General features: G+C 37.5%; 6 protein-coding genes across 7 annotated transcripts; 5 read left to right on the forward strand and 1 right to left on the reverse strand.

Annotated features, from left to right (window-relative positions):
* Positions 1-14887: 14887 nt before the first annotated feature.
* LOC132660697 (olfactory receptor 2G3-like) lies at positions 14888-15853 on the forward strand. The gene has a single exon (XM_060604480.2). The coding sequence runs from the start codon at positions 14888-14890 to the stop codon at positions 15851-15853; it is 966 nt and encodes a 321-aa protein (XP_060460463.2).
* A 4617-nt stretch (positions 15854-20470) lies between these two features.
* Positions 20471-28728, reverse strand: LOC132662544 (olfactory receptor 5AR1). Of its 2 annotated transcripts, XM_081790169.1 has the most exons (2): positions 28701-28728; positions 20471-21393 (listed from the first exon to the last, which is right to left on the reverse strand). In XM_081790169.1, the coding sequence occupies exons 1-2, from the start codon at positions 28726-28728 to the stop codon at positions 20471-20473; spliced, it is 951 nt and encodes a 316-aa protein (XP_081646295.1). The 2 variants fall into 2 exon arrangements, with proteins under 2 accessions (XP_081646295.1, XP_060463982.1); XM_060607999.1 differs by lacking the exon at positions 28701-28728 and having other exon boundaries at positions 20471-21403.
* A 5447-nt stretch (positions 28729-34175) lies between these two features.
* Positions 34176-35129, forward strand: LOC132662543 (olfactory receptor 5AP2). The gene has a single exon (XM_060607998.3). The coding sequence runs from the start codon at positions 34176-34178 to the stop codon at positions 35127-35129; it is 954 nt and encodes a 317-aa protein (XP_060463981.3).
* Positions 35130-40161: 5032 nt separating this feature from the next.
* On the forward strand, positions 40162-41026 carry LOC132662541 (olfactory receptor 5AP2-like). Its single transcript, XM_060607996.3, is given in 2 exon segments — positions 40162-40458; positions 40460-41026. Coding segments are annotated over 2 exon segments (864 nt in total).
* Positions 41027-51589: 10563 nt separating this feature from the next.
* On the forward strand, positions 51590-52558 carry LOC144612876 (olfactory receptor 5M10-like). Its single transcript, XM_078432636.2, has one exon. It carries the CDS (start codon positions 51590-51592, stop codon positions 52556-52558), a length of 969 nt encoding a protein of 322 aa, XP_078288762.2.
* Positions 52559-65102: 12544 nt separating this feature from the next.
* On the forward strand, positions 65103-66050 carry LOC144613120 (olfactory receptor 5M10). Its single transcript, XM_078434064.2, has one exon. The coding sequence runs from the start codon at positions 65103-65105 to the stop codon at positions 66048-66050; it is 948 nt and encodes a 315-aa protein (XP_078290190.1).
* The last annotated feature ends 6039 nt before the right edge of the window (positions 66051-72089 follow it).

The following is a 72089-nucleotide window of genomic DNA, read 5'->3' on the forward strand; positions in this document are numbered from 1 at the left end:
ATTCTAATATTCAAGTCAGTCAGCTAGTTCTCGAATTTTCTACAATAGTTGGTAGATCCTGTTAAAAGAAAATCATAGGCCCCAAATGGAGTCACTTATGTTAAGGCCCCATGTCAGCAACCAAGATTCGATACCGAACCTAACTACAGTTTCAACTCTGCTCCCCCTGCATCAGAAGGTAACCTTCAACTAGTCAGCGTGAAATTACCTGGTCAGCATTAGTGAGATACTCCTCCGGATAGACTCCTTCTTTCCATTCCCCATAGGAAGGTGACCTTGCCTAAAACAATATATTCTTTGCTAATAGTTTCCCTTTTCTACCTCCTTCCTACTTTTAAACACTTCTTTTCCTACAGCTTGACAGAGCTCCTTTCTATTTGCAAAGTGATATGCTAATTCATGAATCATTTAAAAAAGCTGATCTTTGATCTTTCAAATTACTCAGCTGAATTTTTGTTGTTTCACAATCTCAAGGGGTTTATATCCATGGAATTCCTCATGGTTTTAAAGCTTGGGGGAATGGCAAACAAAGCAATTAAAACTATGCATGGGCAAAGTCAGGTCAACCTTATTTAATAAAGATTCAAAAATGTTTTGTTTAGAGACTGTAATTCCCCAGTGATAGATTTATTTGACCATAGTTTTTCTTCACATTCTATATTGAGTTTTGCTGAATCCATCCATATATGTAAAACAGATATGATCCATATATATAAATATAATATACATATTTATATTAATATTATTTATTTATTTATTATTTATTTTATATTTTTATATTTATGTATTATATTTTATATTTATATTATATTTATATTTTATATTATTTATTATTTATTTATTATTATTTATAAAATATTTTTATAAATATAATATTTATATTATAAATATAAATTTTTATAATATTTTATAATATATAAAATAATATAATATAAATATATTATAATATATAATATAAATATTTATATATTTTACATATATTATATTATTGTATTAATATTATCAGTATTAATTATTAATAATTAATTATCAATTAATTATTAACATTATATTTTATATTATATTATAATATATAATATACATATAATATAAAATAATATTTTATATTATATTTATAAAATATTTTTATAAATTTTATATTATAAAATATAATATTTATATTATTTATAAAATATATAAAAATATATACATATATAAAAATATATAAATATATAAATATATATATATATATATATATATATATATATATATATATGGATCGACTACTGATAAACACACAGGTACCGATTTTGTAAGCAGCAGCAGTTAGGTCCCAAGAAGATGAAAGACACATAGCTTTCTGGACATAAGAAAAGTCATTTTAGGCCTCTGGTCATCTTGTGAAAGAATCTATAAGTCATTGTGTTCTGCTAAACAGTCATTATCAGGCCTGGAAATAATCTAATCATGCCAGGGACAACAAATCAGTGGTAAAACTCCCAGTGCTGATTCAAAAGTGAAGACTGCCCTGATATAGACTCTTGAATTATCTTTTCCAGATTTGAACCCCTGTGAGCCCTCAGATACCTCAGATACCCAAGCAACTGGAGCCAGTATATCGATGATGCAGACCTTTGCTGGCTCTTGTGACTTTGGCAATCTTATGATTGCCACCTGCCCCAATTCCACGTTGGATTCCCCATTGCATAAGCCCCTTGGTGAATGTGTAGGCACCCTTAGCTTAGAACGTCTCCATTTTTATAAGTCCAGGAGGCACTGCTTTGGGAAAGACACTTGGTGTTCTCCTTTACTTGTTACAAGTAAAACCCTTCCTTTTGCTACTCTTTGGCTTTGCTGTGTTTTTTGGCTTCACATCCACCAAGAGGCTGACCCAGTTTCGGGTAACAATATTTCTGTAGGCAGTATACTAAGTATATTTTCCATTTTCCCTTCTACATGGACTGCCATCCTTTGCCACTCTATCTTCTGTTCCAGGAGACCAACCTGTATGAACTGTATCAGTCAATTTGGCCACTGGGGGAAGAGCTAACAGAAGAAAAGAGATGGTTTAGAACGTGTATTCCCAGACTCTGTCCCTGCACAGCCAATCGAGGCCACATTAATCCCTAGATCAATGCCACAGTTTTTATCCCATCTTCCTCACGAAAAAATCTTTCTCTCCCTCTCTCTCTGTGTTCTGATAACAGCTCTTTCCCCTTCTCCTTTTAGGCTCACATGTAGTAAAATTCTGTGTCAAAGGACTAGTCTGTCCTTTGTGGCTTTTCCATACTCCATTCACATCTTTATAAATAGTCCCTCTATTAAGTCCTCTTCAATTTGGGCCATCTGATTCCTGATACGACTCTGACTGATATGGTAATTAATATGAGGAGTAGCCTAAAATGATACCCTTAAACTGGTCGCTGAGATTAGTTTGATTACATATTTAAAGAATGTGCAGATACATCATTTAATAGGGAAATGAGACACTGGTAAGCCATGGCATGTAGTGGCATCATGATACTTTTTTACGTTATTTTTAATTTAAATTTTAGTTATTTACCATAAACAATGTTGGTTTCAGGAGTAGAACTCAGTGGTTCATCACTTACATTCAACACCCAGTGCTCATCACAACAAGCACCCTCTTTAGCACCCATCACCCATCTAGCCCATCTCCCACCCACCCCCCTCCAACAACCCTCAGTTTGTTCTCTATCATTAAGAGTCTTTTGTGGTTTGTTTCCCTCTTTACCTTTCCTCGTCCCATATGCTCATCTGTTTTGTTTCTTAAATTCCACGTAATGAGTGAAATAATGTGCTATTTGTCTTTCTCTGACTGGCTTATTTCATTCTTTCTTAGAGCTGAGTAATATTCCATTGTATATGTGTGTATATATATGTATATATACAGACACCACATCTTGTTTATCCATTCACCAGTCGATGGACATTTGGGCTCTCTCCATAGTTTGGCTATTGTTGATAATGCTGCTATAAACGTCAGGTGTTGTAGGCTCTAAGTCTCAAGCTCTCTTTTGTGTAGCAAAAGAGCAGGACGCAGGATGAAAAGTGAGAGATGGCTAATGTCCCGGAAAAGATAAGAGCCCCGAACAAGGGTCTTGCCCCATATTTATTAAGATCAGAAGGCTTACAAACATGATGGGCATGCACAAAGAGACAAAGAAGCTGGGAACATTAAGTTGGGGTTTTGAATATATATGGTGTTTGGGGTTTGGGTCAATATAAAACAAAATCCTGGCGCTGGGAAGATGGGCAGATGGTTCTTAATGGCATACAGGAGGCGCCATGTCTGTTACCTTAGCTAGCCTAGGGGATAAGACAGAGAGGGGAAATAACTTCAGGGTTAACAAGGCACCTTTTCTGTTGTTAACCATCTCCACTCTGGGCTGCTTTACCTTCAACACAGCGGTCTATAACTCAATTTACCTGTTTACCTAACTTGGTCCTTCCCTCCTGTGAAAGCAACTTTCTGCTATGGTGCTAAATTGGGGTGGGGGGGGCGGGGCGCTTCTGCCCTGAAGGCCTAATCTTGCTTACCTCATATACCTTTGTATTGGGTGCCTTTGTGCCCCTCTCTATTCTGGGGCCTTTACCCCTCCCTCTCTATTCTGGGGACTCTGCACCTCCCTATTCTGGGGTCAAACTCTGGGTTTGAGTTTACCCAAACTTGGGTGTGAGCATCCTATGACTTTGTACTTCTTAATGCCTTGTTAACCCATTGGTATAAGCCCAGGGATTCCTAAGCTTATTCCCCACAATCAGGGTGCATGTGTCCCTTTGAATCAGTATTTGTGTATCCTTTGGATGAATACCTAGTAGTGCAATTGCTGAATTATAAGGTAGTTAGTTCTATTTTTAGTTTTTTTGAGAACCTTCATATCATTATCCAGAGTGGCTGTGCCAGTTTGCATTCCCACCAACAGTGCAAGAGTGTTCCCCTTTCTCCACATCCTCACCAGCACCTGTCGTTTCTTGTGTTAATCATTACCAGCAATGTCACAGCTTGAAGTGCAGTAAAAGAGCAAAGCACTGAAAAATCAACTGGCGTTAGGATTGATCACAACCACAATAGCATTGATTGGAAAAATCATAGGGTCTTTTGAACCCCAAACTGTGATTACCTGATGGTAAACATGAAAGTGCATTTGGAAAGCTTCCACTGTGGGTTTGAGGGAGCTTCCCATTTCCATTAGTCCTTTAGGAAAGATATGGTTGAGGTCCAAGCCAGGGACTGATTGTGAGGACTGCAGAGAAGCAATACCAATGACATTGACCTTTGAACAACACATGTTTGAACTGTGTGGATCCACTTAACATGCAGATTTTTTTCAATGAATACAGGAAGTGTTGTGAATATATTTTCCCTTCCTTGTGATTTTCCTCATAACATTTTTTTCTCTAACTTTATTGTAAAAATACAGTATCAAATACATAGAACATACAAAATATGTGTTTATGTTATCACTAAGGCTTCCAGTCAATGGTAGGCCATTAGTCGGTAAGTTTTTGGGGAGTCAGAATTTATATACTGATTTTTGAATATGTGTGGGTCAGTGCCACTAACCCCTGTGTGGTTCAAGGGTCAACTCTAAATACTAAGCACAGCCAGAGATTTTATGGTAAGCTAAAATAATTGATGGAGGGAAGAATTACAACCATTAAGCAATGGGATAGTGATATTGGGTAGACAAGGACAGATCCAAAAACAAAAATCCTTGCTTGAAGAGACAGTCCCTAAATTTGCCCACTTGAGGGAAATAGCTTTTCTCTGGACAAGTTTTCCAATGACTATGCTTAAGAAGTTGCCTCATGGGGGCAGCTGAGCGGCTCAACTGGTTAAGCATTGGACTTTGGCTGAAGTCATGATCTCATGGTTTGAGCCCCATGCCAGGCTCTGTGCTTACAGAGTCTCTCCCTCTCTCTCTCTCTGTCTCTCTCTCTGCCCCTCCCCCACTTGCATGTTCACTCTCATTTTCCATCAAAAATAAATAAATGAATTAATTAATTAATAAAAAAATTTAAAAAAGTTTCCTTATGGACTTATGTAATTCTCAACACCCAAATTCACCATACCACATTGACTCTGCAATGAAATTAAATATCATTAGCCCAGATGAAGAAATCAAAGACTTTCTCTTAGAGGAAATTTACGCTAAGAAATTTATAAGATCCTCCCTATCTGTATTGGCACAAATTCAGGAAGCATGTAGGAGATTGGGCTCTAAAAGTGATAAACCAAGGAGACTGAAACGTAAGGATTAATCAAGGCAAACTTATCACAAGTGGACCCATGAAGGATTCAGGAATTCATTGTGTTTCCTCAAGAACCCTAGCAATTTATGGTATAATTAAATACTCAATAGAATTGATTTTTTTCCCACTGATTACTTACTGAAGATAAGACATTCTCAATGCAGTGATGACAAAATATGTGGTTAACATCAATACCATAGGTTTAGTTAATTTCTTCATAATGTTTATATGTAGTGTGCTAACTTCCTAAGATTACTTATATGCTTATTGTAATCTTTTCATGTTGTAATAAACTTATTTGGAAATCTCCTCAAGGTAAATTTACAAAACAAAAATGAATAAAAATATCTTCTCAGGCCAGCAGTCATTTCTTATTTGGAAAATAGAATAGTTTTCCTAAAGTAAATAAAACAGGAGAAACATGTCAAATGATTAATTCTCCTCTTTTATTATTAAACTTTTAATGTCAATATGACTTTTCAAACAGAAGTGTTTTTTTGTCTTTTTTTTTGAAAAATGATACTCCTTCTAAAATTATTTTTTCAATTCTCAGCCAACATTAAATAACCCGTTTTATGTTATTATTATGCATTAATTTAATACATGAGAATAATTCAAGAAAAATTTAATCTTATAATAACTTTATTCTAGTTAGTAAGTGTATTTAATCTTCATCTGTTAAATCAAAGATTGAATCTGCATAGTTAGCTTTTCATTTAAGAATTATTATCTAATTCAGAATATCAGAACTACCCTTTTTCAATTGGTTATTCTCTGGTGTTATAGCTGCTACTGATTATTATTAGTAGTAGTATTCCTCAGTGCTGACTATTTCTTTCTGATCTTTGTACAACTCCCAGTTTTACTGGCACTATTTGGAAAACATAGATCTTTATAGTTATTATTTGCTGCTTATACCAATAAAACATGGACATATTGATATTTATTTGAATTTCTATATATTTATATGTATTTCTCTCTCTATATTTAATCATATTGCCATTTTTTAAAACCCAATCAAAATGAATATTTCCCTTTCTTTTGTTTTATTGCTACCTTCTTTTTTATTTTTAATTTTTTAACATTCACTCGTTTTTGAGAAAGAGAGAGAGAGGGAGAGAGAGAGAAAGCCGGGGAGGGCCAGAGAGAGGGAGACACAGAACTCGAAGCAACCTCCAGGCTCTGAGCTGTCAGCACAGAACCTACCATGGGGCTCAAACTCACAAACCACGAGATCATGACCTGAGCTGAAGTTGGACACTTAACCGACTGAGACACCCAGGTGCCCCGATATCACTACATTCTTACACTCTCTATATATACTTCTCTTTTTATGAGTATCCTGGACTCCTTGGATTTCATTTGTTCAATATATTGCAATAAAAAGTATACTATTCTGGTTATTATCATGATTTTTCTTTGATACTCAGAATGCCACAACTTCAACCATATGGGACCCTTTAAGTCGGTTCCTTTTGTTCCTGTCCTTATTGTTTTAGAAGCATCTATGTTTTCTAGACACAACAGAGTATTTCAGGCACAAGTTATTTATTTTCTCTAAAACATAGACTGTCCTCTAAGAATTACTGATCCTTAAGTGGGCAGTAGTAGTAAGGATACAAATTTAGATCTTAAGTGTGTGAAAGTCATGCAAAATATCAAGCGGTACAATGGATTGTCTTCTCTGAGCATAGAAAGAGTGGCAGTCTGAGGTGTATCTCTATACTGTTTTATTAACAGTAACTAGTGGATGGACTAATTGAGCAGGGACTGGGAATAAGACTGGAAAGTTAGTGACAAGGAGGTCTGAGAGAGTATATGGATGGAGCTCTTGGAAAGGACAGTGTGAAAGTTCTCGTGCTCCATCACAGATGTGAACTGCAGGGCACTGATTGCAGAAAAGGAAATCTGCACTGAGAATGTTGGAAGCCTGTTTCCCTATGTTTTCTCCTCATAGCTTTACAGTTTTAAGTCTTACATGTAAGTTTTTAATCCATTTCGAATTGAGTTTTGTATACAGTGGGTAATTAAGAGTCCAGTTCCACTCTTTTGCATGTGTATATCCAGTTTTCTTTATGTTTACTGAAGAGACCATCTTTCCCCATTGTGGGTTCCTTTGCACCTTTGTTGAAGATAGGTTGACCTTCAATGATCAGCCTTTTCTGGGCTCGGTATTCAATTCCATTGGTGTACATGTCTGTTTTTAGTCAAGCACCATACTCTTTAATTACAGAATTTTGTAATCAGAAAATATGATGCCACCAGCTTTGTTTTTATTCAAGACTGTTTTGGCTGTTCATGGCCTTTCGTGGTTCCATATGCATTATTTTTTTTTTATATATATCTGGGGAAAATGCCATAGAGGTTTTGATAGATTGAATCTGTAGGTTGTTTTGGGGCAGTATGGACATTTTAAAGTAGTATGGAAATTTTAACAATCTTTTTCTTTCTGACCCATAAACAGTGGCTTTCTTTTTCATTTACTTATGTTTTTTTTCAATTTCTTTCATCAATGTCTTTTAGTTTTTAGTGTACAGATCTTTTACCTCCTTGGTTAAATTTATTCCTAAATATTTTATTTGTTTTGATGCTAGGGTAAGTGGGATTTTTGCCTTAATTTTCCTTTCAGATAGTTTGTTGTTAAGGTATATAAATGCAACTAATGTTTGCATTTTGATTTCTTTTACCCCAATGCTTTATTAAAATTTTGTAATAGTTCTAACATGTTTCTGATGGAGTCTTTTGGGTTTTCTCTATATAAGATCATGTCATCTTATCATCAGTAGGATACCATATTGCTTCAAAAAACCTCCGGAATTTAGCGGCGCCTGGGTGGCTTGGTCAGTTGAGCGTATGACTTTGGCTTAGGTCATGATCTCACAGTTTGTGGGTTGGAGCCCTGCAACAGGCTCTGTGCTGACCGCTTGCTCAGATCCTGGAGACCGCTTCAGATTCTGTGCCTCCTTCTCTCTCTGCCCCTCCTCTGTTCATGCTTTGTCTCACTCTGTTTCTCAAAAATAAATAAATGTAAAAAAAATATGAAAAAAGACCTCCGGAATTTATAATAGGTCTTTGTGCTGACCATGGACCCAGACAATGTACATATTAATGTGAGAAAACCTTCAGCGCTTTTCATATCACTTGTAAACTACACAAACCTATGAAAGTAATTGCTCCTTCTGGATTTCAGTCTAGTGGAGTCCTCTCTGTTTCTCAGAGTTGTGAGGCTCAAATATACGATAACAGATATGTTCCATGTATTGATTTTCCTTTGTATACTGAGCAGCTTCAATTGCAATTCCAAAGCCAATGCACTCTGAGAGGTGGACACCTGGTAGGGATCTACTCTGGGAGTTTCCAGCTTTCTCAAAGTAGAATTGGACATTCCAAAAAATCTTGGATGCAGTACTTTTTAGATTGTTTTCAACAGTGGTTCTTAAAAGTTGGAATACAGTAGGGAAAAAAGTGGAAGCAACAGTATGAAACCCCCTAAGAGGTTCAATATTTTGGGCTGTTTTGTGTAAATCCACAAATGTATCTTTTTTTTCCCACTAAAAATGTCGGAAAATCAGGTGTTAAGGGCTCACCTGGAGAGCTTTTAAAAGTACCTATATCAGAGTCCTATCTGCAAGGATTATGATTTAATTGATTCAGGGTAGGTCTGGGCATTGAAGAATAAATTGATAAATAAAGCCAAAGAAACTACAACAGCCATTCAGGATTTGAGAATTACCAGATTAAGTGATATCATTATGTGAAGGCATGATTTGACTCAGCTGGCTCTTTGTACATTGGAAGGACTTAACTAATGTTAACTTTTTACTTCCCTCCCTTTCTCTCTTCCTTCCCTATTTTCTTCCCTTTTTTTTTTTTTTTTTTCACTTCCTCCCTTTGGTTCCATAACAAGGGAGCAATATAGTGGTCTAGACTTTTTGTGTCCATTTTAAAGACGCATAAGCTGAGGCTCACGAAAGTGAAGTGATGTGTTTGAGGTCACATGTAGGAAGTCCCCACGCTGGCCCTACTGTTTGCCTAGAAACAGTTTGTATTTCATCACTATGCAATAGTACATGGTTCCAGAGTTTGCTATGATCATGGAAAGGGGAGTGTAGGGTTCACATTTGCTATGTGGATAGTTGAGAGTACACTAGCATCATTGGCATCCCGAAATTCCAGTAGGTTCCAGGAAATGACTCTGTGTTTGGTCTCCGAACCCTGGATTTTACGTTTTGCTCTTCTTGCAGTGAATGCACTTGCTCATATTTATGATGACTGGTATTAGGCAGTACTGAAGGATGAGGACACCCTGATCACTTGGAAGGGTCACTTTAACCTTGATACAGGTTCATCTGCAGAGCAGGGAGGGGAGGAGGAGCAACCAACAAATGCATCAACCAGGAATACCTCGGAACACATAATTAAGTTTTAATTACTGATCTGGGACATTATCCCTCAAGAATCTCAAATTCAGCCAAAGGTCCCGAAGCAAGGATACTCAGATGACTTCGGGGCTGCACTCTGTATGCATTCATCATCTTTACAAAAGGGCTGAATGGGATTATAGCACCATCTCTCATCGGTTTTTGTGTACATGAGTATGTGGTGCGGAGAGGTATGAAGCAGGTTATTGCTTTGCATTGGTTATGGCCTTCGGGTAGGTTTTATCTGTTGTGCCTACGATTACAATTGTCTATTAGATGTAAAAGAAAAAAGGAAGAGTGAAATGAAGCTATCAGTTATTTAACTAGAAGATTTTGGAGTTAAGCAGACTAAAGTACAAATGATGGCTCAGCTAAATGCTCTGACTAAGAAAACGGCATAGTTTCTCTCATCTTCAATTGTTTCCTCTTCAGAATGGATCTAAGTACCTTTTGGAGTTATTGTGTAAAGATACAATTTAATACCAGCAAAGTACCTACAAAAATATTTGTCACACAAATAGAGAATTATAATGCACAGAATTAATATCATTTTCTTCTTGGGTGATTTTTTCCTTTTCCATAAAGAAGTTTTTGTTTGTTTGTTTTGTTTTGTTTTGCAGGTGGGGGTGGCGGGGGTGCCTGTTCTGAATATCACAATTTGTTAGCTTGTGTTATTGATGTTTACTAACATGGTATTCTTGCTGGAGTGTGGGGTTGGCTCCCTCTCAGAGCATGGCCTCCTTGGACCCCTTGCTTTCACATTTTCATATTTGCCTCCTTCTCCTCCATGTTGCATCAAACCCAAACCCCCATTATTTGTTTAAAAGACTTTTTGAAATGGATGCCTGAGTTGTTCAGTCAGTTAAGTGTCCGACTCTTGGTTTTGGCTCTGGTCATTATCTCTGGGTTCGTGAGATTGAGACCCATGTCGGCTCTGTGCTGACAGCATGGGACACGTTTGGGATTCTCTCTCTCCCTCTCTTTCTGCCCCTCTCCTGCTTGTGTTCTTTCCCTCTCTCAAAATAAATGAATAAATAAACTTAAAAAAAGACTTTGTGTAGCTAATTTACACTAAGTGGTAAATTATCATCTACAGTGCAGTTCGTAAACAATCTTAGTAATGCTTTTGCAAAAGTATGATTAATTCTTTTTCTAGTATAATTTTAAAAACTCACCAATGGATTCACTGGCAAAAATATTTAAGGTCTTCCTGGTTAGCTTTTCCTAAAGTTTTTCCCTAACTAGGTGGGAAACAGGATTTTGATGCTATCTTTACTCTTTTGGTTAAAAATTTTTAATGTTTATTTATTTTTGAGAGAGAGAGACACACAGTGGGAGTGAGGGAGGGGCAGAGAGAGAGAGGGAGACACAGAATCTGAAGCAGATTTTGCTATTTATAGCAAATTGGTTACAAGCCTGGAGTTTATATTGTGAGCTATGATTTCTTAGGTTCTATGTGTCAGATACTATGCTAAAATTGCTAGATGGACTTTCTAATGTAATCATTAAGATAATCCTATGAATTAGATACTAATATAGTTCCCACTTGAGCTAGGAGAAAAAAAAAGGCTTAGAAAAGTTTTGAAACTTACCTGAATGACCCACCAGAGAGCCGGTAGAGTCAGAATTCATATTCAGATGGTCTTTTTCCAGAGTTGATTTTTACCCCAACACTACGGTGCCTTGCAACATTATCCCTGGAAAAGGAGGTATGGATTATGAAAGACCGATAATATCATTGCTACACATCAAAATCTATCCTTCAAACTTAATAAACAATTTGTAGCAAAAAATGTTTTCCATTGCACACATGATTTATATGGCAAAGATTAAAGATGTAGCTTTTAAAAATCCTGAATTTATGAAGGAACAGTAGATTTCTCTAGCATGATGTAAAATATATTGTAGATTTCTTGCTGTGACTTGCAGAACAGAAAGAGCAGCCATTTTTCTGTGAAATACGTAACATGCCTGATATGCTGTGTCTATATGAAGACAAAATAACCTGAGCTTAAGTAAAGTATAAGTTAGCACACGTTGTACCTTCTTGGTAACAAGTCGCATTAACTATCTCTCTCTCTCTCTCTCTCTCTCTCTCTCTCTCTCTCTCTCCCTCTCCCTTTTCTCCAAACTGAATTAGGTGGCTTTTTGAGCCTTAGGCAGTATTGTTTAGAAAAATAAGTGATTTGGTAGTAAATGATTTTGCCGGACTCTATTCTTCCACTAAAATTACGGCTCAGATTTATTCTTCATCTAAGCTCCAGACTTAAGAAAAATAAGAACTAAGAAGAGTTTATTTGAGTTTTATCAACATTTGAGAGTGCTTATTATGTGCCAGGGAATGGCAAAACATAAATAAACCTAACAGGATCCCTAGAAACCCAAAGTCAATTGGAGAGATAGACTCACAACTTTGTATTCACTCACATAAGGACAACAATCAAGTATGTTCAAAGGATGAAAATGGTTCAGCAGAGGGTGCTCTCGTTAACTTTGTTCAGATGAATTAGATTAGGGAGAGTTTCCAAGAGAATGTCATACATGCCTACTATTTAAAGGGCTGAATAGAACTGAGTTTTCCAGGCAGAAAAGTTGGAAGGAGGCATTTAGCAACCGTAGCTTTTTGCCTTGAGAGGTAAGACGGACGTGCGCAGTCAGCTAGGGGGTTGGTTGCTTGCTTGAGATGGCTGTATAGAATCTACAGGTAATTACCAACTATCCAGGGCTTTTCAACCTATATCTAATTGGGTGAGCTTGCTTCCTATTATAGGAGGTACGTTCCTCTGCAAAAGTGTCTTTATTCCTCTTTTCCTTGTAATGGACTTGCAACTCTGTGTTCTGATAGGAATAGAAACAGATTTGTATCCTGGAAAGTGACAATTGAATGGATTCTAACTCTCTTTCAGCAGCTGTAGCCATCAAGTAACTAAAAATGCTGTTTGTGCATGTAAAGGCACTAAATGTGGAGCCAGTATACTTACGTTCCTTTATGTGAACAATTCTACATATGCATACATGCCTAGGGAACCAGGACTGTTACATTTGCCGTGGTTTTCTCACTGTAGACACAGCTATATTAGACACATGTGTGTTGTATATATATTCAGTAATTCAGTGATTTAGGACAAGTTGTTTAGCATCTTAAAGACTTAGTCTCTCTGCCATTTAGGGGAGTGGGTGAAGAATGCCAATAATTCATGATCTGTGCACTTGACAAGATTCTTTAGCGAGAATCACACGAATCATAATGATAATAGTTAACATATATTGAGTTCTTACTATATATGTCTAATTCTATTTTAGGTGTTTTACTTGCATTATCTCATTTATCTCGTCCGTCAATTTTGAGGAGCCTGCTCTGCCCCAGTCCCACGGATGAGGACAGTTGGGCACAGGTTGGTGTCATGAATTGTGCACGGGCACGTGGCGGACCCACACGTGTCATCCTGCTCTCCAGTGGCACACCCCATCCACCTCACTACTAACGGTGCGATCTCCTGAGTGTGTGTCACTTTGTCAACAGAGAAACTCACTGTGGATGTCATTTATGTCATAGTCACTTCTAGAATCACCAAAACGTTTCTTCCTTGCAACAGAACTTTCTTAGTGCTGTTTGAAGGGACTGGGAGGAAGCTCTGAAACTCCTGCTCACTCCATTTCCTGCTGCTTCAGGTGAACACAGGACTGTGACCTGACTTCTCCCTCCTCTTTCCAGGTCCGCCCCTCCTGTATCCCTAGACTTCAGATTTTAGATAATTTAGTGTATCAGTTCACTGAATTATTTGATTTGAAAAGCCCTGATTCAAATCAAAATATAAGAAAGCCCTTTAAAAGACATTACATGTGACTCGATACTATTTGAGAAAGGATGTATTGGATAAAGTGGTCTTTTTCATGACCCACAACTACTTGGTTCTTAAAGGTCTTCCTGGTAAGATTCCCCATGCTCTCGGGGAAGGGGCTGTTTTCTTCATCACAACTTGCCACTCAACTCTGAGCTCTGAGACTGTCGACAATGTCTATTGGGTTTACCAGTGTATGCCCAGCATCTGGTACATACTAGATTATTATAAAGGCATTTTTGAAAAAAAAAAAGAATGAAAAAAAAAGAAAGAAAGACAAAAATGAATGAACAAATGAGTGAATGAATGATTGGCAGTTCTTCTGGCTGCTGTAACTGCGCCTGTCTCTGGGACACTTCCTTACCCTATGTATCTGCCTTAAGTCACTGCTTTTGATCTGCTCATGGCTGCAAGTCAGTTAGCCAAACACACTAACTTAGTGCATAAATAAATTTAGAGTAAGTAGGCACAGGGTGGGAGATGAGGAGCTCTCAATGAGTAGACCTGGTAACTTTAACTTGTCTGGATCTTTTTCATTCATTTGACTTCTCTGAAACAGTTTTTATTACAGAAGTGAATTCTAGATAAATGTAGCATCACTGTACATTAGCAGAACAATTAATACTGGATGTTATTTGCGGACTGGCTCTCGCATGTAGATATTGTCTTAAATTCTTTATACACATCATTTAATTTAATCTGCAAAAAATCACTTCTCCCATTTTTTTTATCTAATGAAACTATCCAAGACCCCACAATATGGAGGTGGTGAGGCTGGTAGAATTGGCCATTTGTGTGATCCATGACTGGTTTTGTTGGTGTGTGCAGTCTTCGTTCTTCGGGTGTCCGGGTGTCTAAGCAGGAGAAGGTTGTCTCAGAGTGATACAGAAGAATGTATCTGCCAATCTGTTCCTGCCATTACTCTTAGGTTAGCACAGGAAGCTATGCCCTTCCTTGATTTTTACTTAAGTTCTACGTCATGCTGCTCTGTTGTTGGGTGTGCAGCAAGGACATAATTAGACCTTTTTAAAAATGTAGGGCATGAGGAAGGCTTTGAAGAATGAGTAGGTTTTGAACAGATTATAAACCAACCAAAGAGCATATTCTTGGAGAAGATTCAAGAATATCTGCTTAACTTAAAAAGAGTCGTTGAGTTTGGAAATCTTAACCTCATCAAGAGACTATGGCCTCCAAAAGTAGAAGAAAAGCTTTCCATTTGTAGTACAACTCAGATATTCAAGGCATGATTCCAGATCAAGACTTTTCTTTGCTTTCCTATTTATGTCTTAAATTTCCAACACTGAGATATAGGACATTTGATGTTTGTCTTCAAGTGGATGCTTCTGTAAAAAGGGGGTGGTTTGAATAATGGATATGATAAAAACAAACTTCACTGTGACTGAATTTGTGTTCCTGGGCCTCTCATCTCAGCCAAAGATGCAGCTCATTCTTTTTATTATGTTCTTGTTTTTCTATTTGTTAACAGTAGTGGGGAATATTATAATTATCACTGTTATTCAGATAGAACCTTGTCTCCAAACCCCCATGTACTTCTTCCTCACTAATTTATCCTTTCTAGATATCTGCTATATATCCACCAATGTCCCACAAATGCTGTCCAACATGGTGGGGAAAAAGACCATTCCATTCTCTAGCTGTGCTACTCAGATGTACTTCTCCCTCTCCTTTGGAATGATTGAATGTGTTCTTCTTGGGGTCATGGCTTATGACAGATATGTAGCCATTTGTCACCCTCTTCATTATACTGTCATTATGAACCAAAGTATCTGTGTCCAATTGGCAGCCATTTCTTGGTCCAGTAGCTTCCTGAGCTCCATGGTTATCAATGTCCTCACCTTGAGTTTGCCCTACTGTGGGCCCAATGTCCTGAATCACTTTTTCTGTGAGGTCCCTTCTGTCCTGAGGTTGGCTTGCACTGACACCTCATTTACTGAGCTGGTTGTTTTCATCTTCAGTATTATCATCGTCTTCATTCCTTTTCTCCTGATTGTTGTTTCCTATGCCCGAATCCTTCTATCAGTCCTCAGGATACGGTCAGCTTCTGGAAGGCACAAGGCACTGTCCACCTGTGCCTCCCATCTGACAGTGGTGGCCTTGTTCTATGGAACTGCCATCTTCATGTACATGAGACCCCAGTCGAAGTCCTCCAGGGCTGGGGGCAAGATCATTGCAGTGTTCTACACTGTGATCACACCTATGCTCAACCCCTTGATCTATAGCCTAAGGAACCAAGATGTGAAAGGAGCTTTAAGGAGAGCTATTGCAAAACAGAAGACAGGAGGGGTCTTAATGGGACATAAAGTTAACTGTTAATCTAAGATGGCTGACTTCTGGATATGAAGTAAGACAATAAATAAGACCTTGAACCGTCAATGTTTGTCCTGCCATTCATAAAGAACACATAAAGCCAGCTGCAAACTCAGCAGGAACACATATTCTCCAAGGGCAAATTGCAGCTTTAATGTGCCAAAATAACTTCTTTCATTGGGTGACTATTTGCTTACTTACTATGAAATTTTAGTTCTCTAAAATCATAGACTATCTGAAATTAATTGCTTGACATTATAACAGTAAGATGAAACATCTTATGACTGCTGGAGGACCTAAAGCATCTTCATATAGAGAAACATCCTGAATTTTTAACTCAGGTGGAGAAATTCAGATAAGGGATTTTGGACATAACATTTCACATCTGTGTTAATTTGGTAGTGAACAAGGAAATAAGACTATGCATCTACTTTTTGGTTTAGACCAATTTTGACCCCTTTACATACATACAAGCTTGCTTTGTAACAAATATATCAAAATATTGCTTCATTTAAAGTTCATGAGGCAGCCAGACCATGCAGGGCTGAGATGACTAGTAAGGAGTAATGATTTATTCTTAGTAAAATGTGACACACACACACACACACACACACACATTTGTGGAAATAAATGTTTCCTGTATTTTGAAGCTCTAAAAAGAATTGTTTTTTAAAATAATTATTCTTTGAATTCAGAGAATAGAATATAATTTAGCATTATTATGCTTAATACCCATATATATGGCCTTTGATTAACATGCCGTTAAATTAGCTACTCTATTTCAAAAATTTCCTCACTTATTTGTTTTACAATTTAGAAGAAAATAAAAGTGCAATTCCACTCTCAGATATTCAACAACTAAAATGCAACCATTTCGTTTACCTAAATATGAAGGTCATATAAAATCAGTAAATGAAGCATTCTTGATGGACTGGTTTAACATTGATTCAAAAAGTAAAAGGCAAAATCAGTAACCAACTAGTCAAATTCATTACAAGCAGGGTGCTTTTTTTGTGTTATATGTGCCTTAATATATATAACTTTATATGTTTGCTTGAGACATGAATAAGGATTAGAAACATCTACTTCTAATCAACTTTCTTCTGAACAAAAGTAACATTTGAAATTCTCTCAAATATTACCAAATAAGAAATATAACAACATACTTGGTTGGCTATTTATGAGTTAGAAACAATATTAAATTCGTTTTGATAAAGGAACGCGAAATGCCCAAAGGTACATCAAATGGAAAGCTTATTTTTTGCTTCACAAAAATGACCCATCCATTTTACTCTTCGGCTCCATAAATGAGTGGCAAAGTTAAAAATGCAGAAAACATTTGCAAAACCATTCTCACAAAGGAACACATAGCTGAAACATGTAAACAAATGGAAGTGAGTATTTTTGTGTAGTTTTCCTAAAATTGTTTTATTTAGACCAATTGTTTAGATCTAATCAATGTGTTCTGATTAGTTTGTTTTGATCAGTAGCTTGGAGTTGGGCGGACAAAGGGTGGTAAACAGTTCACACAGCCCACGCCTATCTTAGTTCCCATCCAGACCTTTTCAAGCCAACTTTCTTCCTTTCCTATGTTTGCTTCTTTTGACAGAAAAGGAAAATGTAACCCTTAAAGACATTTAACTGATAATTCTATGTACAATAGGTTACCTCATTGCTAGAACAAACAACAATTTATTTTAAGATTAACACAAATAGGCGTGCCTGGATGGCTCCTGACTTGGGCTCAGGTCATGATCTCAAGGCTCAAGAGTTCGAGCCCCGTGTGGGGCTCTGTGCTGACAGCTCAGAGTCTGGATCCTGCTTCTGATTCTGTCTCATCTCTCTCTGCCCCTCCCCTGCTTGTGCTGGCTCTCTCTCAAAAATAAATAAACATTTAAAAAATTTAAAAAAAAGAGTAACACAAATGATGAACCCAATTATTGGTCCTTCACAACATCAAATGTCCCATTGAATTACTTCCTCCCTACATTTGTTTGGCATGATGGTAACATGATGACAGCATAGCTAAGAAAAATACTAACTAGCACTTTGTTCATATGTAAATAAAATTAAAGCCTAGAGTAAACAAAATAATCAGAGAATGTACTGTTATCATGAGCTACAGTCTCTCAGTACTTGATTAATCAGTGCTTAAGGTATTATTGTGTATTATAAGGGACTACACTTGGAACGAGAATAATGAAATTACAATCGCACAGTTTTAACTTAGCTACGTTAATAGGAACAAGCTATTCCATGGCTGTGAGCCTCATTTCCTTCATTTACCAAAAGAGATTGTTGTGGGATTGGATCATCTTTAAGTATCGATCAATCACGTCTTATAGCTAGCTACCTCTTTCTCTCTGGAATAGATGTATTCTAAATTTATCATCAAATTTATGTATAATAAACCTATCAGAATCTCTACTGCGATGACATTATATTTGCATTTTTTGGATTTGGTTGATTTGTTTTAAGGATAATAATGTAATGTTGAAAGACTTAAGGTCATCATGGTAAAGCAGAGGATATAATAAACCCTGTTGTCCTACGTCATGTTACCAGCTTTCTTAATGAGTATCTTTTCTCTTAAAGTGAAAAAACATTAATTTAGTGTTCTGGTTGGTAAAGGTCTGGAAGGGAAACACTGGAAGGGAAGAAAGTCACAGTGAAACTGATTTTTCCTCCTTAATACCATTCTCTCAGTGTCATCCGAAAGCTAAACTATTTTGCCTCTTTCCCTTGCTTATTCGTGATACAGCGAATCCTCCGGCCCATCTGACCTCGTGAAGATTCAGCTCACTGGGGTCGTAGGCGAATGTGAGTCTTTCAACAAATGCCTCATAACACGATCTTGTCTAAATCCCAACTAATCAATCTCACCAACTCATCAGACTGCATGTAACCAAAAACCAGATCTTTATACCGGTTCTCCAGTTCTAATTATGCCTGTCACTTTCTACAGGGCTGTACACTTCTCTATTTTATAAAACCCTGGACTAAGAATAAAAAAAAAAAACAAAAAATTCCAATCTCAGCCACGACTTCCACGCTAGGAGCACATCGGCACGCCATTTAAACGTTTATAACTCCAGTTTCATCATAAAATATGGGGTCAGTAAAGTTGTCCTGTGAATTTCAAGATCGTATAGATAGTTTCAGTAGGTTTCTTGAGACCCAGAGTTGGGGCTCAGTTTTGGCAGTTCTCTAGTCCGGGAGGGCGTGGTCATTCATTTGTTCAATGAGCATGTGTTACTTATTATATTCCAGCGTTTGAGGACAAAAAATGAGACTACCTTAAAGTTTCACAGGCTCCCTAGGAAGCCTTTATATTAAAGGACTACGTACACAGTACCACACTAACACGGAGGAAACCTATCATTTATTAAGCCCCAAAGTGCTTAAATACCCTACTTAGATTTTTCTTATATTTTAATATCTGAACAAGGGCATTTTTAAGAGTGAGAAGTAACCGTATTGATACTTACTCCAAGATAAAAACAAAACTGCCTTGTGCCAGAGGGACAACTGGCCACAGGAACGCTATCCTTTTGTTCGTTCGTTTGTTTTTTGAAATATTTTTAAATTTAAATCTAAGTCGGTTAACATATAGTGTAATAATGATTTCTGGGAAGAATTTAGTGATTCAGCTCTTACATATTAACAGCCAGTGCTCATCCCAACAAGTGCCCTCCTAATGCCCATCACCCATAACACTATCTTTCTTAATTCTCACTGCAACCCGATACAAAATTGGCACCATTTTGCAGATGAGGAAAAAGTGAGTCCAGGAAAAACCTACAGAAGTGATGATTGATTTGTGACATAAAACAGTGTTTTCTAGGTGGGTTACTGGCCTTGGAAGCATGGGACTGGTTTTAGTGAAAGTATACAAGGGGGGAAATTGTCTTCAAACTGAGGACACTGAAGAGAGGGGTCTTGTCAAAACTCACATACCCTGTTAGCAGCAGAGCCTAGGTCTACAGCTCTTATTCTCGGGCTTTGCATAGCTCTTGATTTGGTTATTGGTGGCGGCAGTTTCAGAGAGATAATATAGTAACTGGATGTATGATGCACTCCTCATTGGCAGATGCCTGTCTTATATTTGTGTCCTCCAGAGTCTGGCATACATTTAGCACTTATAAGTTTTTGCTGAATATATGAAGGGATGGATCCCGGGCTGAGTTAAGTCATCCCTTATACCAGTCCCATTCCCTATATATTTAACTACATTTTCTCTGACTTGTCTTCAGAGTAGAGAAGCTTGCAACATTTGGACCTGTCATTCCTCATGACCTTGAAAAAAATACGCTTTGGTGCAATTGGCTCTTTATTTCCCCTTTCAAGTTTCGTCTCCCTTTCCAAGCAACATGTGAGACAATTTTAAATAAAAAAACAAAGACATCTTGCTCAGCACGCTTTTAAAAAATATTAATTTATATTTCCTTCATATCAGAGCGTTAAAGGTTACAGATAACCCTACAGAATTTAAGACTGATGCAGCGAGTGGATGATAGCTTGAGTGGAGTCTGTTGGAATGGCATTTGCGTTTTCTGTCTACCATCGCCACCCTTTTACTACTGCCATTTACCTGTGGTAATGACAACTTTCCATGTTTTGTCACTACTGAGGTTTTCTTCCAGTTAGTTTTTTGAAAGCAGCTTTCACGTCCTTGTTCCGTAAACTGTAGATCAAGGGGTTCAGCATGGGGATGATAATAGTGTAGAACACAGAGGCCCACTTGTCTTGGTCCAGGGAGTAGCTGGATGTTGGCCTCAGGTACATAAACATGACCGTGCCATAAAAAAGGGTGACGCCAGTGAGGTGAGACCCACAGGTGGAGAAAGCCTTATGGCGGCCTTCAGCTGAGTGCATTCTGATGATTGCTACGAGGATGAAGGCATAAGAGATGAAGATGATGAGGACGGTGCTGAATTCAATGAAGCCACACAGACTAAAGAGCAAGATCTCGCTGATGTAAGTGTCTGAGCAAGAGAGGGCTAAGAGAGGTGGGATTTCACAGAAGAAGTGGTTGATAATATTGGAACCACAGTAACTCAAACTGAAGGTGAGGGAAGTGTGGGCTACTAAACTCACCAAGCCAGCCAGGTAAGAGCCCAGCATGAGAGCCACACAAACTCTCTTGGACATGAGAGTGCTATAGTGGAGGGGTCGACAGATGGCCATGAAACGGTCGTAGGCCATGGCGGCCAGGACATAGCACTCGGCATCCACAAAACCTACGAAGAAAGCAAACTGGGTGGCACAGCTGGAGAAGGAGATAACTTTGTGCTTTGTTAAGAAGTCAGCCAGCATCCTGGGGGCAATGGCTGAAGAGTATCCCAGGTCAACGAAAGAGAGGTTACACAGGAAAAAGTACATGGGGGTGTGAAGCTGAGTGTCCGTTATGATCAAGATAATCATACCGATGTTCCCCACGACATTGACCAGGTAGATCAAGAGGAAGACCACAAAAAAGATGGTCTGCAGTTGAGGGTCTTGAGTGATGCCCATAAAGATAAACTCGGTCACCATTGAGTGGTTTTCTTTATCCATCTTTTATATTTTATGTGTTCCTGGATTTGCTTTACTGTTTGAAGTGATTTTTAGAAATCTTCCCAGTAATCAGGTTCTATGACCCATAGGGTAACCCAAGTGACTTTAATGAACGTGATGGATATGTGCTCTCTCCAAGTACCCAGTGAAAATAGAAGATGGAAAATTCTGCTTCTCCAAAGACCTTGGTGTTCTGAGGTCATTTATCACATGCTACCAAATGTTTGACCTAATCTGTTCAGTTATCTGCGTTATTAATCAGTAAAGAAGAAAAGTCTTGAATGTCCCTTCCTTCTTCCTAAAACAAAGCAAATACGGGCACAGATAATGAATAAACATTAACACTCATTACAAATAGGCACAAAAAGAAACTGAACAACTGAGGGATCTCAAAGTATAACATATCACACACACATACACACAGACAGACACACACACACACACACACACACACACACACACACACACACAGAGAGTAAAATACTTGGAGCAGAAGGTTAGCAATATTTAAAAAAAGCAGTGGATAATATTTTTTAAAAAGCCAGGAGTTACTGAGCGTTAACTATATGCCAGAACGTTGAGTGTTTCCACACATTACAAAATTTCATTCTCACAACAGCTCTGTGAAGTAGGTACCTCTGTCTTCTCTATCTTATACCTGAAAAGAATAAGGCTATATATTAAGGAACTTCAGCAAAGTCAGCAGCCAGTAAGTAGCAGAGCTGGGTCTGTCTGACTCTGGGGTTCATTTCACTTTATTGTGAACATGTGATATAATGTGATATAATGAAGTTACATCCCTTTATTTTTGCACCTGCATTTATTTTTCCTGTCTTGCATACCATGCACAGACACAGAATTAGTCCTTTAGGCTCCCTAATATTTAGAAGCATCCAGAGATTTGGCATGGGAGTAATCAGGATGAAAACACAGCTGTGTCTTTGGACAATTCTATTGACTAATGAACGGGTTGTTGCATAGCTCAGTTCAGAGTTAAGATTCAAGTATCCTTCACTAAGGGGGAATGGAGAAAACATTATCCAACTCTGTGGTCAGAAAGCTGCATGTATGAACTTTTTGTGTATGTATGTAGTTGGATTTATATCTGGCCCATTGAAGAATTCTGAGAAGGAAGTGAGCAAAACCATACCAATCCAAACCAAATCAAGCCAAAACATGAGGTAATTTAGAAATAAGTAGGATTCTCTACTAAATGTGAGAGAGAAGTCAGAGTGTATCTCCTTTAGTTGGTTTACTGCTTAAGAAAGACAAGAGCAGAATAGTATAATGTCTTTCTTTGGAACATGGAAATTCAGAACAGGTTATCTTAAATCCTATGGTGGTCGGAAGTAGTGCCTCCACCTTTCAGTTTCTGCATAGAATATAATCAGTCACAATAAAGAAGGGGTCTAATAATGAATAATCAATACCATATATTTTCCTAAAAGTGTATAGTTTATAAATTACTTTTTGATTCATTCTTAATATGTTGTTGAATGTGTGCATTGTTTCATACATTAAGCCAATTAGGAAACAAAATGAAAAGATAAATCTTGGAGAAATTGTTTGAAAAATATATTTTCACAAAGAATTTCTTTTTCCTAAGAAGGCAACTGGGTGCCTCAGTCAGTTAAGCACCCAAATCTTGATTTTGGCTCAGGTCAGCATCTTATGGTTCCTGAGATGGAGCCCCACGTTGGACTCTATGTTGACAGCCTGGAACCTGCTTGAGATTCTCTCTCTCTCTTTCTCTCTCTCTCTCTCTCTGCACCCCCCCCCCCAACTCATGCATGTGCTCTCTCTCTTTCTCTCAAAATAAATAAATAAACTTAAAAACGAACTTGTTCCCATAATATAAAAGGAAACTTAAAATTTACTAATGAGAAAACAAACAACCCAAAAGTAAAGGGCCAAACACTTGAATAGACACTTCACCAAGCAAGATACATGGTGGGCAAATAAATGCATGGAACATGCTCAAATCACTTGTATTAAGGATATACAAATTAAAATCACAATAAGATATTTCTACACCTCTATTAGAATGGTTATAATTTAAGAAGATGAACCATATGAAGTGTAAACAAGAAAGTAGAGGAACTGGAAATTTCATTACTGTTAGTAGGAAGGTAAAATAGAACAACAACAACAAAAAATAGTACAACCACTTTGGAAAACACTATGGCAGTACAAAATTAAATATACACATATCTATTGTATGATCCAGCCATCCTCCCCCTGCAAAACAAAACAAAACAAAACCAAAAAACACATGGGAGCAACCCAAAGCCCCATCCATAAGTAATAAGAAATAAGGATAAGCACATTTTAGTATGTTCATAACAGAATACTACTCAACAATTAAAGAAACAAACTATTGATACATTAAACATGATGGATGGATCTCAAAAGAACTAGGGTGAGAGAACATACTTGATAAAAGAATATACCTTATATGATTCCACTTCTAAAAGTCTAGAGACTGCCAGCTAATTGATAATGACAGCCGATCAATGGTTGCCTGGGTACAGGTGTGCGTGGGGAGAGACAGGAGGGAAGGATTACCAAGGGGCATAAGGAAACGTTTTGGGGTGACAGATTAGTTGACTATGTTGATTATGATGATGTTTCATGGCTTATATACATATACTAAAACATTAAAATTTCGGCTTTAAATATATTCAATTCATTGTATGCCAGCTATCGCTCAATAAAGCTGTTAAAAAAAAAAGTACTTGTCCTTACCTCAATTATACTCATTCTCGTTACCTGTGGATGTGTATGCCACTTTGCAGGTTCTGTTAATGAGGAAACAAAAACAGGCAGAAGGGACCTGCAGTCACACAGTGAGTTAGGTGCAGAACTGGCAATTGAGTCTAGGACTGCCAATTTCATACACACTGCCATGTTCATTTTTCCCTCTCTGCTTCACACTGGAAGGTGAAAATAACCCATCAGGAAAAGAATATAAGAGGTCTCTGAGTGCTCCCATTTCTCAGTGTAGTCTTTTACTTTGGCAAAAGGGAAAATATTCCTATTATTGATACTGGGATGACTCATTCAGTCTAACCTCATAATTTTATAGAGGAAACAGACGCAAATCAAGCTTGAAAGTGCAGGATGTTACCAGGAGTTACAGGGGTGAGGGATGCCCGCTCAGAACACAGCACGTAGGGCAGGGCTGGCTGGTCTTCAGCTGGGCATGTGGAGACCAATTCGTTTCACTCACTTGAAGAATGGGATTAGAAAATCATTCTTTGCTCCCTTACAGAGTCAAGGTTCCAGTTAAAAGAGAAGTGTATGGGAAGGGGTTTCACCAATCATAAAGTGCTCTGCCTGTTCTTGCTTATAGTGGACAGACAAGTCCAGGCTTTGCTACCTGCATTTTTTTTTTTTTTAATTTCTAGCACATTACTTATCTTTTTTAGAGTCTCACTTTTTCATTTTTTGATGAGATTAATGCTATATTAATATCTTATTAATGCTAACTTTCTGCAAGAAAAACACATCAGTTAGAGTGTATGTATATTCTATTATCTATCCATCATCTATCATCTCTCTCTCTCTCTCTCTATCATCTGTCTATATCATCTATCTATCTATCATCTATCATCCATCTACCTACCTATCTACCTACTTACCTATCTATCACCTATCTAGTGCTAAGATCAGTATCTGTCATATGCTACATGCTTAATGCATTTGGCAATTATGTCAGTGTTAATTAAGTTAATTGTGTAAGAGGATTTAATTCAGTAGATAATTTTGTGCTCACAACTCCCAGAAAAAGAGTTCCAATCCTTATCCATACAGGTGATGAACCATGGACTGCTTTAACTTCTAGGGAAGGAGTGATTTTTCCACAGCTCTTCCATTAAGTGCTAAACCAAGCAGAGACAGATGAGGCTATAAAATTCAAAATCAGAGTAAAGATCAAAGAAAACCATTATACACACACACACACACACACACACACACACGTATATATGTATACTCTCATGAGACTACATGAGACTATATATATACCAGTGTGTGTATATATATATATATATATATATATATATATATATATATATATACCAGTCTATATATATATATATATATATATATATATATATATATATAGCCTACGTGAGACTGGTATATATATAGTCTCACATAGTCTCATGTAGCTAAACTTCAACTGATCTGACCCTTGAAGAAATGGTGGAATATTGAATAAATAAGAATATTCCATAGTTAAACTCTATTAACAAAAAAGACCAGCAAAAGTATTGTCTTATGCAAGCTAATACAGGTCAAATATATTTTAGATTTCTATGTATCATCTCCTTTTGCATGTTCAAATGAAAAGAATTCTAGAATAAGAGTCTGGGATCCTGGTTGTTATCCTGTTTATTCCGCTAATTAGGTGTTCAAACTTGATGAATTGTTGCATTAGATGCAGCTTCCTTATCTGTGAAAGGAATAGGGTGAAGAATCCAAACTCTACATGACTTTTCTACTCTAGTATTTTCTGAGTGCGTACTTATTGTGAAGTATCTAAAAGCCAAAACCATAGTTTATGTCTACTTTTGAACATTTAAAATGGCATGGCCCCAATGCCAAGTAAAGCCATGCTCAGAGGAGCACGGGCAGGGTCATGCCACATCCCTAATGGTCATGTCTTTCGCCATCTGTCCCCATACTGACCTGTGCCCTGATTTGTTTTCTACCAGTTGGGGATAATGTCTCCTCTTCATTTGATGGGTACGATGAGCAAATATTCTGAAAAGAATCCAAAGGTGGTGACTCACGCTGGCAGCGGTCCCTGAACTCCTAGCTCAGCCACCTTTGCTCCTGTGTGCAGGAGGTTTTATCAAGTTTCAGAGTCACATACTATCCTCAGAGGAAAAGAGCTGACATGATTTCTGCAGTCACAGGAGACTGGAAGGTCTGATGAACGTGACCCCTAAGGAATTTCACTCCTTCTCCATCGTAATGATAAAAAGAAGGAAACACAAGGGACTTCTTTTCTGCCGCTCCAGTGTGGTGACTGATTCAAGCAGAAATGCATGCACTATTTTTCCAGCCCAAAGCTGCCTACTGGGTATGATTTTGATGCTAACTTAGGTCTGTTTGTTGAGCCTAAAAGTCTTTTCACAGAGGATGATAGCTTCCATGTGATATGGATGGGCCATCTTTAAACTGGACATGAAGCCAGTCTGGCATAAGGGTGGCATACAAGTACATAAGATGCATATGAGAGTTCACACACAAATTGTTTCAGTTTCCCATTTATATAAAGAAAAAGAAAATGAACAGTTAGAAGATTCTCACTGCCTACCTGATATTTTCAAAAAATCTGCTTTTTATTTGGAAATGCTATTTGACTTGAGATAAAGTTTCATCCTAAAAGAAGAGATTCAAGAATAAAATTTTTAAAAGAATTAAAAAAAAAACCCTTTGTAATATCTTTTTCCATTTTTTGACTTTCAGCCCATATATGTCCTTAAACCTGAAGTGAGCTCTTATAGTCAGGAGATAGTGGATGTTGTTTGTGTGTGTGTGTGTGTGTGTGTGTGTGTGTGTGTGTGTGTGTGGTTTGTTTTTGTTGTTTTTGTTGTTGTTATTGTTATTGTTGTTTTATCCAGCTTTGTACCTGTATTCTTAAATCTCATTTTATGATTAAAATTTAATTCCTAATAACATTGACATGTTCATTTTTTATAAGATTTGTTGATAAGTCAAACCTTGATTTGAAATAAATATTCTCTCATTTCTCCAACTGCATAATAACCCATTATATGGATGTAACATTGCTTATTTAAAGTATCCTGTTGAAGGACATTTGCATTGGTTCTGATCTTTTACTATTAGAAGAAAAAAAATGCAGCAATCAATATCCTTGGGCATATCCAGTTGTCTCAATAACATTTCTTTTTTTTTCTTTTCTTTTCTTTTCTTTTCTTTTGCTTCATTTCATTTTGTTTTATTTTATTTTATTTTTGAAATGTTTATTTATTTATTTTGAAAGTGAAAGAGCACAAGCAGGGAAGAGGGCCAGAGGGAGAGAGAGAGAGACATAGAGAGAATCCCAAGCAGACCCCATGATCAGCGTGGAGGCTGATGTGGGGTTAGATCTCACAGTTGTGAGATCATGACCTAAGCTGGAATCAGAACCCTGTCACTCAACTGACGGAGCCACCCAGGTGCCCCAACATTTATTTTAAAAATTATCTTTTCCCAATTTTGTGAATTGAATTTTCATTTCATAGAGTCTATACTTGTGTTTTTCTGTTCTATTCCCTTGTTTCTTCACCATTCTATACAATTCATTCTTCAATAATTCCTTTTTAAATTATACACTCCCTTATATATTTTACAACAGCAAATCTAGTCCCACCTCCACTTGTTTTCTTTTGTTTTTTTTTTCCAGGGTGGTCATGACTATAATAGAATTTTTAAAAAATTTTCTACATAAACTTTATAGTCAACTTACTTAGGGAAAAATCTGAGGATATTTTTGAGACTACATTACATTAATAAATTAACTTAGGGAGAATTGCCACATTTATTCCATTAAGTCTTATTATCAAATAGCGTGTATGTCTTCATAACTTGTTCAAGTCTACCTCTGCACCTTTCCATTACCCTGCTATGAAGATTTTGTACTTGGTTTATGCTTAGATCTTTGGTTCAGCAATCAAAAAATGAGTATCTTATCTTACATATAAACTTTCTAACTGGAGGTTTGTTTGTTTATATGAGCTTATTAGGTTAATTTTACCTTTTACTAATTTACTAAATTTTATCTCTCTCTGGTTTTTTTTTAATTGATAATATGATAGTAGGAGTAGAAATAGTAGTTTTTGTGTATGGTGTGGTAGAATGTGGCTACATCTAACACTGTCCTAATAAAGATTTAGTTAAAATGAAATGAGCCTCCAAAGCTTAACAAGAGAATTCTTGGTTTTGCCAGATGATATAAGATCTATTTAGATGAAACTTTTGGTGGCTTGTGAGTAGTATGTAGGTATCCCCTGGAACAATGGATATATATATTTTCTCAGACCCCAATGACATATTTTTATAGCAAGTAGCTTATGTTGCCCCCTCTATGTTTCTGAAATGACATTCATGAATAATTTACCTACACTCATAATTTAAAAAGGAGAAATAAAAAGAAGAGAATTTGCAATTTACAATAAATAATTTAGCATTTTTTTCGCCATGTATTTATTTATGTATTGAGTATCTTATACCTGAAATAAACTTGAATACCCTGGGACATGGAGAGTTCTTTGTTGTTAGGGACTGTTTTGCACTTTGCAGGCTTTTAGCATTTTTGCCCCTTACCTACTAGATTCTATCCCCTTCATGTGACAACCATAAATTCCCATAATGTCCCCAGAGGAAAAACACCACCTCCATTGAAACCTTCTTGATTCCAAGCATCTGATATTAAATAATAATTCTCAATTAAGGGGTGATATAATTTACCACATTAGACATCTAGCTTTCCACTTTTCCCCTAATAACTGATGCATTCTTTCTCTTGGCAAACAACACCGCCAAGACTACTGTGCTGGTCAGAGTTCCCCAGAGAAGCAGACCCAATAGGAGATGGATATGTAAATCTAGATAAAAGGAGATTTAGTGTAGGAATAGGCTCATGTGGATATGAAGGCTGAGAAGTCCCACGATTTGTTGTCTGCAAGCTGAAGAACTAGGAAAGCCAGTGGCGTAATTCAGTCTGAGGCCAAAGGCTTGAAAATGGTATGGGGGTGTGGGGTAAGCTGAAGGTTCTGGTCTGAGCTTGAAAGCCTGAGATTCAGGAGTGCTGATGTTCCAGCAGGAGAAGATGGATGTCTCAGCTCAAGCAGAGAGAACAAACTCCCTCTTCCTCTGCCTTTTTGTTCTGTTCAGGCCCTCAAAGGATCAGATGATGCCCACCCACAATGGCGAGAGTGATCTTCCTTACTCACTCTACTGATTCCCATGCTAATCTCTTCACAAGACCCCCCCACAGACACATCCAGAAATAATGTTTTATCAGCTTTGGGCATCCCTTAGCTCCGTCAAGTTGGCTCGTCAAATTAGCCATCAGAAGTATTGTATGCATTATTCCCGATTAGTCGATCTTGTCCAGAGGACATCAAATAAGTCAGTCATCATTATTGTAGTTTATATGTTATTTACATTTATCACAGAAGGATATTTTTCACAAACTCTTTGCTACTTTTGGGCTGCGATGACACAAAATGGTTAGCAATGCTCATTCTGGAGTAATAAAAAAACATGTTTGAGTCCCAGTTCTGGTGTGTATTAACTATTTGGACAAGTCCCTTCTCAAGGCCCCAGTTTACTTATCTGTGATGGAGGTGCTTAATAGAAATAAAAAAAAAAAATGCACGTGTTTAGCAGGACCCTTGGCAAATAATACACACTCAGTTAATATTAGTTGCTATTATTGCTTGGCTCTACTGTCTTCTGATTCCGACCCAGGAGATGACCAGCTGGTTCATAATCCATATTAATATGTAAGCTCCTTTAAAGGGGAGGTCACATCTTTACAGGTTAGTATGGTCTCTGTTAGTTGATCAATAAATGTTTGTTGCCTGCTTACTAGGCTTTAGAGTCCCATGGTTCTTCATAAAAAGTTCATTGCAACCTTATCAATGGGTTATCTTTTATGGCACCAACTTCACATTCCGGTATCCAGTGTTAGAATAATCTGAGTGCTCCATGGAGATCACTTTGCAGCCTAATTTCTGATGGTCCCCATCATGGTGGAAGAGAGATAGAGCATCATCTGGTACCTCCTTGAATGACAGTCAAGTGAGGATTAGAAATGAGTTCTGTTCTTATTCTGAAGCTCTTTGAGATTTCCTGCTCCATAGTTACCTCTGTGTGTTTCCTCCAATCAGCCCCTCACCATGATCCAGGTAGCATAAGTTCTTGTAAGTACACAAAATCCTTCCAGAAGGCAGAGGTAGAGCTAACCTACTATTTTGTGGATTCTTTCAATGCTCCTAAGGGTATCAGACCACCAGCTGTAGGGGGAGACAGAAGAAGAATGTTTAGTGGGGGTTAGAAATGCAGAACTGGAAATTCATTCTCCACTAGGCTTAGGTATCCCTAGGGCAAAGGAAAGAATTGTGAAGAGAACATATGATTTCCTTAGCTTCAGAGGGAAAAACAAGTAGATTAACATGAGATGACACGACACAAGGGATGCAGTCCCCAGAGACTGAAGAACAAGAAATATATCCTATTGAAAATAATTCAGAATGCTTACTCCAGTCTTATCCAGAGACTCTACAATTGGAAATAATTGCAAACAATATTACAGCTTCAGTGCAGTAATATATTTTATATTTTAAAATGTATTTTACCTTGATATAACAAATTGCAGTACTTATTGCTAAGGGAAAGTAGGAAAGAATGCAAAGTAACTCTCTTTTGACAGGGAAGGTTATAAAGGGTTTTTTTCTTATCTCTGTAATGAATGATGCCGAAAGTCTATTCTAACTGTGCCTACTGCTTAACCTGGGAGCATTGATGAATGTCTTCTCTGAGAAGGTTTGATGTATGTTACTTTTTTTGTTTCTGTTTTTGTTTTTGTTTTGTTTTGTTTTTGGAGAATTTAATCATTAGAAACAAGTAAAAGGACCAAATAGAAGTCAAGCAGTCCACAAAGGTCAGGAAAAGATACAAAGGGTTCTGCCTGCTTAACTTACTGACCTGAAGAAAAATCCACAACTTTGTACATTTCTCCAATTAACCATATACCCAAATTTCCAGGAGCACTGAGAAGCTAAGAAGGTATGTTAAATAAATTCTCTGTTCAAATGGTATTTTGCTAATCAATAAAGCAAATTAATGAATGTAAATTCTAAGAAAGACAATTTTTAGCAACTATATTTTTGGCAATTATATTTTCTCTTCAGGAGATACACAGACTTTTTTTCTATATGTAACTAAACATATTCTAGCATATTACTGAAGCTCTGATAATTACAATATCAATTACTCTGTGTATTAGTGCACACATCTGTTATTGAGGAGGTCATTCTCAATGATCTCAAATGTTAGGAGAATGAGAGTCACATTAGCTGGGTATAAATTAGACTCCATTGGTTTAAATCTGTGACTCTGGGAGAGTCACAGATCTTTTGCACTTCCCATTTCTCATGTAAACTGAAGATTATAATACTGCCTTCCTCATAGGATTTAAATAAAATATTTCAGGAAAAATACTTAACACAGTGCCTGTAAAGCATAGGGAATGCTCAACACATTTTAGTATTTTAGTACTTTGCTCGTCATTACCTTTCTTTGTGTCTCTGCCATGTGCATGCACACACAATGTCTATAACATTTTATTTATTTATTTTTCACTGTTTCTGATATAATAATCCTCTCAGGGAAATTTTTTGATTGTGATAAGAGAAAAAGATCCATTCCTCCTTTTTTTAAAAAAAACTTTTTTAACGATTATTTATTTTTGAGACAGAGAGAGACAGAGCATGAACGGGGGAGGGTCAGAGAGAGAGGAAGACACAGAATCTGAAACAGGCTCCAGGCTTTGAGCTGTCAGCACAGAGCCCGATGCGGGCCCGAACTCACGGACCTCGAGATCACGACCTGAGCCAAAGTCGGACGCTCAACCGACTGAGCCGCCCAGGCGCCCCCCATTCCTCCTTTTTAATTTCTTCTGGAGATGCTATTCTTTGAAGTTTAAATAGTAAGATTATTTCAAGGAAGAGGACCAGGGCTAGACATCTGTACCATGAAATAGGGAGGGGGCAACGCAGTGTTGAGAAACAGCAAGTAATTTGGCATCAACCCAGGGTCATTCTAAGCTCCAAATTCACCACCAGTTAGCTGAGTTCATTACCTCATCCAACAAAAGATAATCTTATTAACACTCTTAGGGTAATATCTGCTTATCTCCACTGATTTGTAGTGATGCAAGGATAAGATAATGGGTACTATCACAGTTAGAAACCATTACAATACTGTCTGACAGACAATGCCAGGTTTATCATTGAACCCCTATTCCTATTCCAATGGAAACTAGCTGGAGCAGAGCATGGATAGGCACTTCTGAGTATCGCACTGTCTGTGAGAATGGGACCAGCTCCTGTGCTCTCTTCTCCCCAGCTGTGCTCAAGAGATCCATTATCTCCAGTGTTAGCAGAGATACTGGGTTACTTTCGTCCCATGTTTTAATTTTAGACAGTATCAAATAACTTCCTGCTGTGAGTGAGAAATGATTTAACACTTTGAACTATGATTTTACAGCCAGCCCAGCACAGTTTTATCTATTAATACTCTGAGGTCACGGAAGGGGTAGGGGATTGGACTGGGAGTGGAGAAGAATTCCACTGGAGCTGTTTGTTACCTAAACTTTTACTTGGAATCTCCAGGCTGGGTTTTCTTTTTTCTTCTCTTTTCCCTTTCTCCCTTTCTTTCTTTCTTCCTTCCTTCCCATCTCCTTCCCTCTCTTTCTTTCTTTCTTTCTTTCTTTCTTTCTTTCTTTCTCTTTCCTCCTTTCTTTCTCCCTTCCTTCCTCCCTTCCTTCTTTCCTTCCTTCCTTTCCTTCTTTCTTCCTTCCTTCCTTCCTTTCTTCTTTCTTTCTTTCTTTCTTTCTTTCTTTCTTTCTTTCTTTCTTTCTTCTCTTTCCTCCTTTCTTTCTCCCCTCCTTCCCTCCCTCCCTTCCTTCCCTTTTTTCTTTCTTTTCTTTCTTTCTTTCTTTCTTTCTTTCTTTCTTTCTTTCTTTCTTTCTTTCTTTCTCTTTCCTCCTTTTTTTCTCCCCTCCTTCCTCCCTTCCTTTTTTTCTTCCTTCCTTCCCTCCTTCCCTTCCTTTTTCCTTCCTTCTTATCTTCTTTATTTCTTTTGCCCTGTATTTGGCTTTTTTTACACTTTTCCAGGAGCGAATTTTATTTCCAGTTAAATTATCTGGCAGTGTATGATTCCCTCAATACAACACTGTAGCTGGAACATTCCATGTGTTGCTTCTTCTCCTGCTTTCCGGTTCTGGTGTGATCCTGGGAATCTGAATGTGAGGTAGAGGGTCTCACTGCTGTGGCTTGCTCTATTACTTTCATCTGGGATGTCTGTTAATTCTTGCAATCTGATTCTCTAAATATTGGAGGGAATTATTCAAAGTTCTCAGTACTTAGAAAATACTTTTTTTTCCCCTCTGTAGAGACTGATACTGGAAAATTCCAGTAGGTTTGCAAACATGCTAGTTGCATGGGGATTTCCTCTTTTTTCTCCCTTAGTTATCAATTTTTAAAGTTCCTCCCATCCCCAGGAGATTCAACTCTTTTCTTTTTATTTGGTACTTTTAACTAATTTTACTAGCTTTCACTGTTTTTAATTCATTCCATTAATACTGAGAAGTAGGAAGTGGTCTGAGTTCATTTTGCCATCTTTCTCCAGAAGTTGTGTCCAGAGACTATGTGTTAATATATCAATTAATTTATTTGTCATAAATAATGAAGAGAGATACATCTTAAGGTTAAGTTCGTATAATTATCCAATAAACAGTTAATGCTAGATGTGAGCTAGGTTAACGTATATATTAAGTCACTCATCTCAAGGTCATTAGTTAGTAGGCAGTACACCTAGAACTTAGCAGAGTCTTTTGATGTCTTTTGACTTGACATCAAGCCCAACACATTTTTGGAATTTCTGTATATACATGTCAATAAAAAGATGTTTATGGCTCTTTCATGTTTATATCTGACCAAATACCATGCTTCATCTTCTTGCAGCTGAAATGAGAAGATATATGAAAGAGGTCCAAGGACGAAATCAAACAGAAGTGACAGAATTTATCCTCTTAGGACTCTCAGACAATTCAGATCTACAGAGTGTCCTCTTTGGATTGTTTCTGTTAATCTATATGGCAACCATGGTGGGTAATTTAGGGATGATGGTGTTAATTAAGATGGATCCTTGTCTCCACACTCCAATGTACCTCTTTCTCAGCAGCCTCTCTTTTGTTGATGCCTCTTACTCTTCTTCTGTCACTCCTAAGATGCTGGTGAACCTTGTGGCTGAGAACAAAGCCATATCTTTTAATGGATGCGCTGCCCAGTTCTACTTCTTTGGCTCCTTTTTGGGGACTGAATGCTTTCTGTTGGCTATGATGGCATATGATCGCTATGCAGCCATTTGGAACCCTCTGCTGTACTCAGTTCTCATGTCTGGGAGAATTTGTTTCTTGCTAGTAGCTACGTCTTTCCTAGCAGGCTTTGGGAATGCAGCCATACACACAGGAATGACTTTCAGATTGTCCTTTTGTGGCTCTAATAGGATCAACCATTTCTACTGTGACACCCCACCCCTGCTCAAGCTGTCTTGCTCTGACACTCGCATCAATGGCATTGTGATCATGGTTTTCTCCAGTTTTAATGTCATCACTTGTGTTATGGTTGTTCTCATTTCTTACCTGTGTATCCTCATTGCCATCTTGAGGATTCCCTCTTTAGAGGGCAGGCACAAAGCCTTCTCCACCTGTGCCTCCCACCTCATGGTTGTCACCATATTTTTTGGGACAATTCTCTTCATGTACTTGCGCCCTACATCTAGCTATTCAATGGAACAGGACAAGATTGTCTCTGTCTTTTATACAGTAGTGATTCCTATGTTAAACCCCCTCATCTACAGTTTGAAAAATAAGGATGTGAAAGGGGCCCTAAAGAAGATCTTACAGAAACACATACTGTAAAGCCATGTTATATATCATCCTGTTATGCAGAAGAAAATACGTTTTCACATTAATTTTATTGTCTGGTTGCTTAAGCTCTGTGTGTTTGTGTATATTAAAGTTGATTGTTTAAAATGGGGGTATACTTCTAAATCTTCTGGTTTTTTAAATGTGCATTCATGGGCCTATATGATGAATAAACACAGTGGGGGGAGGTTGGTGCTTGGTAAAGTATCAAAATACTTAGATTTGGCTGACTTGGGCTTACGATCCAATGTCAATATTTAGCTTTTCTTGATCTGATATCTATAATATGGGTACAACTGCAATAACAGAGTAGTATTTTCCTGATTTTGTGAATTAACTGGAATATTTTGAGGGTAATGATTCAACGTACTTTAACTTTTAATCTTCACTTCTCCCAGAGTTTCGTATAGTTTTCAATAAATGTGTATTGAAAGTAAATTGCCTATCTTTTGTTCATGGTAGTGGGGCAGGGCACTGTCAATGTAGGAACAGTGGGGGAACTGCCTTCTTCCATGAGATGGCATGTCAAAGGAGGCCGATGATTTGGAATCAGGTAAATGTCTACTCTCTATTTCTCTCCATCTCACTATCCCTTCGAGACCTTGAGGGAGCACACCAGTACTTCTCAGGCTCCAAGTAAGATCAGTTCACTCCCCACCCCCCAAATTGGTTAGAGACCACAAAGAATGTGTTAATTCACCATGTCCACTCTGAATAGTTCCATCCTCCTATAACTTCCACTTTCAAGTGTTAATCAACGTTTCTCTCAAAGATATTCAAAACTGTATCATGCTTGGTATCCTCCTTCCTGTTGCCTTTTATTCTGGCTCATATGCTATAATATCTGTCCTTCTGTTGCTTCTTATTCACCAACCTGAGACGAGTTGCCCTTGATCAATATTCATCGCTACTCTCAGTGCCCAGCTGAAATTCCATGGTCCATCAAATAACGACTCATCCTCAATCACCCTCAATTCCATGCTCTACTTTCTCTCCATTCTGCACATCTGACTAAATCCCAACTTAGTGAAACTAACTTGTTTCTTTGTTCTGTCCTCCCTTGAAGCTGCTTAGTACAATTAGAGAACACCTCTCAGCATGCCATGCTCTGCTGCCCATCTTGTGTCATACTTCTTTCTTCAAAACAAAAACATTTAGACAAGATCATCCCCATCTTGCCGTCTCTAATCTTTTTACATATACTCCTATTCCCACTTGTCAAATGGATATTGTATCCCTTGCTTGTCCCTAAACCCAGTTCTGGCACACATTTGGAGCTTTCCGTAAACTCTACTTCAAAACACTCTACTGGAATGTTCTCATTTGTTTATAAGCATCTTCTAGTATCACCCTTGTTAATAATTTCTTTGGCTGAAAGTCGTATCCAGTCACCAACTTATTTCTCTGCTCTCTTTACAATGAATGTTTTCAAAATAACTACCTGTACCCCTCGTCTCTACTTTCTCGAATCCCACTGCATTTTCCAGTTGTGTTTCTGTACTGCCTCTCCATTGAACCCAGTCTTGTCAAGGACACATAAGAGCTTCACATTACTGTCTCTAAACATTGTTCTTCTGTCTTATGTTTACTTGGTATTTCAGGAGATTACAACTTTTGTACTACTAGGAGGGTCTATATCTTAGCTTCACACCTATGTATCTTTGAGCTTAAAATATCCTTTTCCACATTAAGGTATAAATTGTGTTTCCTGCTACTTGTCCATAGTTTGTGATTAGAATAAGGAAATACACACGCTTTATATCTTGAGCCATAATCCATTAAAATTATTCATGCAAAACTCTGCCCACATTTAATGTATATAATTTGTTGCGTCTGGGCACATATATACTTCAATAAAACAGTCAAAAAGTTATTAATGGAAAAACTAGCATGTAACACGTACTAGAGATATAGCAGGTAAAAAATTAAAGGTTCTAATCTTCCCAAACTTATATTTCGGTGAGGAAGACTTTATTTTCTATGCCAAATGTGCATGTATGTGTGCATAGGTGTGTGTGTGTGTGTGTGTGTGTGTGTACATGTGCACGTGTTTGACATGGGTATGAGTGGTATTTTGAAGAATAGAAAACCAGGTATTAGAGTAGGGAATGGTGGTGTCAGAGAAGAGTTCTCTGTGGAAATAACATTTGATCAAGGCTTGAATAAAGGTAATATCATCTGAATGTCTGTGGAAAAGCATTTCAGGTACACTTACAGTAAGTATAAAGGCCCTGAGGCAAAATTCTCCTCGGTTTGCCAAAGGAATAGCAGGAGACACGTATGTGTGGACCAGTATGAACAAATGAAAGGAGGAAAAGACATGCAATGAGGAAGGTGTTTGAGAAGAAGTGATTGATCAAACAAGCCTGGTAGTTCACCAAGTGTCTTTGGACTTCACTTTTTCTGATCACCCTGTGATAACTGTCCACACCCCGACTCCAGACTGCAAGCTGCATGAAGGATTGAACAAGATAGGTTTTATTGGCTACTCTCTCAGTACCAAGGATACTGGTAGATATTTGTTTAATTAATTAATTAATTAATGCACCGAGAGAGCCATATTCTAGTAGAAATGAAGAGCGATCCCATTTTAAGTGGAATTCTGAAGTGTGGAGGCTGGATCTGGTCCATTTCGTACCGTTTAATTTAGTGTCATGTTCCATGGAGTCTCAGGACCATGCAATAGCTTCTGTACTTCTCTACGTGCCTAAGTTACTCTCCAGGGTATAAGTTGTTCACTGGGGAGAAAGTAGTTTAATTACTTCAGTGAAGAGCAAATATGTGTCTTAATTTTGGATTGGCACCTTTCAAGCTTTCGATTTTTAGTGTTTTGCAGAGACTAACTCTCAAGAGAATCACGACAGACTTGATAAGGTGGACCGTCTGCTTTCAGATTCAACAGCAGCATTTTCTACTCTTCTTTGAATTAACCGTGTCTTAATTCTGTCATAGCTGGATCTCTTCCACTGCTTGCATTTTCATCCCAGCTACAAATTTCACACTGTGAGACAGAAAACTGGTATTCCTCCCAAAGCAAGAAAACAAAACTAAAAGTAAAAACAATTACTTCTAGTGAAGATCTCTTAAGGCCAAAGGTAAGACGGTTTAATTTATCTGAAAGTGTTTGGATATCGAAACGTTCTGAGACAACTCAAAAAACATTCAAGTAATTAACCATCTCAATTATGATATGTCTGAAACACTAAATTTAATGTTTCAACTAAACTAATTTGGATTTTATTTTTATTTCGATTTATTTCTTTGTTAATGTTTTTAAATTTTTAAAAAATGTTTTATTTATTTTTGAGACAAACAGAGACAGAGCATGAGCAGGGGAGGGGCAGAGGGAGAGGGAGACACAGAATCCGAAGCAGGCTCCAGGCTCTGAGCTGTCAGCACAGAGCCCAACGCGGGGCTCGAACTCACAAACCATGAGAGCATGACCTGAGCCGAAGTTGGACACATAACCGACTGAGCCACCCAGGTGCCCCCTGGATTTTGTTTTTAGAAGAAGACAGGGATTTAGGATCACTAATAACAAATCAGAATTTTGTAGAATTTTCAGTATATACAGACACATGCATATATGGATGTATATATACATGTATATCCATGTGTATACATACTTGTGTATGTGTAAAACAGAGAAAATTAATTTTTGTAGCAAGAATGCCATATGTAATGTGAGTATGTTTGTATATATACGTATAGGCATAAAGTAGAGCTTTACAAAATTTTTCAATTGGTTATTTTATAGGGTAGGATTTTGTGTGAATATAGAGATAGACCTGTTAAAAGACTGTTGTAATAATCCAGGTGAAAGATAATGTTGGCTGAGGTCTTGGTAGGAATGGAGGTGGTAGGAGGTAGTTAATACAAATATTTTGAAAGTAGACCCAACATAATTATCTGATGGACTGGTTATATAGCGTGTGAGAGAGAGAAGAGATCAATTTCTTCAATATTTATTTAATTGCATCTGAGCAAATGAAAGTATAGAGTTGTCATTAATTTGAGATAAGGAATGCTATGTTTGGAGCAACTTAGGGAAGGGCCTGAGAAATTCAGCTTTGGGTTATGTTGAGCTGCTCTTTGATATTAATGTGGAGATGTAGGCAAGCAGTTGAACTACAAGTCTGGAGTTTGGAAAAGAGGTCAGGGCTGGAGATACAAATTCAGGAGTTTTAAGTATATAGAAGGTAATTACGCTGGCAAGATTGAATAATCAGCCTGGTAGAGTGTAAATTGGAAAGAGAGAAAGATTGAGGACTGAGCTCCTCCAACCTTAAGACTAAGAAAGGAGAGGAGGAATAAGCAGACACTGAGAAGAAACAATCCATTTGGTAGGAGGAAAACTCAGAGTCTGCTGTCCTAGCAGATGAGAGAAAAAAGTCTTCTGAGGAGTAGTAAGAAATCAACTCCCTCAAATGTTATTGATAGATCAAAAAGATGAGGAATGAGAATTGACCATGGGGTTTGACAATGTAAACATCCCTGACGCCTTCGGCAAGAAGTGTTTCTGTGGAGTGATAGGGTGCAAGCCCAATCAGAATGGGCTTAAGAGAAAACAGGAAATGCAGTCTTGCACACAGCAAGGATATTCAACTGTATGGTATGTTTAATTGCCAAGGCCAATGCAAAGGAATTGGATCGTAGGAAGTGAAGGCAGTAGGGGCAAGGGGGGAGGAAAGAAAAGTTGGAAGTTAGCGTAGGCTATGTATAAATAGGGTCAATCATCAAAGACTTCACACACACACACACACACACACACACACACATACACACACACACACTTTACTTTTAAAAAGAAAATAGGTTACTGAGTTTACTTAAGGAAGTTTTCTTCACTGCAATAAGCAAATAAAGAGGTTAAATACACAGGTCTTCTGGGCATTTAAGAACTAATCTTAATTATAGCAGAGAATGAACTATTTTATTTTCCTGGTATTTTTTTTTCTTTGTGCAATTTATTTTCTCGGTTTCTTTCTTATCTTAGCAAATGAATCATCCATTCTGAGACAAAGATATGAGCAACCATACAACAGTGGCTGAATTTATTCTCATGGGATTCAGGGATCATCCAGAACTACAGTTTCTTCTTTTTATGGTATTTCTAGTCATCCATATGATAACTGTGTTTGGAAATCTTGGCATGATCCTATTAATCAAGAGTGACTCACATCTCCATACCCCAATGTACTTTTTCTTCGCTAATTTATCCCTTGTTGACTTCTGTTATTCTTCTGTCATTGCCCCTAATATGCTAATGAATTTCTGGGTGGAGAACCCAGTCATTTCATTTAGTGCATGTGCCACGCAGTTCTTTTTTTTTTGGTTCCTTTGCTGGAATTGAGGGCTTTCTGTTGGCTGTGATGGCCTATGACCATTACGTGGTCATCTGCAAGCCTCTTCTTTACACAGTCACCATGTCCCTGTGTCTTAATGTCCTTCTGGTATTGGCCGCATATCTTGCAGGCTTTCTGAAGGCTGCTATTCACACAGGCTTCACCTTTCAGCTGTCTTTCTGCCACTTGAATGTCATCAACCACTTTTTCTGTGACACACCACCCCTCCTGAAACTCTCTTGTTCTGATACACATGTCAATGAAGTTGTCATTTTTGCTTTTGCCAGTTTTAATGAACTGAGCTGCCTCCTGATTATTCTCAGTTCTTATCTGTACATCCCCATTGCCACCTTGAGGATCCATTCTGCTGAAGGGAGGCCCAAGGCTTTCTCCACCTGTGCTTCCTGCTTGATGGTGATCACCATTTTCTTTGGCACTATTCTGTTCACGTATCTGCGCTCCAGCTCCTGCTACTCAAGGGACCATGACAAAGTGGTATCTGTGTTTTATACAGTGATCATTCCCATGTTAAATCCTCTCATCTAGAGTCTGAGGACTAAGGACGTCAAAGCTTCCTTAGGTAAAAATTTTAAAACAACCTATTCTTCTGTACTTAGAATCAACAAAGTGTGAGATTTTAGAACTCTGAAGGAACGTAGAAATGACTAAATCCATCTCCATTCATCCTGGTTCCATTTCATTCTGCCATGAGTTTTGTTGTTGCTGTTTTTGATAGTAGAGTTGGGCCGAATGTCTCAACATCCTGGGGAATATGGTTAAACCTCTATATGAATCCCACTAACTCCACAGAGCCTTTATGCTTGAAACTAATCAGCTATCACAATACAACTCCCTGTTCAGAGACATAAAACCCAGTATAAAAGTAAATGAGATAAAGACTGAATAGCAGAAGGAATGACTCTTTTTTTCTTACTCGACAGCTCCATGATTGAATGGTGATTTATGTAACTTCCAGAGGACAGGTGATAAGGGGCAGGCTGAGCCAGAATTTGTCCAGAGGACTCGAAGAGGGCTTAGAGACTACGTTTTATCCCCAGTGAACTGGAAAAAAATCATAAAAATATGACATCATAAAAATATGATGTCACATACGTAGATTGAGAGGTCCTCTAAAAAAGAAAACTAATGGGGCACCTGGGTGGCTTGGTTGGTTAAGTGTCTGACTCTTGGTTTCGGCTCACGTCATGATCTCATGGTTGTGAGATTGAACTCCACTTTGGGCTCTGCCCTGACAGCATGGAGGCTGATTGGGGTCCTCTCTCTTCTTCTTTCCCTGCCCCTCCCCCGCTTATGCATGCTGTCTCTCTCTCTCTCTCTCTCTCTCTCTCAATAAATAAATAAAACTTTAAAAAAAAAAAGAAAAGTTATTCTCTTATATCTGGTTGGATGATCTGTTGGATGATGTTTTATTCTTTTTAAAACAAGTTATCTTGTTTGAAATTAAACATTTCAAATGATCAGCACCCCCTCCAACTAACAATGTTAAAGTGACTACATTCTGGCTACTTACTCTAATATACTGAAAAACAAAACCAGAAGCCAGAAGCTTCTTGGTATGTTTGTGATAGTTACAAATAAATGTTTGGATTAAAATAGCAGGCAGACCTTCCTTAGGGGGTACAGGATCAAGAAAAAAAATCTGGCCACAAGGCAGTACAGAAGCATGACTTTTAGGCTAAAACCTGTAAGATGCCGCTCTTATTCCTTTTGTTTTTCTATAGTTCCTAGATTTGAGGGTTTTATGTGTTTTCTTCCTTCTGTTTTTGTCAGATGGCCTAACATAAACAACATCGTCTTTTATTATCCTGTTCGGTTCAGTGTACCTGATCCTCTAAGAATATGCAATTTGTGATGATAGGAATTTGAAAAGTAAATGGTCCTATCCGGCTGGGTAAAAACTCTTTGGGCCCCTATTCCAGAGAGAAAGCCGATAAATAGTTGCCTTGACAGCTCCTATTCGCTACTGAGAACTCTATTTAACTACTTCCCATCTTCCTCTTCTTCTTTCTCTTTCTCCTTCTCTCTCTCTTTTTTTCCTCCCCTTGTTCCTCCCAGGCTTCAGTGACCATAGAAACAAAGACAAGAGAAGAGCTAAGAGATAAATCAGATAGTTTAATGGGCTCCATCTTTTCTTTTGTAAGTTTATTTATTTATTTTGAGAAAGAGAGAGAAAGAGAGAGAGAGAGAGAGAGAGCAGGAAAGGGGCAGAGAGAGAAGGAGAAAGAGGGAATCCCAAGCAACTCCCTGTTCAGAGACATAAAACCCAGTATAACTCAGAGCCAACTCAGAGCACTGCCAACTCAGAGCCCAATGCTGGGCTTGAACCCGGAACCGTGAGATCATGACCTAAGCTGAAACCAAGAGTGGGATTCTTAACCACATCAGCCACCCAGGAGCTCCTGGGTTCGTTGATGTAATTGTTAAACAAATTTCTAGTAGAGAATGGGTTTGAGGAAAATCTTAGCTTTCAGTACTAAAGCTTTTTGCTCTTCATGTTTATAATCTATAGTATAAGCTGGATCTCATAACATCATACTCCGGTATTAAACATGGATAATTTGATCTGCTTGATTTGAAAGCCAAGTTGATTGCTCAGTCGTATTTTTGAAGGTAAATTTATTCCCCAGGAAATGTAGAAATTTGAAGTGAAGGTTCAATGCAGTCTGACCAATGAGTGCAGCCAGAAAGTTGCAATTCCGGTTTTCAAGGCTACTGTACAACTGGGGAGCTCATCCTTCTCATCAAGATCCCCTGCTGTTTTTCTGGAACAAACACTCCTGGGATTGCTGCAAGCCTTTGGTTAAGTCCCAGAGTTCTGTCAACGTTGATTTGGATAACTTTTGCCAGTGTTTTTGTTTCTTTTGCAGAGGAGCAGGGTTGGGTAGTTCATTGCTCTATCTTTCAGGCAGTTGATCCCTCTCTCTATATTTTTGAGATTCATTTACAGTGTATGCGTAGTGTGTTCATTTTTATTTCTGTGCAGCATTCCATTGTATGGACATACGACCCTTTGTTTATCTATGCATCTGCCAGTATACACTTGAGTTTCTTTGAGGGTATGTGTCTTCTTTTCTCTTGGATAAATACTTCAGAGTAGAATTGCTGGGTCAGTTTTGTAACAAGGTATAAGTTCCTAAGTGAATTTTATGAGAAATAACCAGTTTTCTAAAGTAGTGAAATTATTTTGCATTCCATCAAGTGGCACATCATGAGAGTTCTAGTTGCTTCCTTTTGTCACACTCAATCGTTTTAGTTCTTGCCATGGAGGTGGCAACTATCCAGTTGTAGTTATAATTGATATGCCCCCATTCGAGAGACCCCCCCGAAAACAAACCACCAGAGTCCAGAGTCAAAGCCAACCGGCAAGGTTCGAACCCGGTCCTCCATGCACTCGTTGCCGGTGATGCTAAGAGGACCCGAGCGAGGATCTTACAGCTTCTTTTATAGACAGGCACAAACAAGTTAGGGATTTTTTTGTGGTTACAGAGCTGTTATTGGTTGACATTTAAATTTGAACACTCAGCAGAACTTGATTGGTTCCCGCCTTTTTTTTCAAACCACTCAGCAGAACTTGATTGGTTCCCACCTTTAGGTCAGACCACAACTGGGCACGCCCTGGCTGGTTCCCCGAACGGCAGTGGGGGCGGGGGGGGAGTCTTTTCTTTGCAGTTGTGAGTACACCTGGTAATTTTTCTCTTAGTCTCTCAATAATCTGCATTTATTTGAAGATGATAGGTAACTGAAATTATTTTCTTGTGGTTTTTGACTATTCACGTGTCTTCATTTGTGAAGTGTGCCTGCTACATTTTGTTGTTTATTTTGATCAGTGAGTTGTGGAGGATATTTTTGTGTTCTAAATACAAGTCCTTGTCAAAAATATTCCATACGAATATTTGTTTCTAGCTTGTGGCTTACCGTTTCATTATCTTAACATTATTTTTGAAGAGTGCATACTTTGAAATTGGATGACATAAAATTTATATATTTGTTTCACAATTAGTGATTTTTCTGTCCTTCCTAAGAAAACTTTGGTAACCTTTAAGATCATGAAGACATTCTTTTATTTTTGTTCCTGGAAACTTGTAGATTTGGTGTTTACATTTCGTTCTATGATCCGTAACAAATTAATATTGAACTATTGGAGTATAATGTGATATAGGAATTGAAGTTAAATTTTTCTACAGATTAATTTTTCCAGTGGCATTTTCCATTGAAACACCTTCATACCTTTGTTCAAAAACCCATCGACTATATATGAGTGGATATGATGAAATTTTGGGGTGATGGTGGGGTTCGTGGGGTCTGGAGCCAATGGCCAAGAAAGAATTCTTAACTGACATCTTTGGTGCAAAAAGATTTTATCAAAGCAAGGGACAGGACCCTTGGGCAGGAAGAGCTGCACAGCAAAAGTGGGGGTTGACTGTTTTATGGAGTCCTGGGAGATAAAGTCAAGAGGAATTTCCAAAGAGACTTTCATATGCTAGAGACTCAAAGATTACCGAAGGCTTAGCTATTGTCAAGCCAAGGTTGTTTTTCCCTCTAGCAGAGCACTAACAGTAAGACAGAAGGGAGTTCCTGGACTTTAGACCATTGATGGGATTGCCTTTTTCTTGTAAACCAGGGGAGACTCTTATGGGTTTAATCAGTTGTTTTTTGTCCCTTCCTTTGTCAGTCAGCAGCAAACCTATTCCTGGTGGGAGTGGTGTAGCTTGTATTTTGCCCTCAGCCTGCCTTACGCTCTCTCACCATATACATTTCTGGATCCTTTGTTCTGTACAATTAATCTGTTTGTTATCTTTCGATCTACACATTGTTGTCAGTACAGTAAGTTTTTATTAAGTCTTAAGATTGGTTAGGCTAGATCATTCGATAATTTTTCTTCACTCTCAAAATAGCTTCGGTTCATCTAAGTATTTTTTTATAGTTATCTCTCTACATATTTTGGAATCAATTTTCAAAAAGATAAGCTTGCTGCAGGGTTGACTAGACTTGCATTAAAACTATTGATCAAGGGGTGCATGAGCCTTGTCGTTCGAGCCTCTGACTTCAGCTCAGGTCATGATCTCACAGTCCGTGAGTTTGAGCCCCGCATCGGGCTCTGTGCTGATGGCTCAGAACCTGGAGCCTGTTTCAGATTCTGTGTCTCCCTCTCTCTCTGACCCTCCCCCGTTCATGCTCTGTCTCTCTCTGTCTCAAAAATAAATTTAAAAAATGTTGGGGCGCCTGGGTGGCTCAGACGGTTAAGCGGCCGACTTCAGCTCAGGTCACGATCTCGCGGTCCATGAGTTCGAGCCCCATGTCGGGCTCTGTGCTGACAGCTCGGAGCCTGGAGCCTGTTTCAGATTCTGTGCCTCCCTCTCTCTGACCCTCCCCCGTTCATGCTCTGTCTCTCTCTGTCTCAAAAATAAATAAACGTTAAAAAAAATGAAAAAAAAATTTTAAAAATGTTAAAAACAACAACAACAACAACAACAGCAAACTATTGATCAATTCAGGAAGAACTGACAACTTAACATCAAATTGTCCAATCCACAAGTGATATGTATCTTTCCATTATTTAAGTCTATATTCCCTTTACAGTGTTTTGTGATTTTCAGATTAAATCTCTTGCGTAGTTTTTATTATATTCAGTTCTAAGTAGTGTATGCTTCTGATGTTATTATAGGTAATATTTACTTATTTATTTTTAAGTTTTTCAGTTGTGGTTGTGTTAACAGAGAGTTAGGGGTCCCCAGAAAAACAAAACTTTCCTGACCCAAGAGAAGTCATTTTAGGTCCATGATCTGTGCCCTACAAGCTCTACTTACCCAAGCATACTTCTGTTAGAATATCCAAGGAGGTGATAGAATAACAAAGAAATGCAAAAACCCCAGTAGTTAAGGATTTTAAGGGAAGAAAGGGAATGTAGAAACTAATACTCTCTACCAGGCCAGGAAATAGCCTGGCCACAGGAGACACTGCAAATCCATGGTAAAATCCCAGTGCTGTTTCAAAGGTACAGATCGACATAAAGTGCATTTTGTTGTTGTTGTTTACAGAGAGAGAGAGAGAGAGAGAGAGCGAGAGCACACAAGTGAATGAGGGGTAGAGAGAGAGAATCCCCTAAGGGGCAGAGAGAGAAAGAGAAGCAGGACTCACCAGATGTGGAAGTGGAGCTCATGTTCACCCGTGAGGCTAGAACTCATGAACTGTAAGATCATGACCTGAGCCCGTTTCAGATGTTTAACCCACTGAGCCACCCAGGCGCCCTACCTGAAGTACATTCTTGAGTTTTTTTTCTGCAGGACTGAAACCATGCCCCATAGGGTTAATGAGGTTGAAACTAGCAGAAAATTTAATTTATTTTTTAATCTTTATTTTTTGAGTGAGAGACAGAGTGCGAGTGGGGAAGGAATAGAGGAGACACACTCTGAGACAGTCTCCAGGCTCGAGCTCTCAGCCCAGAGCCCAACACCAGGTTCGAACCCACCAACCGTGAGATCATGACCTGAGCTGAAGTCGATGCTTAACCGACTGAGCCACCCAGGCGCCCCAAAACTAGCAGAAAATTTAAAGCTTGTTTTCTCAGGGTATTGATTTGGTTCTGTTGTCAAAAACTGCCCTCTGTGCTCCAGAGCCAAAGTATGTAGCACGAAGACAGTTTGGAGATAAAGAAGGAAGATAATTTTTTATTTTGCCAGGCACAGGGGCTGCAGCAGGCTAATGCCTCCAGGACTGCAAGCCCACCGGGGGCTAAAGGCTAAAGGGTTTTATAGGAAAACACAGGCCACTTGAGTCTTATTACGAAGTATACATTGAAGCCAGCGAGGTGTCAATACCCATACCCAGTTCCTGGAACAAAAGATTGTACAAAAAAGCAAGTGAAGGGGAAGGCAAAGCTTCAAGAATGAGGAAGGGAAAAGTTTAAAACCAAGCCTTGCTGAAGTCCAAATGTGTCTGTCCATCTTTCCATCTTTATGTTTCTTTTAAGATTAAAAAAAAATGTTTATTTATATTTTAGAGAGAGAGAGAGTGTGCAAGTGGCGAGGGGCAGAGAGGGAGGGGGACAGAAAGTCCAAAGCGGGCTCTGTGCTGACAGCAGACAGCCTAATGTGGGGCTCAAACTCAGGAACCGTGAGATCATGACCTGAGCTGATGTCTGACGCTTAACGAACCGAGCCACCCAAGGGCCCCCATCTGTATGTTTCCTTGGCAGTTTCTGTTCCAGTCAATAAACAAGCAGGACGCTGCATTTCTTAGCTGAAATAACAAGCCCATCCAGTTTATACCAGCTCTCAGAGCAGCGAGTAGCCCCTTAACCCTTGTCAGACCCTGGCCTCTGCTTCATCATAATGTTAAATCTCTTCTCTAGGAGGAGCACAAGCATCGCGAACACAGCATTCAATGTGTCTCGGCATGTTTTCTAAATACCCCTGTGCAAGCTTATGGCTGCTTTCACATGCAATCGAGTGGGGAAAGAGTTAGTATTAGGCAGGGAGAGGTAAGGGACCCACAGGGAGGCAGTGTGCACCTGCAAGCTGGAGGCTGAAAGGGTAGCAGGGGTTTGGGAGAAACAAACAAAGAAACAAACAAACACAGGATAAAGATATTCCAGACCCACCTGAGCTAGGTGCCATGCGTGGAGCCTCACAAACTTTCTGATAAGGTCCCAATAAAAAGTCGGGTACAAAAATCCTTGCGGCAACCCAGTCGGGACCTTGCTCACTCTTGAGAATTTTATACTTTTCTCTCAATAAACTCTGTAGCTTTGCTCACTTTCTGTGGCCCCCGAGATTCGTTCTTTGACCCTGTCAAAGCCTGGCGTCTCACCACTGTCTTGTAAAACAATGACAAATTCCCCTTTTTGAATAGTCATCCTAAACGCTAATTAAAAAGAACCCGCTCACCCTGCTCACAGAGTCTCTGTGATCTCCTTATGTGAGGTAGATAGTTTGTGTGTGTGTGTGTGTGTGAGAATGCCATCTGATGTAATCTCTATCCGTAATTCATGTTACTTTGGGGACAATTGGATTTTGCATCATAATATAAATGATTATGTATATTGATCTTGTAATCATGTGACTTTCCCAAATATACTCTTAACTGTATATATACACTTTGAATATATATAAAAGGTAATTATATGACTTTATATGTACAAAATACATATATATTTAGTTCAGACGTACAACATAAGATTCAATATTAATATATATTGCCAAGCAATCATCACGATATATCTAGTTAACATTTACTTTGCACCTTTTGAATGGAGATTCAATGCAAACTGTCATGTGATCTGTGAATAGCACAATTTTATTTTTTCCTTTCCAATTTGTATAACTTGATTACGTTAAATTTAAAACTTCCAGCATAATGTTGGATCTACTATAACTTGTCAAAAGATAGCCAATGGAATAATCACAAAAACACAAGTAACAAATTTATAATGTCAGTAGGATGTTTTCAACCATCTGACTATTGTAGCACTTTTGTATCTATGTCTTTTTATTTTTTCTCCTTTTTTAAAAAATAATGTTTATTATTTATTTTTGAGACAGAGAGCGAGCACAAGCAGAAAGGGACAGAGACTGGGCTGGACTTGGCTGAAATTTTGCCATTTTGCTTGTCCCAGATTGCAATTCTCTTTGTTTCCCGAATAAACCCACCTTTTGCTACTAAAATAACTGGCAATGTCTATTTTTAAGATTCACACCACGGTTTGGACATCTGAAGATCGGAGCTGCCTCTCCTGTCTTTGGACAGCCTACACTTTGATTCCCTGGATTGTATTGACTTTGATTTCTTGGATTGTATTAACTTTGATTCCTTGGATCGTGTTGATCTGGAACTAAGTGCACTGCAAGATACAGGCTAGTGAAAACATCTCTAGATTTTTTTATTCTCTAACAAATGCAGTGCCGATGTTCAAATATTCTTTATTCTACTTTCAACCCTCCTCGTGTAATCACCAGTTTTATGAATCATCAATTTTATGAATGATCCTGGCTCTCAGACCCATCTTTGATTTTTACCATGTTGATGAAGTTAACTCAATGGGGCAGATTGGTTCCTGTATGAATCCATGGTGTCTTCCCTTTAAAGGGCCCTCACCCCTGAATGATGCTTCTACTTCCTGTCCTTGGTTATGTTACTCTTCTGCCTTGTATATTCTTTCTGCTTCTCATCTCTCTCACTGACTCTGCCTTCCTTCCCTTTGCTCCCATTAGATGACTTAAACTCAGTGTCTATAGACACTGACGTCTTCTGATGAGAGTCTTCTCATCTTTACTATACGAAGAACACAAAACTCATAGACTCATATTTTCCTTCTTCTATGGTATTAAAGGTGATGGCTGATTTCATTATCACTGCTAAAGATCTCAGTACTCAGTACCAAGATGGACATAGATGTTAGGCAGAGATTTTGGCCTCAAAGGAGAAAGTAGGATCTCAAAGCACCAAATTAAGGCTGTGCTCCTGAGGAACAAAACTATTTTAATTAGTTCTTCAGAATTATTTCTGAAATACTCTAGAGAATGTACCTGAGATATACATTATAAATGTTTCCACCTTGTTTTTACAAAATACAGAAAGTCAGCTTTTACAGGTAGGTCATTTTCTACATTTCTTCAGCAAAAATATGTTTGTTCTTTTGTGTGGAGATGAGTGCCAATGTGGAGCAAAAAAATTAATTTCCTCAATTGTACTTGATATTTCTATTCATATGCTAATATTTTGTAGTATGTCTAAAAATTCAATTATTATTTTTTTGTTTTAAATTTTTTTAATGTTTTTTTTATTTTTGAGAGAGACAGAGACAGAATGCGAGTGAGTTGGGGCAGAGAGAGAGGGAGGCACAGAATCTGAAGCAGGCTCCAGGCTCTGAGCTGTCAGCACAGAGACTGATGTGGGGCTCGAACTCACGAGCTGTGAGATCATGACCTGAGCCGAAGTTGGATGCTCAACCGACTGAGCCACCCAGGCACCCCTAAAAAATCAATTATTTTATTGAATATATAAAAATAGTTTTAGGGAACAGCTCTTGAGGCACATTGTTTTCCAGTCATACCTTATTTTTGTAAAACATTGAGATATAATGGCTCCAGCTGGAAGCAAAGGCCACATTTAAACATCATTTGTGCTTTCCAAAACAAATATGTTCATATATGTGTTTGTCGCTCAAAAAATGGAAACAAACAAACAAGCAGAGAAATCCCACATTCTTCTCCATTTACTTGGGGTTTTTATTTACTGTTTAAATTCTACTTTCTCGGAAGAGACTTCTCTGAGTATTTATCTAAAAGCATCCCATCTTCATATTTCTTTATACTCCTGGCTTCTAACCGGAATCACATTCTATAGGCTTGTCTATATGTTTAATATCTGTTCCTTCTCCTACAACATGGGCCTCATGAGGATAGGGAATTTGTTCAATGTTGTAAACCCAGAATTTAGAGCAGAAAAAAATATATTTTCAGTCATGTGCATATATATGTAAATGAGTGAGCAACTTTATTAAACAGAGGGAATGATTCTTCATTCAGGACATGACTTGCCATATACCAAGAGATAAACCTACTAATTCAATGCTTTCTGAATAAAATGAAGACAGACCACAATGGGTTTCAGGTGAAAATGGTGTACTAAATATTTCTTCTATTTTGTATCTAAAATATAGGTTATCAGATCGGGGGAGACCCTAGAAACCCAACTTCCTTTATATTTTCCATTTGAATGATATAAATGACTGTTTTTAATATCTGCTTTTAATTCTTGTATTTTTCTTTTTATAAAATTTGAAAAAAAATACCCAATATGGAATTCTCTCTTGCGAGAAGGCAAGTATAAGTGTGATTTCACACATACAAGTGAGAGCAAGAGCAAAAGTGAGAGAGAGAGAGAAAAAGTGAAAGAGATCACACGAGAGATACAGGACAAAAATATTTCTGTAGATGTTCTGATGTGTTTGTTAAAAGAGAAGAGAAATTTCCCAGTAGATGAATATATCAATGAGTCAATGATAAAATGGGTGGAATAAATGCAGAATCTGGATCAGATGGAACTCCTCACTTTCTCTAAGACTATCAGTTTTCAAGGGAGAAGAAAATGTCTCCCCCAAACCACACTACAGTGACAGAATTCATTCTCTTGGGACTCACAGACGACCCTGTCCTGGAGAAGATCCTGTTTGGGGTGTTTCTGGTGATCTACCTGATCACGCTGGCAGGCAATCTCTGCATGATTATGCTGATCAGGACCAATTCTCACCTCCAAACACCCATGTACTTCTTCCTTAGCCACCTCTCCTTCGTGGACATTGGCTATTCCTCCAATATCACTCCAAATATGCTGCACAACTTCGTCTCCGACCAGAAGACCATCTCCTATGCTGGATGCTTCACACAGTGTCTTCTCTTCATTGCCCTGGTGATCACTGAGTTTTATATCCTTGCTTCGATGGCATTGGATCGCTATGTAGCCATTTGTAGCCCTCTACATTACAGTACCAGAATGTCTAAGAACGTTTGTATCTCTCTAGTCATGGTGTCTTATACTTGTGGCTTCCTTAATGGACTCTCCCAGACACTGCTGACTTTTCACTTGTCCTTCTGTGCCTCCCTTGAAATCAATCATTTCTACTGTGCAGATCCTCCTCTTATACTGTTGGCCTGCTCTGACACTTATGTCAAAAAAATGGCAATGTTTGTAGTCGCTGGCTTGACTCTGTCAAGCTCTCTCTTCATCATTGTCCTTTCCTACCTTCTCATTATTGCAGCCATCTTGAGGATCCGTTCTGCTGAAGGCAGGCACAAGGCCTTTTCTACTTGTGGTTCCCACTTGACAACAGTCACCCTATTTTATGGAACCCTCTTCTGCATGTACTTAAGGACCCCATCTGAGAAGTCTGTGGAGGAGTCCAAAATAATTGCAGTCTTTTATACTTTCTTGAGCCCAATGTTGAACCCATTGATTTATAGTCTACGGAACAAGGATGTGGTTCATGCTATGCAGCAAATCATTCAGGGAAATCTCTTTCATAAAATTGAAATTTGGTTATCTGTTCATTTGAAATAAGTGTCTGTGATAATATGGGGGTTAGAAATGAGTAACAGAGGGGTTCTTCCTGTGATAGAGTCCCCAATGCAATTTCTTTTTGAGGACCAACATCATTTAGTCTGTGGAACACTTGGTTAACTTAAAACAAACTCTCTTTTTTCTTAAGCAAGAAATTCCTAGGAATCAGAATGTTGCTGATATCCAGATTTAGAATCCTAATTGAAAAAGTATATTTGAGAATCACTGCAAAAGTACTCTCTATTTTGTCTGAATAATTGTATGCTTCCTTTTAAATATTTTTTAATGTTTATTTATTATTTTGAGAGAGAGAAAGAGAGAGAGAGGGACAGAACTAGATTGGGGAAGGGCAGAGAGAGAGGGAGAGAGAGAATCCAAAGCAGGTTTCAGGCTCTGAGCTGTCAGCAGGGAGTCTGATGTGGGTCTCAAACCCACGAACCATGAGATCATGACCTGAGCCGAAGTCAGATGCTTAACTGACTGAGCCACCCAAGTACCCCCAAATTGAGCTAGTCTTTTTTTTGTTTCTAATTTTTTTAATGTTTATTTATTTTTAAGAGAGAGAAAGAAGCATGAGTGGGGGAGGGACAGAGAGAAAGGGAGACAAAGAATCCAACGCAGGCTCCAGGCTCTCAGCTGTCAGCACAGAGCCCGACATGGGGCGTGAACTCAAGAACCTGGAGATCATGACCTGAGCCAAAGTTAGACGCTCAACCTATTGAGCCACCCAGGCACCCCTCCTTTTATTTTTTAGTTCTGAGAACCACTATGGCTTCCAGGACCCAATGTGTAAATTTCAGGAACCAATCTGTAAACTCAGTCTTGGCAAATCTCTTAAACCAAATGGTTGACCTCTCTAGTCTTTCTTTATATGCTATTTATTTACTTCTATTTGTGATTTATTTTTTTCGTTGTTTAACTCCTTGGGTGAAGGCCTCTTCAGAAGTTCTTTAGCAATAGGATACAACAGGGGCGCCTGGGTGGCTCAGTCGGTTGAGTGTCCGACTTCAGCTCAGGTCACGATCTCACGGTTCGTGAGTTCGAGCCCCGCGTCAGGCTCTGGGCTGATGGCTCAGAGCCTGGAGCCTGCTTCTGATTCTGTGTCTCCCTTTCTCTCTACCCCTCCCCCGTTCATGCTCTGTCTCTCTCTGTCTCAAAAATAAATAAACATTAAAAAAAATTAAAAAAAAAAAGAAATAGGATACAACAAAATCAACATGCACAAAAATAATCATATGTGTCATACAGCTGTACTTTACTGTGCATTTATATATCACTATTTATTTTAATCTTCAGATAACAAATCTGTGAGAAAATTATGCTCTCCATTTATACCATTTGGAGTCTTAGGCACAGAGAGATTAAATGGCTTTCTACAGTCATTCAGCCACTAAATAGCAGAAAGGCAAACCCCTTGATTCCAAATATTCTCTCTTTCCTATTCTCATTGTGGTTACATTCAGCAAGCTGTAGTGCTGGGGGGAATGTTGGGGATAATAAAGGGATGAGGTTACTGCACTACATGAAGTCATGGTTATTATCATGAGGGTGTAATAGCTAATAATAGCTAACATGCAATTCCTCTCACATTCAGGTAAACATGATAATTTGTGTGCAATCAAAATAGAATTGTCTTAGTGTTTCATGGAAATCAGGCAGTTTTGATATATGGTAGATCTATTTAGACTATATTTTATGAATATGTTTTCCAGATTATAAAAGCACACATGTTCATTATAAATAACTATAAAATAAAGACAGATGTGAATAAATAACTTTTATCAGTGATATGTCTAAACCAAGGGATAATTTCTGTTTCTGGTTTCTGTTTTTCCATGTTTCTTCTCAGCAATTTTAGATGCATATATATTGTGATAATTTATAAGACAAAATTGGAATCCTATTCCAAATACAAATTTGAATGTTGACTTTCACTTGATAATGTAAAGTTTGCATTTCCTGCAGACTAAATATTTTTGATGAATACCATTTAAAAAGCATTTTTTAAATGTTTATTTATTTTGGTGGGAGGGAGAGAGACACAGAGCATAAGCAGTGGAGGGGCAGAGAGAGGGAGACACAGAAACTGAAGCAGGCTCCCGGCTTGTAGCTGTCAGCACAGAGCCTTGACACTGGGCTCAAATTCATAAACTGTGACGTCATGACCTGAGCTGAAGTCAAAGGCTTTGAGCCACCCAGGTGCCCCCACCCCCCAATTCTTTTTAAGTTTATTTATTTATTTTGAGAGAGAAAGAGAGAGAAAGAGAGAGAGAGAGAGAGAAAGAGATGAGTGGGGGAGGGGCAGAGAGAAATGGAGAGAGACTCTGGAGCAGGGTCCTTGCTGTCGGTGCTGAGCCCAACAATGTGGGGCTTAACTTGCAAACCATGAGATTATGACATGGGCTGAAATCAAGTCAGGCACTTAACTGAAGGAGCCCCACAAGCACCCCAAGTAAATACAGTTTCTAATGTAGCTTAATACTCCATAATTAAATTATACCTGAACTTAATTACAAACAACACATTGATTCTAGAAAAGCAAATTGAAAAATATGGAAATATCTAAGGAATAAAAGCAAAATTTACCTATGATCTCTTACCTAAGACAGCTGCTTTCAACATTCTGGTGTGTTTTCTTCCATTTGGATTATCTTCCAAACCATTATTTCATATCTATGCATCCTATTGTTTTTAAGACTGACTCATATCTCTATGTACATATGTCTCTGATTGTTTCTTTAGGATCGGTCTTAGATGTATGATTGTTGAATTACATGTTTTGAACAGTTTTCAAGCTCTTGCTAAATTTTTTGATGTGTAGATTTCCCTCCAGAAAGCATCAACCATTTATACTTATGAGTAGTCATGTTTGAGAGTAAATATTTCACTATGTTGTTATTAATATTAGGGAATATCCTCTGAGGGTATTTACTTCTTTGTTGTCTCCATAGCAATTCTTGGGAAGGAAGTCTGTTTTATTTTAACAGAATATTATATATATATATATATATATATATATATATATATATATTTCCAAACATTCTGACTACTTTACTTTTACCTTCATTTCTCTAAAACATAAATACTATAGACACAACTATTATTACATCCATGAATAATCTTTCTGAGTGATGGAATAAATGCAGATTTCCGAGATGGGCTAAGTCTATAAAATCTAGCTCCATATAGAAATACATCAAAATGATAGCATTGGTTGAGTTCTGGAGTTGTTATCTACACACAGCATGTTTATAGGCAGGTAATCTTATAACTTGCTATAATGTCATTTTAGGACTTTGGAAAAAAATCCAAATGATTAAAATTTTATCAAATTATGTCCTATAAGTATAAATTTAGTACATAAATGCATGCATTTATTATTATTATTTTTTCTTTCCCTTTCTTTTTTTTTTAAATTTAAATTCATGTTAGTTAATATATAGTGCAGTGTTCGTTTCAGGAGTAGAATTCAGTGATTCATCACTTATCTATAACACCCAGTGCTCAGTCCAGCAAGTACCCTCTTCAATGTAAAGTATATATTTAACGAATAAAGAGACTACATCAGTTTGATGATCCCCTTTTACTTCTGATGATTCCTCATGTGAAGAATATTTACATTATTATTTGGAAAAATATATATATATATTTGCTTTGTACTGTTCTCCACCCTAAATTTAAATAAGGTTATATCTCTATTATATTTTTTGTTGCCATATTTTATAGGACTATATTGAATTATTCTTGATACAATTCTGTTGTATGTTGTAATATCATATGTACCTCTTTTCATCACATTTTAAAACCATTTCCTCCTACTAGCTATTAAGCAGCCTTTGTTTTTCCACTGATTTGTGACATCACTTTTATTGCACACTAAGTGAATCTATTTCTGGCCTATTCTATTCCTTTGATCAATTTGTACATACATTTTGAACTAAATTCATATAATTAATGTAGATTTAAGTAAGTGTTAATTTCTGGTAGACAAATTTCATCTTCATTATATGCATGTCTTTCAAATTCATGGTAGGATAGTGCAAATCAAATGCTTCTACCTATCTAACATTTTGTAACCAAGAAATTATGCATATGATGGCTCAATCTGGATAGCAGGTGCACCCATACACATGATTTCAAATATTGTGATATATGCAACACATATTCCTTGTAAATTATTGGAAACCATGGAAAAATATTTTAGTCTTCATAGTATTGTTATAGTTTGGTCCCCACATCTGATGGGGAAATGTATGGAATTTCAGCAGTAGAGAGGTCTACTTTGGGATGAAAGGTTACTGGTGGGTTAAGATTGTTGTTTCGTTTCATTTTGTTTTGTTTTGTTTTTGCCAGAAAAGCAAAGAGATTATAAATGAAAAGCAAAACATTTAACTTTGGCATATTAATATTGTGTATTTGTTAACATTTTTACACAAACGTTTATTTTTGTACCATACCAGTGTTCATAATACAACATTATTTTTCACTAAAGATATCTAAACACAGAATCTTATTCACAATTAGGTTGTCCTTTGTCAGTAACTGTCCCCTGAAAGACTGATGTGCCCACACATACTTCTCAACAGTGCATCATTTCAAACACGGCGGAAAAAAAAAGCCTACGTTGATTTTAATTAAAGTATTAGGGAAGCCTGGGTGGCTCACTCAGTGAAGCATCAGGCTTCAGGTCAGGTCATGATCTCACAGTTTGTGAGTTCAAGCTCTGCCTTGAGCTCTGTGCTGACAGCATGGAGCCTGCTTAGAATCCTCTCTCCCTTTCTCTCTGCCCCTCCCCCGCCTGCTCTCTCTCTTAAAATAAATAACCTTAAAAAAATAAACATTAAGCTTTTAAATAATCAGAAGAAAACATTTCTGAGGTAAATTGCAGTGGAGAAATTCACAATGGAAGACCGTAGAACTATCTAAAATCAAGAGGCATATTATATTTTGGGAAGTATTTGCCCCAAATAAGATAAAGTGGTGAAGGTATTAACACACGATTCAAAGTACTAAAACACCATCATATAAATAAATGTTGAAGGCTATATGCAGAAAATAGATAAAAATACAAAAGTGCTAAAAAATTAATGAGTAAAAATACTAGTAACTAAAAATATGAAACAAATGCTCCAGTGCCAATTTGCCAACTTCAAACCCAAAATACAATAATATGTTAAGATATTGGAACCGGGGTTCACCTTCGTTGGTGGGAACTCCCACACCCCCATTCAAATCACATGTCAGAACTGGAGAACTTATCAGTTTAGTTTAGATGGGGTTTTCTTTACAGATGAGTTGGAGCTGACCCCAGAGAGCCAATTCTTAAATATTCAGATTTGAAAGCCAGTTGTTAAATGGATCCTCTTGAAATTGGCAGGGGAGTGGGAGTATTTACAACAATGAAAAAATTGGCTAATGCTACCGATCAGGACTCCCCACTCCCCACCTTATCATTATACCAATGGTTATGCTTTCAGCATTTATCAGATTAATCTTATGTAGTTTGTAGTTTAAGGGATCATGGTCCTAACTGTGTCTATAGATAAACCTAAGGCACTAATCAATCATCAATAAAGAAATGATGATAATTTCAAACAAAATAATTGAAATAATATACTTTTGTGGATTTATATTTGATTTCAAAAAAGACTGGCACGTTCTACATTATGGGTGTCAAGAAAACGATAATACAGTTTTTCTGAAAATCAATTTAACATTATGTTTTCAGGAGTCTTAAAAATGTATAAATTTACTCAGCTATTCCAATTTTAGGAATGTGCAAAAAGCAAACTAAAACACTTGGGTGGAGAATTTGATTGTAATGTTTGTTTTATAATTGAGGAAAAAGAAATGAATGGCCTATTAAATACAGGCAGCCCTCACTTTGTGTGGCACCGTGTTAACTAAAACTTGTGCTGAATTCAAATGCCACCTGCTTTGCACAGTTGTCAAAAAATCTCAGTTATCACAGCTGCCCTGCATTTTGTAACAGTTAGGCATAAGCAGTTGCCAGAGAGAAAACTAGCGGTAAGTAACCAGGGCCTCCATAAGTGAGTGTTGGCTATATCATAAAGGAGAATTTGAATATCATGTGACTGATTTTTAAATTATAATGTTCTACAGACATTAAAATAAAGAAATTACCAGTTAAGGATGGGGAAAATGATTTTTTATAGCTTTTTATGAGAAAAGAAGGGTGCATTAATATATACATTATGATGACTTTGTTATCATAGAATTAAGGAAAAGTAAATCTTGTTCCTTGTATCTATGTACCAGTTTTCCTTGATAAACAACTATCTTTTTTATAAGAAAACAAGCAAACAAAAAAAACTACGTATTTCCAGTAAGATTCAGATCTCAGTTTATAAAATTAAAAGACCTGTATTTATTAATGTCAGAATTTAGAAATAAAAGTAGGAAAAGTACGAGTCGGACTGTTCTATCACTTATTGAATTGGAAGTTCATCTAGGTTCTTTTTAATTCAAATTTTATTATTTTTCTCCTTAAAAATATTGTGCTCTTGAATATATTGAGATTCTTCAGGGGTAAATAGAACCAGGCTGATTTGTTAGGAGTGGGGTGCAAGCAAGTCAATATCAATCTCTGTCTACAGAGTTTTAATGTGGAAACAAAACAAAATTTGTATTTAATTCTGAAGTTTACTTCTTAAAAGACAATTTCTTGAAATAAAGGATTTTTTTTTCTTCTTGAGCTGTAACGTTATCATCATAACATACTGTGACATTGAGATTAAGTGAAACACATTTCTCTTCCAATAAATTGTAACTGATGAATCAGTGTTTTCTGATGTTTTTATACTTACTATATTTATACACACAGACAATGAAATGAACACTCCCAATGCTGTTGGGGATGAAGGAAAACTTGGGTACCCATTCGCTGAGAGTTACTGTATACATCAGGACATCTAAAAGAAAAGAAAAAAAAAGTCGGAATAAAACTGAAACTCTACCCTAATAACTTTCTGTAAGAGGAAGAATACGGATTGCCAAAATATTAAAAGGAAGAGATATTAAATGTGTCACACTAATATCAAGCTACATTATGCACTTCAGTAAAGACCAATTTCAAAGAGTATCAAATAATCTGGAATAATCCTATGCTACAATTTAGTTGTAAAATACTAAAACCATGCTTATTAGGGTAGCTGTTATTTTACAGTAGTTTGTGGGTAGACAAGAGCCGAAAGGTAATATGTAGAATTATAGAACAAATTGCTGTCAATAATGAAGGGACAAAATGATAAAAGTGTCTTATGTAAGCAATAAAAATTCTAAATCAGGAAATGGGTGTTGTTTCATTAGAACTCACTTAGTCCCTTTCTGCTACTTTATTCTTAGTACATAGAAACGCAATGGATTTCTGCATATTGATTTTGTATCCTGTGACCTTACTGAATTCATTTGTCAGTTCCAATAGTTTTAGGGGGAGTCTTTAGGGTTTTCTACCTACACTATCATGTCATTGTCAAATGGTGACAGTTCTTCCTTACCAACTTGGATGTCTTTTATTTCTTTTGCATGTCTGATTGCTGTGGTTAAGACTTCCAATATTATGTTGAATAACAGTGCTGAGAGTGGACATCCTTGTCTTGTTCCTGATCTCAGGGGAAAAGCTCTCAATTTTTCAGCATTAAATATGATATGAGCTATGCGTTTTTCATATATGGCCTTTATTATGTTGATGTGTATTCCCTCTAAACCTTTTTGTTCAGGATTTTTATTATGAATGGATGTTGTACTTTGTTAAATGCTTTTTCTGCATATATTGACATGATTATATGGTTTTTATCCTTTCTCTTGCTGATGTGATATATTACATTGATTGATTTGCAAATATTGAACAATCTTTGCATCCAGAAATAAATCCCACATGACCACTGTGAATAATTTTTTAATGTATTGTTGTATTTTTGCATCTATGTTTATCAGAGATATTCTGTAGTTCTGTCTTTTTTTGCAGTGTCTTTATCAGGTTTTGGTATCAAAGTAATGCTAACTTCATAGAATGAATTTGGAAGCTTTCCTTCCTCTTCTATTTTTTGGTATAGTTTGTAAAGAATAGGTATAAACTCTTTAATTGTTTAGTAGAACTCATCTGTGAAACCATCTTGTCCTGGACTTTTGTTTGTTGGGAGTTTTTGATTATCAACTCAAAATCATTGCTAGTAATTGATCTTTTCAAATTTTCTATCTCCTCCTGATTCAATTTTGGGAGATTACATATTTCTAGGAATTTATCCATTTCTTCTAGATGTCCAATTTACTGGCATATAGTTTTTCATAATATTCTCTAAAAATCCTTTGTATTTCTGTAGTATTAGTTGTTATTTTCCTCTTTCATTTATGATTTTGTTTATTTGAATCCCCTCCTGCTTTTTTTTTTTTTTATTTGAATCCCCTCCTGCTTTTTTTTTTTTTTTTTTTTTTTTTTTTTTTTTTTTTTGATGAGTTTGAATAAAGGTTTTTCAATTTTGTTGATCTTTTCAAAGAATCAGCTCCTGGTTTCATTGTGACCTGTTCTATTGTTTTGTTGTTGTTGTTTTAGGTTCTATTTCATTTATTTTTGCTTTAATCCTTATTATTTCCTTCCTAACTCTGTTTTTGGGTTTTGTTTGTTCTTCTTTTTCTAGCTTCTTTAAGTGTAAGGTTAGGTTGTTTATTTGAGATTTTTCTTGCTTCTTGCAATAGGCCTGTATCACTATAAAATTCCCTTAGAACAACATTTGTCGCATCTCAGAGATTTTGGACTGTTGTGGGTTTTTTTTTTTTAAGTTTATTTACTTATTTTGAAAGAGAGAGTGAATGCAGGAGGGGCAGAGAGAGAGAGAGGGAGAGAAAGAATTCTAAGCAGACTCCACACTGTCAGCACAGAGGCCAACGCAGGGCTCCAACTCACGGACTGTGAGATCATGACCTGAGCCAAAACCAAGAGTTGGATGTCCAACTGACTGAGCTACTCAGGCACCCCTGGACTGTCGTGTTCTCACTGTGATTTATTTATTTATTTATTTATTTATTGTCATTTTTATTTCCTCTCCTATTTCTTGGTTGGTCCGTTCACTGTTTAGTAGCATGTTATTTAATCTTCACGTGTTTGTGTTTTCTCTAGATTTTTTCTTGTGATTGATGTCTAGCTTCATAGAGTTGTGACCAGAAAATATGCGTGCTATAACTTCAATATTTTTGAATTTTGAATTGAAGCTTCTTTTGTGGCCTAACATGTGATCTATTCTGGAGAATTTTCCATGTGCGCTTGGAAAGAATGTGTATTCTGCAGTTCTGGGGTGGAATGTTCTGAATGTATCTGTTAAATCCATCTGTCATTCAAAGCCATTTCCCTGCTGATTTTCTCTTTGGGTGATCTATCCATTGATGTAAGTGGGGTGTTAAGGTTCTCTTCTATTATTGTGTTACTATTGATACTTTCTTTATGTTTGTTATTAGCTGCTTTATGTATTTGGGTAGCACTGAATTGCTCAGCACTTTCTCTGTGTTGTTCCCTGAAAAGCTTTGGGTGGTAGGCAGGGCCTATGGTTAGACCCAGTATCTGCCCCCAGCTCACTGCTGGGGCCGCAGTAAGACTGGTGTGTGTGCTTATCTTGACCTCTCCCCAGGGGAGGAGTCACTTTGGTGTGGGGCTGGTTCCCATCAGGCTTCGTGCACACTATTAGACTTGTGGCACCACTTTGGATGGACCGTGGCCAAGAGCATACTGAAGTGGGCAGGTTCAGGGACTCCTGGGTGGCTCAGTCGGTTAAGCCCCCTTCTTCGGCTCAGGTCATGATCTCACTGTTTGTGAGTTGGAGCCCTGCGTCGGGCTCTGTGCTGACAGCTCAGAGCCTGGAGCCTGCTTTGGATTCTGTGTCTCGCTCTCTCTCTGCCTCTCCCCAGCTCACGCTCTGTCTCTATCTCAGAAATAAAGCATTACAAAAATTTTTTTGGAAGTGGGCAGGTTCATGGGAGCAGGGTGCCCGGTGCCAGCAACATCTGAGCCAGTCCACTGCAGGAGGGGACCTGAAGCCACCTGGAAAAACTTCTTCCCAGGCCAGAATGGAGGTGCTCATCTGTGGCAGAGCATGGGGGTGGAACACTGTTAGCAAGCTGGGTGTCGAGTGTTCCTGCTGTACTGGTTCCCACAGGTGCCCATGCATCTAGACTCGGGTTGGGGAGGGGGGAGGGCAGTGATCTCCACCAGCTCTTATGTTTTTGGAGCAGTCTCCCAAATATCGCTGTTCCTCCAACACATGCTCTGAGATCAGTAAATAAATCTTCCCTTATACCCCATGCATTTTTCAGATTGCGGCTTCTATGCTGTCTCTCAGTAGGGATGTTTGTTATGATATCTTTTTAAAGGCAGAAACTCAGTTTTTACCTTCCCTCCAACCCCCACCCCCCCGAGCTGAGTCCCCTGATTTTTAAAGTTGTAGATGTTAAGCACCCCTGATTATAAGAACTCACTAAGTGAGGCCCTTTAGATTTTCAAAGCCAAATATTATGGGGATTCATCTTCCTCATGTGGATTTCCCATGTCTGAGGGGTCTGGTGTGGGGGGTCTGTTCCTCTCGCCTCTCCCTTTCTGGCACGTCCCTCCATCCTGTGGACAGTCCCACCGGTCCATTTGACTCTGGACTGTATTTTCCACCCTTCCTATCCTCTCTGATGTGGCTTCTTCTCTACATTTGGCTGTGGAGAGTTTATTCTGCCAGGCTTTGGGTCATTTTCTGGGTTATTTCACTGATGAGGCTATAATCTAGGTGTATCATGGGTTGAGGAGAGCCTAGGACCCTACTATGCACTGTCTTCCCAGAGAGTCACTGTCATCTTTTTAATTCCTGCCATTGAGGTGGCTGGGAAGTGGTATCCAGCTATAGTATTAACTTGCATTGTCTTGACACTTATAGATGTTGACATTCTTTTTCTGTCATTATTGGCCATTCATGTATCTTCCATGACGTGCCTATTCACTTCAGAATTTTTTTGAAAATGGGGCCGGTTATATTTTCTCCCTGAGTTGTAGAGGATGTGTATGTATTCTGAATGTAGGTCATTTGTCAGGATTACTCGATATGAACATTTTTCCTAGTCTGTGGTTTCCCTGGTCTTTGTGCTCCTCAAATCTCTCATATATCTTAACGTCCTCTTCCTCACTCTCGCTAGATGATGCCTCATGTGTAACACCTCAGTGTTTACAGGGGAAAACAGGCTTTCTAATAGGAATTCTCACTTTACTATATTAAAAAAGCAAAACTAACCTACCCTTATTTTATACCTTCCATAGTATTAAAACAGATAGCTAATTTTTCTAATTGTGCTAAAGATCTCATGACAGAACTAAGCAGTGTATGTATATGTTATGTAGGGATATTAACCCCAAAGGAGAATTCAGTTCCCAGAGCATTAAATTAAGGTTATGCCCATGAGGAACAAAGACTCTTTTAATTGGCTTTTTGGAATTATTTTTTACTTTACAGAATATACTTAAGAAATATATTATAAATCTTCCCACCTTGTTTTACAAAACGTGGCAAATCAGCTTGTTACAGGTAAATCGTTTTATACATTGTTTACTAAAAATATGTTATGTCCTTTTGTATGGATATTAGTATCCCAACGATATGGAAAAAATTGCATCTACACGCATTCCATATTCATTTTTCTTCATAGCATTTGGTTGTAACTAACATAATGATAGATATCTTTGTCTATGTACTTAAATCTGTCCATTCTCTTACTATATATGCTCCATGAGGTTGGGATGTTTGGTCACTGCTATAATCCCAGAACCTAGAACAGAAAGAAAAAAAAAACAGTCTTTACAGTGTAAATGAATAAATGAATGTGTGAATTTTCAAAGCAGCAAGACGCATTCTTTATTCTGCCAACTCTTAGCTAAATATCCATACACAATATTTATTTCACTCAGTAAGTTTTGTGAATGGAATTAAGCTAGATAGCAACGACTTTCAAGTAAAGTGCTGTACTGAAGATTTATCTTCTAGAATATATCTGAAACAATAGTATATGAGAGTTGGTGGGACTCTACATATCCAAATTCCCTTTTTGTCCATTTGAATGATGTCAATTGCCTGTGGCTTTTCATACCTGAATTTCATTCCTTTGGGTTTTTTTCTTAGTGTGTAAAAATCAAATATGCAGTTCCTCAAGAAAACGGGTATAAATTTATGAATATGTATATAAATAAAATATGTAATATTATTACATTATTATGTATTAATTAGTATAAAATATGAATATATATATATATACACACACACACAAACAAAGGTGACAGTGTGTGTGTATATGTGTGTTTGAGTTACAAAAACAAAGAGATAACAAGAGACACAGAATAAAAATATTTATGTAGATAATGTAATGTATTTTTTAAATAGGGAAAATTCCAAGTAGATGAATATACCAATGCCTAAATGATAAAATGGGTAGAATAAATGCAGAATCTGGATCAGATGGAACTCCTCACTTTCTCTAAGACTATCAGTTTTCAAGGGAAAAGAAAATGTCTCCCCCAAACCACACTACAGTGACAGAATTCATTCTCTTGGGACTCACAGACGACCCTGTCCTGGAGAAGATCCTGTTTGGGGTGTTTCTGGTGATCTATCTGATCACGCTGGCAGGCAATCTCTGCATGATTATGCTGATCAGGACCAATTCTCACCTCCAAACACCCATGTACTTCTTCCTTAGCCACCTCTCCTTCGTGGACATTTGCTATTCCTCCAATATCACTCCAAATATGCTGCACAACTTCGTCTCCGACCAGAAGACCATCTCCTATGCTGGATGCTTCACACAGTGTCTTCTCTTCATTGCCCTGGTGATCACTGAGTTTTATATCCTTGCTTCGATGGCATTGGATCGCTATGTAGCCATTTGTAGCCCTCTACATTACAGTACCAGAATGTCTAAGAACGTTTGTATCTCTCTAGTCATGGTGTCTTATACATGTGGTTTCCTTAATGGACTCTCCCAGACACTGCTGACTTTTCACTTGTCCTTCTGTGGCTCCCTTGAAATCAATCATTTCTACTGTGCAGATCCTCCTCTGTTAATGTTGGCCTGCTCTGACACTTATGTCAAAAAGATGGCGATGTTGGTAGTCGCTGGCTTGACTCTGTCAAGCTCTCTCTTCATCATTGTCCTTTCCTACCTTCTCATTATTGCAGCCATCTTGAGGATCCGTTCTGCTGAAGGCAGGCACAAGGCCTTTTCTACTTGTGGTTCCCACTTGACAACAGTCACCCTATTTTATGGAACCCTCTTCTGCATGTACTTAAGGACCCCATCTGAGAAGTCTGTGGAGGAGTCCAAAATAATTGCAGTCTTTTATACTTTCTTGAGCCCAATGTTGAACCCATTGATTTATAGTCTACGGAACAAGGATGTGGTTCATGCTATGCAGCAAATCATTCAGGGAAATCTCTTTCATAAAACTACAATGTAGCATCTGTTCATTGTAATTACTGAGTGTCTGTAATAACATAGTGGTCCCTTCACAGGACAAACCTACTACTCTACAGTCATAATGTAGTTTCATAAACTCTCAATGGCATTAGCAAATTTCTCCTCAAAATTAATAGCTTCAGGACAAATTGTTTCCATAGAAACTGTAATGTTGAAATTAAACACCATTTTCCTTAGCAAAAAATATCAGAATATAATTTGGAGTTATTCCAATAATTACATAAAATATTTCAACATCTTTACTTACTTGAGGGTAAGTATTAGGATTAATTCAGTCTGATAAGAACACTGGAAATCCATCTTCTTTGATCATATGGTCTACAGAGGCATAGTAAGTTTCAAACTGGAGTGTTTAGGTTTATACTTAAAAAGAATATGAGAGGTGTCTGGGTGGCTCAGTCCGTTAAATGTCTGACTCTTGAATTTGGGCCAGGTCATGATCTCATGGTTGTGAGGCTGAGACCTGCATCTGGCTCTGTGCTGGGTGTGGAACCTGCTTAAGATTCTCTCTCTCCCTCTCTCCCCTGTCCCTCCACTACTCTTGTTCTAGCTCTCTCTTAAATAAATAAATAAATAAATAAATAAATAAATAAAAATAGAATAAAAAATGTGAAATAATCTATTCTTCAATGAGTGATATAGAGCAATGGTTCTGAGGCCTGAGGAATCACTGGAATGACCTTGGGGAAATTTTAAATATATGGATCCTTCATTGTATTATGCTTTCTATGTATTTTTCCTAACCAATTTTTAGACATCCTGAGAAACTTTTTGTCTTATTGTAAATACTGTTTATGCTCCTTAATCTTGAAAATAAACTGTGAATACTTGCTTGTAAGTTTCCATAATTATGGATCCAAATCTATCATAGTATAATAGCAATGTAGGTATATTTTTTCATGTAGTAATTCTGACTTAGGTACAATTTATTCAGAGCTAATAGAATCTATCAATTGGCTTTTATAGACCTGAGAATGCCTTGGAACAGTCTAAAGATGAGTGGCATGTCTATATATTTCTGGAGGAAAACACCTGATGTTTACTTTGCTTCATAAAAGTGTCTGTGACGGATTATTTGGTAGAGAAGGCTCTTTACACTGGTTCTCAAAATTTCTCTTGTGAAAATTAATAGTAAAGGAGATTATACGAAGAGGTACCTAATTCATCCAGATTAACACATGAACCTATGCATTATTAATTGTCTTAAATGTTTGGTATTCTAATATTGTGCACTCTCGTTTTAACTAAGACCACCGCACTAAACGTTTATATAAAACAACTTCTGTATTTACGGTAATGTACTCAAATGGTTTTCCAGAACCATATTTAAATGACCTGCAGTTTTAGTAAGTTAGACTCCATTTCTTCCATCTCATTGGAGTGAATAAGGCTGGTATTATCAAACATGGTTGCTGTACATAAATAAAAATATAGACAGATATTAGGGAGCAACGTTTATTGGTGAGGTGTCCTAAGCCAAGGGATAACATCTGTTTGTATTTTGTTATATTTTTCTCAATGAATTCATATTCATACATGTTCTTATAATTCCACATACAAGTTTGAACACTGATTTTCACTTGATAGTATAACGTTTGTATTTTCGTATACACTGAAGATTCTCAATGAACATCACTTTTAAAGTAGTATAAATCACGAAATTCTATCATACTTGAACTTCGTTACAAAAATATTACATACCAATTGTAGAAAAGAAAGTTGACAAATACGAAAGGATTTTTCCATTTTGGAATAAAATTCAATTTCAATTCTGAAATAAAAGCAAAATTTACTTATAAACTCTTACTAAAAATGTATTTGGTGCACTTTATCTGTATATAGTTTGTTTTGCAAGCCATTATTCCATCATATTGTTGTATCCTATTATTGTTAAGACTGACTCGTATCTCTATGAACATACTTGATTTTTTCTTAGAATGGAGAATTGCTGCATGAAATGCACCAAACAATCTTAAAGTAGAGTATATCATTTCAAATTCTTTACTCCTTCATTGTTGCAACTGAAACTCTTAGGAAAGGATCTGTTTTAATTGGAACAGAAGAAGAATTGAAATACACATTTAACTAATAATAAAGGACATGATTGCTGTTGGTGTTATTTCTGATGATTCCTTAAATGAAGATTATTTACCTTTTTATTTAGAAAAAGTTTTGAATTTTATTTTGCTTTGTGGCTTTTTGCATCCTAATATTAAATAAGTTAGCATCTCTTGTGTGTTATTAATAGTATTTCATGGCCATATATTATAGGAATATCTTAAATTATTCTAAATACAATTTTGTTGCGTGCTATACTATTGTATAACCTTTTCCTTCATATTTTAACCCATTTCCTCTAAATACTTTTAAGAAACCGTTCATTTTCCAGGAAATTTGTGATTTTATCTTCCTTATCTAATTAGATGCATCTGTTTCTATTTCTTCTTTGACATACCTGTATATGTATTTTAAATTCTTACAATTAATGTAGGTTTAAAATGTTTTAATTCCTGAGAAAATAAAATTCCATCTTCATTATTTTTCCCTTCAAAAATTATTACAGGAAATGAAAATCAGATGCTTCTAGCTATCCAATATATATATTTTAAAAGATAATTTATTTATTTGAGATATAGAGTGCGAGCATGTCTGTGAGCAAGGGAAGGGCAAAGAGAGAGAGAGAGAGAGAGAGAGAGCATCCTAAGCAGGCTCAGTGTTGTCAGTGCAGAGCTGATGTGGTGCTGGATCCCATGAACTCTGAGACCATGACATGAGCCAAAATCAAGAGTTAGGTGCTTAACCGACTGAGCCACCCAGGCGCCCCTAGATAGCCAATATTTTTAACCTAGCATTTACGCATATGCTGGTTTAATTTATGAAATATATGAGAACATATAAATAAAAATCAAATGTGGCTATACATATAATACATATCCCTTTTAAATTGTTTGAATAATGTGGAAACACGTTGGTGTGAGTAGCCTTGTTAAAGTTTGATCCCCGTGTCTGATCGGAAGATGTAGGGAATTATAGCATAGAGAGGTCTGCTGAGGTGTAAAAAGGTGAGTTAAGTTTTTTTGCCAGAAAGGCAGAGAGGTGCTGGTGGCCTATAAATGAGGAGCGAGAATGTGGTTTTATATATAAACACTGTGCGTTAATTAATATGACTTTTAAATGTTTATTTATTTTTGAAAGACAGAGAGAGAGAGACAGAGAGAAAGAGAGAGAGCACGAGGGGTGGGGGGCAGAGAGAGAGAATGACTCAGAATCTGAAGCAGGCTCTAGGCTCCCAGCTGTTAGCACAGAGCCCCATGAGGCGCGAGAATCCACAACCACGAAATTGTGACCTGAGCTGAAGTCAGATATTTAACCAACTGAGCTACCCAGGTATCCCCATTAACTAACACTTTTACATGAACCTTAATTTTTTTACTGTACCAGTGTCCAAAATGCTGCATATTTTTCAACAGATCCATAAACACAGAACCGTACCCTTAGATGAATTTTCCTTTTGCCAACAACTGTTCCCCCAACAACTGACATGTCCACACCTACTCCTCAACGGTGAGCCATTCAATCACCGAAAAAAATTCTTGTTGATTACAATTCTAATAAATATTGACAATTCAACAAGCAGAAGCCAATATCTCTGAGATTAGAGGCAGTGTAAGAAATTCAAGATAAAAAGTTACTCTATTTTGATGATAAAATATTTAAAATAAGCAGCACTCAACACTTGAGCAACGATTTTGCCACAAACACGATAAAGTGGTAAAAGCATTAAGGTCTGATAAGTTCCTAGAAATCAGTTGGAGCACTGATCCCCAACATGTAAAGAAATGTTGCAAGTTGTGAATGTAAATTTGTTAAAAATTTAAAATGCTAAAAATGGATGAGTGACAAGCTTGGTAATAAAACCATGAAATAAGACACCCTTTTCTGTATGTATATAGAAAAGAGTTCGAAAGGACTGGTACGTTCACATATTGTTGAGTCAAGGAAAATAATAATATACACTTTTTCTGTAAATCAATTTACCATTAAGTTTTTAAGAGTCTTAAAAAATGTTGGTCCACTTTGGGGGCACCCGGGTGCCCCTGTTGGTTAAACATCCGACATTTGATTTTGGCTCCAGTCATGATCTCATGCTTCACGAGATCCAGCTCTACGTTGGGCTCTGCTCTGAAGGTGCAGAGAATGCTTGGGATTCTCTTTCTCCCCCTCTCGCTAGCCCTCCCCCACTGATGCTCTCTGTCTCCGTCTTTCTCTCTCTTTCAAAATAAATAAGTGAACTTAGAAAAATGTCCACTGTTATTCAACTCTTCCAATTTAAGAATATGCTGAAGGCATAATAAGACATAGGGGAGTGTTTTCATAAGAATGTTTGCTTTGAAATTGAGAAAAAGGCAACAAAGGCTTATGAAATACAGGCCACCCTCACATTGCAGGTTACCCTGTTCACTGAAACTTATGCAGAATGCAAATGTGTCCTACTTCCTAACAGTCACAGTCACCTCAGCACTGTGCCAGGTGAGGATTGCCTGCGTTTTGTAACCCTTAGGCATGGGCAGATTCTAGACGTTAAAATGACCAAAGGACCCAATTAAAGAAAGGCCAAAAGATTTTACAGAGAATTTTAGAAGGAAATAGGGTACAATGATGTTTACAATATAACTTTGTTAAGCGCTAAGATTAAGGAAAAGTAAAATTTGTTGTTTATATGCATATACTAATTTTGGAAAAGAAACAACAATTTCTTGTATATGTACAAAAAAAAGGCAAAAAAAAAGGTATGTTACCAGTACAGTCCTGATCTTAAGATATAAACTGAAAGATCTTTATTACTGTTAGATTTCAAATAGGAAAGTGGGAAAAACAAGGGCTCCAAACAGTTCCCTAATAGCAATGGAACTTGATGGTAATGCAGATTCCTTTCAATCCAAGTTCCTCTTATTTTTCCCCTTAAACATACTGTGTTTCAGAAATCTAAGTGTCCACCAATAGACGAACAGATAAGCAAGATATTGTACACACACACACACACACACACACACACACATATAATGGAATGCTATGCAGCCATAAAGTGGGAAAAGCTCATGTTTTTAGTGACAACCTCAATGAGGTAGAAGGCATTATGCTAAGTGAAGTCATTTAGACTGAGAAAGATTTATGTGGCATCTCAAAAATAAAACAAAGGAATAAACAAATGAACAAAAGACCTGTAGACAGAAAGAACAAAGTCATGGTTGTCTGAGGAGATGTTGGTGGGGAGATGGAAAAATGGATGAAGGGGACTGGGATATACAGGCTTTTAGTTATGGAATGAATAAGTCTTTGGAATAAAAGGCACAACACAGGGAGTATCATCAGTGATATTGTACTAGCATAGCATGGTGACAGGTGGTAGCTACCTCGATGGTCAGCACAACATGACATATACAGATGGCGAATCACTATGTTGTACACCTGACACGAATGTAACATTGAATGCCCACTGTACCTAAATAAAAAAATACACTGTGCTTCCAATTAATTTGAGGAAACAGACTATGCTTATGTATATTGTAGGGGTGAGGTTTGGGGAAAGTAAGTATCAGTATCTTTATCTGCGTAGTTTTAATCAGGAAAACAATTTTTTCTTTGACGCTCAAAAGTCTATCAACCCAAAGAAAGTTCCACCAAATGAAGAATTCTTCTTGTGCTGTAACATCATCATCACAACAGTGAGAAGTACCGTGTCATGGAGATGAAGTAAAACAAATTTCGGTTCCAATAAACTGATGCACCAATGTTCTCTGTGATGATTTTATATCTACTGTATTCACACATACACACAATGAAATGGCACTCACAATGCTTTTGAGGAGAAAGGAAAACTTGAGCACCCACTTGGTGGTGGCGACGATACACGTCGCTACGTCCAAAAGGAAAGAAAGAAAGAAGTAAGATTAAAACTGTAGAAACTTGGGGCGCCTGGGTGGCTCAGTCGGTTAAGTGTCTGACTTCAGCTCAGGTC

The sequence above is a fragment of the Panthera onca genome, chromosome D1, assembly GCF_046562875.1.
Source record: "Panthera onca isolate mPanOnc1 chromosome D1, mPanOnc1 haplotype 2, whole genome shotgun sequence".
Classification (NCBI taxonomy): domain Eukaryota; kingdom Metazoa; phylum Chordata; class Mammalia; order Carnivora; family Felidae; genus Panthera; species Panthera onca.

Excerpts from the sequence above, each read along its gene's own strand:
- LOC132660697 (XM_060604480.2), top strand. The coding sequence starts at position 14,888 with ATGGATATGATAAAAACAAACTTCACTGTGACTGAATTTGTGTTCCTG.
- LOC132662544 (XM_081790169.1), bottom strand. The coding sequence starts at position 28,728 with ATGCTAAAAGCCTGCAAAGTGCAAAACA. Across the intron at positions 21,394-28,700 it reads AGCCTGCAAAGTGCAAAACA|AAAACCACTCAATGGTGACC; the intron begins GTCCCTAACAAC and ends AGATGGATAAAG.
- LOC132662543 (XM_060607998.3), top strand. The coding sequence starts at position 34,176 with ATGAGAAGATATATGAAAGAGGTCCAAGGACGAAATCAAACAGAAGTG.
- LOC144612876 (XM_078432636.2), top strand. The coding sequence starts at position 51,590 with ATGTCTCCCCCAAACCACACTACAGTGACAGAATTCATTCTCTTGGGA.
- LOC144613120 (XM_078434064.2), top strand. The coding sequence starts at position 65,103 with ATGTCTCCCCCAAACCACACTACAGTGACAGAATTCATTCTCTTGGGA.